At 45.1% G+C, this 72,089-nt stretch overlaps 3 protein-coding genes across 3 annotated transcripts in view; 2 read left to right on the top strand and 1 right to left on the bottom strand.

Annotated features, from left to right (window-relative positions):
- Positions 1-5,797: 5,797 nt before the first annotated feature.
- Positions 5,798-7,242, top strand: LOC144124869 (NPC intracellular cholesterol transporter 1-like). The gene has a single exon (XM_077657791.1). It carries the CDS (start codon positions 5,873-5,875, stop codon positions 6,647-6,649), a length of 777 nt encoding a protein of 258 aa, XP_077513917.1. The 5' UTR covers positions 5,798-5,872; the 3' UTR covers positions 6,650-7,242.
- A 16,997-nt stretch (positions 7,243-24,239) lies between these two features.
- LOC144123276 (uncharacterized) lies at positions 24,240-26,924 on the bottom strand. Its single transcript, XM_077656131.1, has one exon. The coding sequence runs from the start codon at positions 26,922-26,924 to the stop codon at positions 25,116-25,118; it is 1,809 nt and encodes a 602-aa protein (XP_077512257.1). The 3' UTR covers positions 24,240-25,115.
- A 37,446-nt stretch (positions 26,925-64,370) lies between these two features.
- The window catches only part of LOC144124868 (uncharacterized), a 40,461-nt gene continuing 32,742 nt past the window's right edge, over positions 64,371-72,089 (top strand). The window contains exons 1-2 of the mRNA XM_077657789.1: positions 64,371-64,963; positions 71,149-71,182. Of these exons, the coding sequence (XP_077513915.1) occupies positions 71,152-71,182 (31 nt within the window). The 5' untranslated portion in view covers positions 64,371-64,963; positions 71,149-71,151. The remainder of the gene's footprint in view (positions 64,964-71,148; positions 71,183-72,089) is intronic.

Raw genomic sequence — 72,089 nt, 5'->3', positions numbered from 1 at the left:
GTGCCTCGTGCGAACATCAAACGCGAACGTGTTCCAGATGTGTTGGCTGCTCAAGGACGATAACAAGCGGCCACAAATTAGCCCGTAAAATCACCACGCTAAGATTCTCTTCTGCGAAACGCGATACGTCATTTGCCAAATGCGAAGCTGTAGCTCGCTCCAGGCCAAATCAATGCATCTGTTCTGCCGTCGAAGGCGTTATTAATACCGGCGCCCAAACTCTTCGGGGCTTCTCACGCGTGCGAGGAAGCGCACTCGTCAGCAATGAGGAAAGTTTGCCCGTGCTTACAAAGCTTAGGCGAAAGCGGCTGGAGCGTTTATCAACGCGGTCTCGGGACGATTCCATTGAGTGTAAGGAGTAAATAAAGATCTTGAGCAGGCGTAAACAGAGACGTACGTTTTGAGACTAGCGACAGATGTGAAGAGCGCTTGAGCAGCCTGGCCTTGGTCACCGTTCACGCGGCATGCACTTTACCTCGATGCCTTGTATTTACGCACACGGACTTTGCTTTTGTGTTATTTATGATCATATACTCCTGGCTGCCGTCCTCGAAGATTTGGCTCAAAGAACCTCATGTGTACACAGCAATGAACACTTAATATCAGGCACGAAAACGTGCAGGCCGCATACTGCTGTCCTTCCTAGATAGCACAGTCGACTGCCTTGCTAAAACAGAAACAGAAAATGAACGGTCCGGAACGGAGGTAGCATCGAAATTCCAGCACTGTCTATTCTAAGGTTTGTGGTGAACGTACTGGTATGGCATACACTAACACCCGCTAGAGAGAAAGAGAAAAACTGTTCTTCTGAGTAAGAAAATGGTGACACTCTAGAACCGGGGAGTTTTCTCATGGCATCTTCATTTATATTCCAGCTGCTCTTCGGCTGATACAAGTGCTTTTGGAGCCTTTATATCCGGAGAGCACCGCATTACGGTCTTAGCAAAGTATGTACTTTCTGAAAATATTAATCCTACACGTTATCGTGTTCCCAGTGCCTATTCGTTAACAAAAGACTGTGGTTGAGTTTTTTGCTCGCTCCTGCACGGAATTATAATGAATCATCCAGCAGCTCTTTCGCCGCAGCGATGCTTTAGACAAATGCCAGGTAGACACCGTCTCTGTCCATGCCACAGTTTTGCGTCCGGGACGTTCTCTTGTACCACTCGCACCAGCAACTTAAAACGCTAATCAGCTCATTCGTGATGAAATGGAAACATTCAGTAGAAATCGTTGAGGTTTTGGCCGTGAAAGCAGTCAAAAAGCCCAAAGGCCCGTCTTTGTCAACACCGGTTCCCCGATGTCTTCCAGATAGCCGCGTGGTATCCCCTCCCACTTCAGCGATGGGAGTAAGGCCACTTCTCTGCTCCACCTTCTGGACAGCGCGGAATATATTAGCGTAAATAAGCACAAACACCGCAGGAACAATATAAAAGTGGCAATGCCAGAATCGTCTTGTGCATCCGCTGTGGAGTGCAAGCTGAGCACGTGAGAACGCAGTATATAAATTGGCGTCAGCTCTCTTTGGTTATTTTTTTTTTCACACGTTAAACTAACCTGATGGAGGCCACTGCAAGCTTAAGGGGTTGTTGACCTGTTTATTGAACTGCATATGTTGTTTTGCAATTCTTTACTGGTTGACACAACAGACGCCACTGAGCAAAGCTGCGGCTGACTTATTGGCTAGGAAGCCTATGTGTGAAGGCACTCACTTAAAGAGAACAGTAAATCCCCGGCTCCCTATTAGATGTACTTAGTACAGGGAACACTGGCGTCACTTTTCCGAGGAAAAACTGAGCTCAGATAGCTGGAGAGATATGGATTTGACTCCGTACGTGCGGCCACGGCTTGAACTGTAAAAGTCTATGATTTCATTAAACCACCTGAACGAAAACATTTTTGGCTGTCGTACTCAAACGAGCTAGGGTACTGCGGGCCGGCCCAGAAAGCATTCATAGACAGCCCTTGACATCTCACCGCACTCTTGTTACACGCTGCCCCCTAGCACATAGAACTGTGACTAAAAAAATGGAGTTTTTGTTAGAGATTACACGTCCAGGATCTCTGCACCGGATGTTATAATGTTGTTGCTGCTATATTACATGTGCGATGTATTTGAATAGCATTAACTGGTCTACTAAAGTTGGTGCTAGAGACAGCCAGTGATCGCCGCTACACTCGCTGAGGTTTTCTTTTAACCGGCATACGTATCGACCTGTAACTAGCGTACCCTATCCGTCTTGCAGCGGGATACATTGACATGTAGTATTGTATTCGGTCAACAGCATTGGCAGTGGTCAAACACTGCGACACGTCACGACGTAGGAACTCTCAGCCCCAGAAGCGGACAAAACACGTAGGCCCTCCTAAGTGTGTACGTCTGTACGCACTTAACACTCAGATAACTTCAGTGGAACGCTTCTTCTAAACAGGGTCCACGACAACTGCACTGCGCATTGTCCGCGAACCACCTCACGGCTGTCTACATTGTTGTCGGGTGAACGGACGCCGATATTTTCAGAAAGAAAAAGAAAGGGCTTTGTCTAAAAGAGGATGCGCAAATGGTACTGAGCGCTGTGAACACATTTCATCCAAGGAGAACAACAAAAAGAAAGATCTCCATCCTCACGTTACAGTGGTGTAAAAAATCACCCGAATAGTAAAAATACTGAGCAGTCCGTTCAACAGCAATACTAAGCTTTGTCTCCTTCACAGGAGGCTTTTTTTCTTTGCCTGACATTAGGAAAACAAACGGTAAAACACAGCCATCTAGCATCAGAATTAGTACACAAAGTATACGGTGAACACTTATATGTTACAAAATAATGCACTCTGACGATGCACTATCGCGATAGAAAGAAGCAAGAACAACGCTGCGCCTACACGCCCGGCTGTTGAAATTACTTTTCATCACGCTTTTACCCGGGTGCTACTGAAAAGACATTAGAGTCGTCCTGGAATGCATCATGGACGACTCTAGCGTATTTCTTCCGTCACCGAAGTAGAACCGCGATGAAAAGAAATTCCAACAGCCGGGCGTGTAGGCGCAGCGTTGTTCTTGCTTCTTTCTATCGCGATAGTGCACTATGTTGCACATCAAAATATGATGTGCAGGGTAGTGTAAAGCTGCCTTTTCGAAAACTGTTATTCGAAACGGTACATCTTAAACAAAAAAAAATGGGTGTATATTGGTAAGCATTTATTTGAACACAAAAATTTGCATGAAGACAACACGTAGCCCTGTTCTAGACTTTTGTACGCATTGTTTTAACGTGATGTTCTTCGTTCAAATGCCATGTACATCATAGTTTAAAAGGCTATCTGGGGGGCCCTCTAGAATGGGCCAACTTATTTATTGCATTGTTTTCATTCCTATTTTTAACCGCAGAGCCGTGTATGGGCCGTAAGGGACTAATTTTGTAATGAAACAGTTACTGCTCACATTAGCTTAGAACAAAGCGACGTAAAGAAAGAACAAAAAGAAAGCATCACAAGAAATACGAACAAAGAAATAGCGAATTGTACTCGTCCGGGCTTCTCCTGTCTCGTATGTGCAGCCACTCTGGATCAAAACGTGGAACGTAAATTAAAACAATTCAGACTTCATCGGGGTGCCCGGCGTTTCTCGAGGAAAGAGGCTAGCTTCTGCTCCGCATGCTGAAAGCGTTGACAACCGTGCGCAAGATGTTTTTTCTACGCGGCCGATCAGTACCGCGTCCTAGCGCAGGAATTCCAGGCTCATCTGGATTTTTAGCAGAAACCGGCCTCGCCTCGTGACGACTGTAGCTCGTCCTTGCCTTCAGTTGGTACCTTGACGAAGCGACCTGCCGCCACCGGCCATCTCCCTCCACACCAAACATCTCCTTTATGCTCGCAACAATCTTTGCCTTTCGCCATTAGCTTTTTATCTTTTCAAGTCACTGTTATAAATTTCCTGGCTTGCCTTACGACTCTTTGCGAATGGTTTTTCCTGGATACAATGGTCTTACTGTTGCACTGGCAGAGGTAGTGCACGCCATTTGAAACGCGGCTAACCGCATTGCATTGGCTGCTTCATTATCATTGCAGGCAGTGTGATACTTCGCGTTGATTTCCTTCATGCCCGGCATCGTAGTACAATACGCTGAGCTCGACTACACAGAGGATAGCCGGCTAACAAATAGAATGGAGGTATTTTCTCCAAAAAAATGCAAATTTATAAAATTCTGAGTGTCCATAAGCCAGTAAATGATTAAAAATATTGTAACCATTCTGATACTTAAGTGACGGGGGAAGTTTATTTAATGTCAGAAGGCATATTCCGTTCTCAAGTGTCCTATTTATTTAATGGTAATGAAGCGGTCAAATCAACTGACATACTGTGACGCTTCCTTTCGATGCTCCTTCAAGATATAGTTCGAATCCGCACTTGTACACTAGGTTGCAACTGCAAAGCCCTGGATACGCAGCCAAGAAAAATAACGGCATCGTTGTCATTCGCAATTCTTCTGAATCAAAATTATAAACAATCTGCAACACCTTCTCTCCTCTAAGAAAAAAAGAAAACATCTCCAACGTAAGTACACCTGCCCAGAAGCCAACTGCCCAAGCTCAGGTGCAAAAGTTTTTATTGTTGACGCATTTGTCGTTCCGTACATCGGGAAGCCCACGCAGGTGTCATCTCGGGCGTCGCTCAGTGCCACATTCTTCTTTCTCAGGGAGACATTCCTTACGTGGCTATGCTAACCGAAAACCTCGTCATTTAGCGAGCAACGATGTCTGTACGAGGGACAGGAAACCCTTAGATAGCACGTGTGACTGCCTATGAAATATTGTTTTCCATCGCATTACTATACATTCCTCGCGTTAATAGTAGTTCTTCTTGTAAACATGCAGCCTGAAATAAAGGCCACTGGAACACTACCTACAAAGAGTACTGCTTTTTTCTACATTTTTTTTAATTCTACAAACTTCAGTATGGTTGCCTTATATGCACAGAAATAAAAAAATCTCAATATCGCGCTCAGCAGTCGCGTTTGAAGTCACGTAAGCAGGAATCCTCAGAGAGGAAACGGATACGTTGTTCTCATTGCTGGCAAGAATCTTCGCTGGTATATTCAACGAGGCTTCTTCGGCAGCTTCCTGTTAAAACTAGCTTCCTCGCCGGTAAAACACGCGCTTTCTCTCAGGACTTTCCTCCGACGCGGCCTCCGTGGATGGCAGGAAGGCGGCGCAGAGTTCTCACGGCACGTGACTGACTTACTAAGCGCAGAGCAGGGTGACGGTGGTCGGGACAGTCGAAGAACAGCATGTGCACTCTAGGCGATCAGGTGTGCTTAGATACCCAACTCACGCCAGCGGAGAGCGATTCCAGACAAAAAGCAAGAATTCCGAGCCATGAAATGACAACGGCTGGTCCCTCCCTCGCACACAGAGGGGGGATTCATGCGAAACGGCACTTTTTCGCTCTCAGACGCGGCCGCGCAAGCAAGCCGTTGCGTATGTGGGGCGCGAGCCTGGCGCGGCTCCAGCAAGATCTGGTGGCCGCAGAACCAATCGGAGCCGGCCGAATTATGTCAATTACGCAAGGAGAGCGGTCTACGAGGCGACGGCAGAGGGAGAATCGAGATTCGTTCTCAACCTTGACTATAATCACTGTCTCCCTTGCCTTCTAGCCTCACTCTTTTTTGTTTTACTCCTCGCGAATACGTGGAAGCAGGAAACCAGAGAGGGAGTCCGCCCTCCTCGACCTTCGTCGATTGGGGCGGCGGGCGAGTGCGAAGGCAACGGCGCTCCGTGAACAAAATACGCCAGAACCACGCACTGAAGACACTCATATATCTGGTCGTGCCCCGTGCGAGTAGCAGCAGACCGCTACCGGCAGTGTCCCACCATGGAGGTTTCTAGGGCCATGCTCCTGTTCGCTGCTGCGCTGCTCAGCTACGTCGCCGCCAGCAGCGCGGCCAAGTGCTCGATGCACGGCTTCTGCGACAGCAAGAACAAGCTGCCCTGCATCTACAACGGCGTGCCAAAGCCGGTTACGGACGAGTCTGCGAGGACCATCATGAAGGAGGCGTGCGGCGACTACTTCGCCATTCACGGCGACTCGCTCTGCTGCGACGCCGCCCAGATTAAGGAGCTCGCGAAGCAAGTCAAGGCTCTGGAAGGCCTCGGGCTGCGCCGCTGCGAAGCTTGCTACGCCAACTTCCAGAAGCTCCTGTGCAACATGGCCTGCTCGCCGCACCAGGGAGACTGGCTACGAGTATTCCACTACGACGAAGAGCCGCACGAGGTGGCGGAACAAGCGGCCTTCTACGTAGACTACAAGACCCTCCGGAACCTCTACGGCTCATGCATCAACGCCAAGAAGTTCCTGCGGTTCGTGCCGCTTTCATTCGCCTACTGCGGCCAGGACTACCACAACTGCACCATGAACCTGTGGTATGGCGCCCTGGGCAAGAGGCGAGCAGGCCTGACGTCGCTGGACGTCACCTACGAGCCAGTCGACCAGGAGGCGATTTTCACCGGACTGCGGGAGTACAGGCCCTTCCAGGACTCTATGTACGGCTGCAACGAGACCGTATCTGGAAAGACGTGCTCGTGCGAGGACTGCGAGGCCGTCTGCGAGGACGCCGACGACGCTGTGAAACCAGTGCCGCTGAGTACGTGAGGACTCGATCGAGCCGAGGCACCCAAGCGCAAGATACTGCTCCTGTCTGTCGCATTCTTTGTCGTGTTGTTTCATGCCGAGGCTTATGTGGTGTTAAGTGAAGTCGTTTTTGTGTCCCGCAGGTCTGACTGACCGGACTCGCAGGTAGGGCTCTCGAATGGCCCCGCTGCTTGTCACCTGTACATGCGTTTCATTGTTTTTGTGTTTTATTATTTGTTACCACTTTCTTTCTTTAAGTTTCCTTGTCTACGAAGGATGAACTGTTCCTGCGAAATGCCCTCAAATATTTTGCACTACTCTGTTTACATAAAAAAAACAGCGAGGCGTCCAAACTTGGATTTCGGACACCGAGTGCCTTGGCGTTTTAATGGACAGGCACAAATTAAGCTACAGCATGCTAATCCAAGCACGCACTTTTAAACATTCGCCAGTTCGTAATTGACCGATGTTCTGTACATCTAAACATTCTTATGATGACACCTGAGTATTATAAAGTGACGAACTCCAAAAATAATTTTCGGCACCTACAATTGTGCTGGCTGTACATCCTGTATTATAATTTGTAAAAAGAAATAAAATAAATCGCTCTACAATTGCATTGTCCAATTTCGTTCCAATCGCTAGAGTCTGGGATCCTATACTTTCCTGCTCTAAAAAAATGGGAAGAAGCCGTCCTTGTGTCCCAGAAAAGCTTGGCAGCTCAAGCGCTGTGGTAAATGGCATACTGCTGAGCAAAACATGTAGTCTTTGTCAAAAGTATAGAGCCCAGAAAGATTTCCTTTTAAGCCATGTAGTGATATCTCGTAGCAACTCTGTATAGTTCTCACCCACAGATAGAGTAGGGCCATAGATTTGGAATTCTGGGATACACAACGAGTCAAAAGAACGTCCTCTTGGGCGAGTTGGTCACAATTCATATTTGGTACTAGGCGCGAACACACACAGAACACGAGGAAGGGAACGGGACAAAGCGCCACTTACAACTGCTTACAACAACGAGTCAAACAGCATGGCCCAGAATCGAGCACCACCTTTGAGCTCTAAGCTTTTGACAAAGGCTGTACCAGCTTCTCTGCGTATTATTTTATTCGTTTATCTGCCTAACGCGAAAACCACAATACTCTACAGCTCCCAGCATTAAAACGCCCCGCTAAAAAATGCTTGATTTTTTTGCCACAGTGCGAGCATGACGCACATCAGAATATTTATCTTTGTCACCGGTTTAATGTGCTTTTTTGCTTTGCGGAGAAACAAATCTATTTTCGTGGCTCGATCTCGTGAGTATTTATTCTGTCTAAAAAAAAAGAAGGAAAGACTCGACGTCAAGATTGAAAAAGAAAGCGAAACAGAAGAAAATTACATCACAAGAACCGGAAACAATTGTCTCTCATCCAGTGTCTTCATTCTTGTGTCCTCGTTTTGTGTTAGACTGTAATTTTGAAATCAATCCACACAAAGTCGTCCAAACAGCCATAACAGTAGGCGTCGGAGAGTCTTCTAAAGGCCCCATTTATCATCCGCCTATTCTCTCTTCTAATTTTTTTTCTAGATGCCAGTGCCGTCCTAAACATCTCACTCTACGAACGCAAACACGAGCTCAAACGCGGAAGGCCTTAGCCTTAAGCCACGCCGAGCCGAATTTCCACTTAACGGCAGCGCCGGTATTATTTATTGGTATTTTAATTATATTTTATTTACATATATTGCGGTCTACAAAACAAATTTTAGCAGGGTGAAAATATATCATAGAGTAAATGTCAGTAGGAAAACAAACCAAATACAAGGTATGCGGCTTAAAATCACAATGCAAACAACTTCGTTATTCAATAAAACGCGGTACGGAAGAAAAAAGATATTTCAGATTGTAACAATTAACCGATATTGGCGCAGCTAACAAAGACAAAGAAGGCTTAGTAACATCAATAATAGTAAAGTTATTCTATTCATTTATCCTCCTAGGAAAAACGAATGTTTTAAACGATTGTTTTTAATGCTAAGTCATTATTAGTTTTCTGTCTGGTGGCATATCCAGAAAAATAATGATATTATATCAGAGAGCTTAACCTTGTAGTGGCCATTTAAAAGCGGACACATTAATTTCAGTCAGGGAAGCCCGGTTACACTAAGTTAGAGCAGTCGATTTAGCTCGTTTTAAAGGTTCTGTTTGCTGAGGCAATGGAGATATTAATATATATGATAATCGAAGCACCGTTTTCTACACCCGTTCGAGATTTTGTAGCTAATGAGTGTTAAGGAACCCCAGATAGCTATTGCATAGCCGAGGGCTGGGGGTATAATTGTGTCATATGCGAGTAAGCGAAAGAGACATGGGGACAGTGTTCAAGGCTTTCCTGAGAAAAAAATAAAGCAATTTAGTACATACATTAGCGGTAAGCTTTAAAAATGGGCTGATTCTATTTCAGGTTGTTAGTTATCCACAGGCCAAGATATTTGTGTTATTTTACTTCCGATATAAAAATATCGTTGAAATTAAGCTCGTTCTTTCCGTCCATAATGCATATAAAAGCCATTTTCTCAAAGTAAACCGATTCATTCATTCATTCATTCGTTCATTCAAAATTCGTTCGGCAATGTTCGCAGCAGCTAACAATTTTCAGAAATGCGTCATTTAAAAATATTTGATCCGAGGGGATTTCTAAATCTAAGTATAGAACACAGTCGTGTGTATGCTATATGATCTTTCTGGGAATATATTTTACATCATTTATGTAGAATATAAAAGAAAAGACCCTAGAATATAGTCATGAGGAAAGCCAGGATCAACGGAAAGGTTCTCAGAGTCGTGATTTTTACACGTAACGAATTGTTTGCGTGTAGAAAGGTAATCTGAAATCCAAGTAGTTAGCTGATTATTTTTAAGAATTTTGTTGAATTAATGCAACAGCTTATATTGAGAAACATCGTCACACTTTTAGAAAAATTCATAAGTTTGGCGCGTGCCTGTTGACCGTTATTTACAGAATTCGCGAAGTCATGCACTGTTTGTACCAGCTGAAATACTATTGAGTAGCCTTTCGTGAATCCATGGTGGTGGACTGTTAGAAAGGTATTATCTCAAAGAATTTCAAAATGTGTTTGAGAATTATGTGCTCAAAGATTTCACCTGTAGTTGACGGTAATGAAATAGGGTAGTAGCTCACAATGAGCAGCTTATTCCCAGTTCAGGGGAGTGACTTGAGTCTGGCGGTCCTCCATCGCACGACACTTGACCAGGGTGCGAGGATGTCACAGACAAAAGACCTATTAATTTGGCACCCATTCCACATAGCGTTTAAAAAATTCATTCGGAATGCCATCTGGGCTTTAAGATTTTCAGATGTCTTAATTAAGGATCATATTAAAAATGCTCTGTCCAGTTATCTGAATGTTTGGCGCAGGGGGTTGGTCTGCGTTGTAACACGTTAAATGTCATTATCTTCAGTGAAAACAGGATGGAGTGCGCCTTAAATTCGTTTGCAATTTCTTTGCTGTCATGAGTCAGCGTACCATTGACGTCAAACACATCACACTTGTTTCTTCGAGTGAGACAAAAATAAATAAATTACTTATTCGGCTCACATCGACAAGATCGGCAAAGTTTTCCAGGAAACCAGTGCTGAATTCTTCAGGTGTAATAATATCACTTTTCCTGTCTACAGACGTCAAACCGTACGGAAATTCCAGCCAAAAAGTAAAACCGCTTTCTGCTTACTGCAACCGGCCGAAGCAAACGAGAGTCACCGCCACGCGCACGCTGTAACGCGGCTAAGCTGAAAAAAACAACCTGCTCCAAGACGCTTCACTGCACATTCCTAGGAGGACGAATTAACGCCACACGTGCAACGCACTTACTCCAGCACTTATATTTTACGGCACAAAAACAAGACTGGTATTTTGTTTTTGTCTTGGCTAGACAGGACCCGAGGCGAGACTTGAAACGGGCTATGGCTTTAAGTACCAGTTAGCACGGATCACATAAAAAACTTAAAGCCATCAGTGCACTTTATATCCTCAAAACATTTGCGTCGTACAAGTACCAAAGCTTAGCAGACAAGCGCAGGGTAATAAAGTACTGAAGCATAACTGCATATAAACGCATATTAACGCTTAATTCCTTCGTCTCAGTTCGTAAAAAGACATAACTGCATCGACTACATGGTATGATTGCCGCGAGAGTGGCTAAACAACACTGCTTTTTGAAATCCGTTTTTCATTGTGATAATGTCCCTTACAAATGTGCAAGTCCGCAGTGCAGTATCAAAGTGGCTAGACGTAACAATATTTATGCACTGAATGCAATTTGTCTGTTTATCGCACACATCTCGCGGTACCATAAATATTCTCAAACTCTAAACAAACTGAGGTTCGTATTCTTGTGCTGGAGGCACTTTAATAAGGAAAAACTGTGTGCTTGAGAGAAAAGGCAACTCGCGTCAAGACAGAAATTTATTCGTTTGACGAACACTGTAGTATATCAGGGTTGTTGGAGCCAAACATACTTTGAGCCGTGCAGGATGTAACTATGGTCGTAGAGATTCCTACTGCGCTGTTATATTTCTATGAAAGAGCGCCAAGAGAAGAAACACAGAGAAGGGTCACAAACCACATACGTGCAACCTTTCCTTACGGCGCGGTTCAGGTGTTCAACGATATATGAGACAGATACTGTGCCATTTCCTTACCCCAAAAAAACCAATTATTATTATTATTATTATTATTATTATTATTATTATTATTATTATTATTATTATTATTATTATTATTATTATTATTATTATTAATATTATTATTATTATTATTATTATGCCGACGCGTGTTTAGTTTGTCTCTTCACTGTGGGCAGTCATGTCCAACATTCTTGAACAAAAATTTTGAATATTAGAATATTGTAAGGCACTGTTGTGAAAATATTGAAGTTAATGGTCCATTCTTTCGATGCATAGCAAAGTTTTTCTTTTAAAGTTATTTTTTCTATAGCTCGCATCGAGTCTGATATAAAAAGCCAATGGGAAACGTTAATAGCAAAAAACATGCAAGTCTTCAGACGGGAGACATGCGGATATATTCATTGTTATAGTGAAATCTTACACATATAAAAAATTGGCGTTCATAAACTCTTTCCTGTTGAAAGATGCTTTTATCCCTTCCCTTACGGTGTGGTTCAGGTGTCCGCCGATATGTGAGACAGATACTGCGCCGCTTCCTTTTCCCCAAAACCAATTTTCAACTTTCAATTGCTAAGTATCTTTTCTTTTGGCGCCCTTTCGCAGAAAAATGTTTATCCAACTTACTCAACAGCACCTGTCGTCCGCAAAAGTTGCTGAGTGCCTCTGGGCAATTGCTTTGTGCTAGTTGCTCCCTGAACTCAAAAAAATATATATAGACAAAAACAATTACAGGACTTATAACACGCTAATAACACCCTACGACGTTAAATTCGTCGCAGTCCTTCCATTATTAACTTTGCGCTTTCCATGAAATAAATCTAGCTTTTGAGCGCTTTCTGTAAAGACCTTTTATTTTATTTAAATCATCTCAATGTATGTAATCGGCACCTCTTGATCATGTCTTTGCAGATTTCTTGCGATTTATTAAAGGTAAATAGCTAATTAGCCCCATTGTGGTCTGTCGGATAACGGGAATTGAGATTTTGAACTGCAGCTGCAGCAGTAAAACGAGCGTAGCGGGATTTAACAGACATTTCAGCTATTGCAATTCGGAATAATCCGCACTAAACGCCACCGCTTTACAATCTTCCGGCGTCAATAGCAGAGGTCAGCTTCCACTTACGACGTAGTAAGAGTTAAACCAAAAATGACCACCACTGACCACAGGCATGCACACTTTTCCTGCTGAAATATGTCTTCTACCTGGTAGCCCTCCCACACGGTAACCATCGCCGAAATCTGCAGTCTTGTTTTTCAGAGAAAATGTAGAGAAGACTCGCCTACGTGGCGTAACTATGGGGTAAAATATTGAGCGCGAAATAGAGAGAAGCAAGAAAGAGGTAGGTCGGTTAGACAAGGAAGCGAAAATTGATAACAGAAGTGACCAGAAAGATTTGTTCCTTGGCGACGTGACTACCTTAAAAGCAAGAACACATTGGCGTAGCTAAAACGTGCTTTGCAAGGTAGCACCAAACATTTTAAAAAATGCTACAAAATTGTGTGCAAATTCCATTCCATGTAACACCACATATTACATTGTAATGTTTTTTTAATGTTCAGAATTATTGGATGCCATGACACTGCGGTATCAAAGTAAACTATCGTGCGGAAGAGGCTGCCCGATCTTCCCACAACGACGGAAAGTAAGTATTCCTGTATAAAGAGTTGACGCAGCGTGTGGGCTTCGCAGGTTGGCAGCGGACCTAACACTTTCTGTGTGGAATACGGGCGAGTTTTGCAACCGTCGCCGAAGGGCATTGGAACCTGGACAGTGCCTTCGTCTTCCGCATAATACAACGCGTCGCGAAGCAACATTGCTCTGCCGTATATGGTACGGTGTTGCTTTTATAAAGCAATACACATTCCGGAATGGGATGACCAACAGCCCTGCTTGTGAAAGATGTGGCTGCGTTGAGACAATTGTGCATCTCCTGTGTGAGTGCTACGCTGCGTTCTGATTTTAGCTACCTCGATCCTCGCCCTTTAAAAGAGGATATGTCCTGGGACCGTGGCCACAACAATCGACTGTCCTCAAGCCTACAAAGCACTGTTTCGCTACCTGAGAGCGACTGGCTTCAATGACAAATTGTGACTGTGCTCCTCGCCCCTTATCCCTTTCCATTTTCAATCCCCTCATCACTTTCCCAGTGAAGGGTAGCCAACCTGAACACCGTTCTGGTTAACATCCCTGTCTTCCCTCCTCCTCTTTATCTCTCTCTTTCTCTAAGAATTACAAACCGCGTTATCTGTGTCATAAACATGAGTTTAACATCCAAAGTAAACATTGCGCTAATGCGGCGTACTAAATGCTGTTTAAGGTTAAAGATTAACAAAAAATGTTATATGCTCTACAGTAAACATTATCTTAATATTCAAACTGAGTATTGTGCTCTAGATGTTGTTATAATGTCTAAATGATAATTACCTGAAAAAATTACAGATATGTTTTAACCATTACGTCCCAAAAATTTTCCACTCTTCTTAAAGTATAGATATTATTCAGTTAGCAGTACTAGTAGTACTCTTAGATTCGGCCTGCCAAATATCGCATGCACGGCCCTATTATTTTCTTAGAAAATTTGGCTTATTTCCCATTCACCACTATCACTCATCGGACATCCTCCAATATGATTATATAAGCTTGCGTCCTAAGTATCCCTGAGGGGGTGAGTTCCATGTATGTTGGATATGTTGTATTGTAGAGCTCAAGGGTAGTTCTCGCTGTTGGGTCCTGCAAAGCTTCAAGTTGTGCAGCAAAACAATTGGTTTGCCTGCATGTTCTTGCAAGGTTAGTGCTGCACCATTTTTGAGAAACACTTAAGAGGATGTAGAGAAATTCACAATAAAGAGGACCTAAGGCACACATGCTGACCGACTACAATGTTCTTGGCGCTCTGTAACCATTACATCCCAAGCACTGTAGAAACACAACCTCACCACCAAAGTCATAAACTTGAGGTATTATCTACACTTTTTTTTCTTCGAGGATAACGGCTCAAGAGAGACTAGTATGCGTGACATAACTATGGTTAAAGTAATCGGCGTAGAACAGAACAAGAAGAAAGTGGATCGGTTAGACGCTGAACGGGATAGCGATAAGGAAAGTGGCAAGGCCAGTGCGATCCACGTCGAGGTCAAAGCCTCAAAGGACGACAATGACATGAAGAGAGCGTATCGGGGTGACAAACCACTTCAACGGAGGTCAACAAGATCCGAGGCAAGGGTGGGCTGCTTCAGGGACACACAATAACGAGAGTGAAAAAAGTTGCGAATGAGTGGTCGTTTTCCGAAAGACAGCCGTGCCCGTACAGAGTTGTGCCCACTTTGCGCATTTCAGACACGATAAAGGCAACCGATGAGAAGCGTAGGCGCCAGAACACAGCTCGGCATAGAAATAGAGCACCTGCTTCTTTTCATATTTTCCCGTTGTTTGTGGGAGTGCAAAAAAAAAACATTTTCCGCGTCACCGCCAAATCCTGCAAATAGCCCCATGGATATAACAAGTTGAAGAGACTAAAGCAGATGCAAAAGACAAGGTCGTGAAGCAACACTGTAGTCCTGCCACGTTCTTGTCTTTTACGCTCTTCCGCTCCCTGAAACTTGATGGCGCAACAAGCCTACATAATTTCCCTCTCGGAATATAACGAGTCTTTATCCACTTGACACACTGAACCTTACCACCAGTAAGTAGCGTACTTGTACATGTGAACAGAACTTTCCTCATTAGTTATCATACTTTGTTTTAGTGGCCTTAATTGTGCGTTACCTCTATATCTTGCTTCCGGTAAAATCAGAATTGGAGGATCCAGACCTTCCCCGCCGCGGTGGCTCAGTGGTTAGGGCGCTCGACTACTGATCCGGAGTTCCCGGGTTCGAACCCGACCGCGGCGGCTGCGTTTTTATGGAGGAAAAACGCTAAGGCGCCCGTGTGCTGTGCGATGTCAGTGCACGTTAAAGATCCCCAGGTGGTCGAAATTATTCCGGAGCCCTCCACTACGGCACCTATTCTTCCTTTCTTCTTTCATTCCTTCCTTTATCCCTTCCCTTACGGCGCGGTTCAGGTGTCCAAAGATATATGAGACAGATACTGCGCCATTTCCTTTCCCCCAAAACCAATTATTATTATTATTATTATTGATCCAGACCAAGCTACCCTTCATTATTTCAGCTCGGAAAAGTGTAACATCAAAAGGTAAATGTTTCCAATTGCTAGGATCCACATACTCAAACAAGTAAGTATGAAAATACTACACCCAACGAAGCGCAGTACAAATTTTAAGCGAATCACTTCGTGATCCTGTCAACGAAACTGCTCGCGAAATCAACCAACACTGCTCGCAGCTACTGCTCAGTTTGCAAAGAAAAAAATTTTTGACCAGTATTCAGTAATTGTATTTGCCTATCTTTTTCATGCTTTAAAAATCATGCGTTTATCTCCAAGAACACAAGAACGCTTGTTAAATTCTCTCTTAAGTGACTCGACCTGAGATAGCTTGAACGCCAAGAAAACTCTTACTGAAGAAGCACTACATCTGCAGTACTGGACGCTTTGTCACCTACAGCCACAGTACGCTCCAGATTAGCATGTCGGAAGGAAGACAAAGAGTGTTCCTGTTGACTGTATCGGCTGCTTCTGAAGAGACAAGCACGAGCATTGTGCCACGATACGAATCCCGCTTGCTTAATTCAACGGTCGCTTATGTATGCAGAAATAGAGCAACGCCCCTTCAACTCATCGATCTGAACCCCGTGGCTGGACACAATATGATGCATCTCATGTTGTTACAATGCAAATAGAAAGAAAAAGTGAATGGTTATTTACAAAAGTGCCCCAAAAAAGTAGCATGAATTACGCACAGTAACCGAAGCAAGGCATAAAATTACAATCATTGATTTCATGAAATCTGCTGAAAGTTCTGATAATACTCCAACCTCCGTGGTATTCTTTGTATTCTCAGTGACCTACTTGGGGCTGGCTTTAATGGCACGCTGTTTGGTACGCTAATGGCTGCCGTGGTGCTGGCGCTGCGACATTGCAAGTGTGAAGCTGACGCCAAGCACTCCGGCTCCTATAGTCGTCTATAGTCGGGCAGTCGGGCAGCGTTTTCCGTAGTATGTGGCTCCGAAAAACTGTGCTGGCGTGCGCCCGCACTCCGAACGATAATGTCCTGTGAGCCAAAGTGCGAGCCAGAAATCCTGCTTCGCTTCGGTAGTTTTCTTGAGCAGCCTCTTTACCGCCTGCGCACCCTTTCGGCTGATTCCTTCGAGAACGGGAATCATGTACTTGAGGTGACATGCTTGAACTCTTAAGCACGTGAAAATGCGGCGAATCGCCTGCTCTAAAACTGGGGCTGTCATAGGAAAGAACTTCCATTGGCATTCCGCAAAGGGCAAAAATGGCACTATATACACATCAATGACAGTCCTGGCTGAGGTTTCATGGAGACGTTCAACCTCTGCTAGTTTGACAAGCCGTCATATGGACATAGGTACGACTTTCCACTCTCGTGGAAGAGATCGATTCCGGCTCGGTACCAAGACTGGTCTGGAAAAAGACGCATCAAAAGGGGCTTCTTGGACTGACTGTACGCGTACTTTTTGCATGTAGCACAATTGTAAGCCAGCGCCTCAATTTCCGAGCTCATGCCAGCCCAGAAGACAACATTACGTGCCCTTGCTTTATTTACACTTGTTGATTCCCAAATGACTTTGGTGAATTTTCTGCTAAGTCGCTCACCTTATACGGACCAGAATGATGACCTTACATCCCTTGAGCCGGACAACTTTAGCATGAAAAAGCTGGATAGATAGGTTTAACGGACCTTCCATGAATGTACCCATTATCAGGCTCTGTAGCAAAGCGTTGAGGTGGCAATACTTTCTCGTTTCTGCAGCGAGATATTTCCATGTTTTCTTGTTGATAAGGGAAGATACCATACACACGGCGTACACTTCTACGTCATAGGTGCTGACAGCATCGCTTCTCCGACTGATGGTAGACCGTAACCACGTCTCCGCGAGCAGGACCTGCTTTCCTGAAACAGAGCGATGGTCAAAATATTACCCGAGCATGGCAGAAAGAATCAATGCAGCCTGGGTAGCATGCCGCAAATAGCTTTCATACAAACTACAATCAAAGGGCGATGGTCGGCTTCATTAAAGACTTTTCGGCCGTACAAAAAGTGGTAAAATTTTTCACACCCATATGTAACCGCTAGCGCTCTTCTTTATCTATTTTTGGAAAAGTGCTTTTCCGCTTCTGTTAGCTTCATGCCCCATACGCTACACGTTTCCATGCGCCGTTATGAATTTGCAAGAGCACGGCCCCTATTCTATTGCATGACGCTTCACATGAGACCTTTGTATCTCTTGCCGGATCGAGCATTTAGAGCAGCGGTTGTTCCCACAAGGTATGGCACAGCTGACGCCATTCGTCGCGTGGTTTGGTATCCAATCAAACACGGCGTCTTTCTTGAAAATCCTTCTCAAAAGCTTCGTTTTATGTGCTAGTGCTGAAATAAACTTCAAGAAAAATTGCAGCACCGACCATTATCTGCGCGGCAAGTTCGAAGCCTGGCTCTGGCATCTGCAACATGCATTGAACAATGGGAGGTCTCGGTCTCATACCTTCTGCTGTGAAAACGCCTCCTAAAAATACTGTCTGGGTGACACCTACAACACATCTGGCTGGGTTAAACGTTAGCTCCGCTTGTTCTCAGCTTTCAGCACAGACCTCAGTCGTTCTTCATGCTCTCTGCTTGATGTGCTCCAAACTAGTATGCCATTGACATACACTTTCGTTGCCTGCAGCGTCTCAGAAGTACTGTTTAGGGCCTTTAAAAACACTCGCATCTTGACAAGATGTCGAAAGGCAATCGCTGGAAATGGTAGCAGCCAAAGGGCGTCGCAAATCTGCAGATTCGCCACATTTCCTCCTGCAGCGAGATCTGGTACATTCCACAGTTGGGATCTAAGCGCATGAACACTTTAGCTCCAGCAAGTTCGGCTTGTTATATCGCCCTTGGGGATTTCGTATTGTTCGTGCTTAATGGACTCGTTTATTTTCCTGGGGTCCCTTATGCGCATTACCGTCATCATCATCATCATCATCATCATCATCATCGCCGCCGCAGTCGGCAGCATGACTGCAGGCTGCCCGCTGCAGGGCACAGGTCTCTCCCATAACCCGGTTCTGTACCAGCTGCGGCCAAGAGGGATTGCCCATGCACTCTGTGGGCTTTCGCGATTATGCCTCCCGCTCAATGCGCTACAGCTCCTCTCCAAGCTGCTCTTTCAAGGCTGATGGTATACACCGAGCCGGCTGGGTGACTAGGGAGTGCTTCATCCCGAAAGACCACCGGGTAGTGGCGCTGGACACAGCCCATTCAAAAATAAAAGGCGGTTAAATTAACGCACAACTTTCCTAACTGCTATGCAACACCCTGTGTAGCTGTAGACATAACAGCCTAAGGGTCTCATACACCTACAAACCAAGAATTTTTTGGCTTGCTTTGCGTTCTATGAAGAAGTCCTGTCTGGAAGGGCGGTCATGCAGCGGCAGTTCTTTCATTATGGTTCCCAATTTCTTGATTGCGCTTCCGCCGAGGGAACTCAACACCGCACTGCTAGGCTTGGTGGCTTGGGACGCATCCTAGCGCACAACGGAAACGGAAGCAGATTATCCTAAGATCCTGTATTAAATTTCATATGCACGAGCAGTTCCCCAGTCTTTACTTTAACCGTTCAGAACGGTTGGTTAGTCACGTCGTTAACCTAGACTATTCCAAAATCATGTTCTCTACCCTTAAACTCTTCAACGTGCATTTTCGCTATGTAAAAATCGCTAAATGGTTTCTTCCTTGAGTCACTCGACACATCCGTTCAAGCGCTGCGCATTTTCGTAGGACAAGTTTTCCTCCGCACTTACGGCATTTATAACGAGCTTGCTTGTTTGCATTTCACCAATCTCTTGTCTTGCGTACCAGATCAGTCTTATTTTGTTCTTGCATCTGCTTTCTCTGGCTTACAGCTGCTGCTTCGGCTGCCTTGCATAGTTCTTCTGTTTTCTGCGACGTTATCTGGTTGATGGCTGGAAGCTTCTCTAGAGTCTTCGCATCATGCAGGATAAAAACAATCCGGTCTCTGACCACTGACCCCGCTGGAGCACCGAAGTTGCACAATTGTGTCTTCACATTCGTTGCGTGTCCCCACTATTTTTCGCGTGTGAGCTGATCTCTGTGCTTGTAAATGACAGAGAATTACATTAGTGTGGCATCAACCTGCCTAATAAAAAGCAAATCAAGTTTCTTGGCAGTACGAGAGCACTATCGAGGAAGCAGACATAACTATGGCTGGTTTTTCCTTCTCGAGCCTGAGTCCGGGCTATCTTCGGCGCGATACTAATAGCTTTTTAGTTTTCCTTCTCTCTGTATTTTATTCTCTTTTTAAACCATTTCTCTAGCCAAGTTATTGTTGGCGTTTTAGACTTTATTTTTTATCTCTGTTGTGCTATTCGCTGGTTTTTTATAGCCATGTTCTGCTCGAGTTCTAAATTTTTATTTTTATTTTGCTCTGTTAGTGGTGTTAATTACTCTTTATGCACGGTTCTGTATGCTTTTTGAGGCACGGCTCCCCTCAAGCTTGGCTTCTATTAGGCGTTTTAAGTGTTCGTTTTTTTACTGGGAGAAAGCTCCTTACGGGTTTTAAAGTTTTATGGTTTATGGAGGTTTAACGTTCCAAGCGACTCAGGCTATGAGGGACGCCGTAGTGAAGGGCTCCGGAAATTTTGACCACCTGAGGTTCCTTAACATGCACTGACATCGCACAGTACACGGGCCTCTAGAATTTCGCCTTCATCAAAATTCGACCGCCGCTGCCGCGATCAAACCATTCAGCCACCACGGCGGCTAATTTTCTAATTGTTTTCCTAAGGCAACAAATCTGTTTTCATCTGTTTTTCTCAATAAAGGTTCAGTTTCGAGTGAGTGCTTGCTTCGTGTTGTCGTCTTCTTTGCGTCTTCTTTTTTTGCGCTCGTTAACCATGAATACGTACCAACCAGCTCACCTCTCACGTTAACAAAATCTGCTTTCGCCGGTACTATTTTAAACTCTAGAAGTGACATTTGTGATCTCTAGACGCGGTCCATCTAATTCTGTTGATCATTCACGCAGTAATTTCTACCCTCACTAAAACTTTCTATCGCAGGAAGCGTAATCCAGGCAGCGTCAGATGGCCATAATGCATCTCTTCTATGCCGCTGAGCCAGAATTAAGGCGTTACAGCCGCGTAATGCTCGCCTGAAGACACTTTACTGGAGTGTATTGAAGCCTAGAAAGAGCAGTGAACAATACCACTATGCACGTTTATCACGAAGATGCAGACCTAGCTAACTACGGCGGCGATATCGATAACGTCGTTATCGGAGGCTTGGGGCGCCGCTCAGAAACAAAAAATGAGATTTACTGTGTTATTCAAATACCTGTATGCCAGGTGTTAAAACAAGTCTTTAAAAAATGTGTGCTTTTGTGAGTTGTTTCATCATCAGCAGCAGCAGCAGGAGCATGACTGCACTCAGTACAGGAGAAAGGCATCTTCCATGTATTAACCCTGTCCGTCGCCAGCTATGGCCAACGTATCCCAGCAAACTTCTTAATCTCATCTGCCCACCTAACTTTCTGCCGCCCCCTGCTACTCTTGCCTTCTCTTGCAATCCGCTCCGTTACCCTTAAGGAGCATCGATTAATCTCCCTTCGATCCCGGCCGCGGCGGCTGAATTTCAATGGAGGCAAAATTCTAGAGGCCCGTATGCTGTGCAATGTCAGTGCAGGTTAAAGAACCCTATGTGGTCGAAATTTCCGTAGCCCTTCACTACGGCGTCCCTCATAGCCTAAGTCGCTTTCGGACGTCAAACCCCCCTAAACCAAACTAAATCATTTCCTTCGCATTGCATGACCTGCCCAAACCCATTTCTTCCTTTTGATTTCGACTGGGATGTCATTAACACACGTTTGTTACCTCACCCGCTCTGCACTCTTCCTGTCTCTTAACGTTTAACCTATCATTTTTCTTTCCATAGCTCCCTGCGCTGTCCTTAGCATAAGTTGAACCCTTTTCGTTAGCCTTAACTCTTCTGCCCCACAGGTGAGTTCCGGTAAAATGCAGTTGTTATGTACTTTTCTCTTGAGGGATATTGGTAAACTGTCATGCATGATCTGAGAGAGAGAGAGAAACAACTTTATTGTAACACCAGTCAATGAACGCCAGGAGAGAAGTCCATCTCCCCTGTCGGCCCTAGCCGTCGGCCGGGATCCCTTGGGATACAGCAGCAGCAAGGGCTTGACCGATGATGTCTTGCTGGACGTTGGGGTCTGGGCTGCGGAGCAAAGCCTCCCAGGATTCTATAGTGCGTGAGCTATCATATTTAGCCGGGCACGTCCACACCATGTGGACCAAATTTGCTGGCTGATCGCAAAATTTGCACTTTGACCTGAATACTGTAGGATGCCACTTGCTGCAGAGTACTGGGTTGGGAAAAACCCCTGTCTGTAATTTCCTCCAAAGAACCTCCTCTTTTTTATTGAGCGCTTTGTCCGCTCCCGGATAAATCTGACGATTTAGTCTGTAGTATTGTGTGATTTCCTGGTATGCGCGCATATCCTCTGTGCTGTTTGTACTTCCAGAGATTTGGGAGGTCCCAGGGGTCGACCGGTAAGTGAGACCTCGGGCGACCGAATGAGCCTCCTCGTTCCCTTTAAGTCCTTGGTGAGCTGGTGCCCAAACGAGCAGAACCAGTTCTCTGGGTCCTCCTTCCCTGCTTAATATACGGATGGCAGTCTCCGTCACCCTCCCCGATTCTTAATTTCTCACAGCGTTTTTTGAATCGCTAATGACCACCTTGACCCCTCCTTGGCTGGCGGCTAAGGCTATCGCCACTTCCTCAGCTTCTACTGTCTTGACACCACTGACTGTGCAGCACGCCACCGGGGTTCCGTCTGCCTTAACCGCCACAGCCGCGTGTGCGGCTTTGCTCTCATATATTGCAGCGTCCGTATACAGGACGTCCTGTCGACCTGTATACCTAGCATGTAATGCTTCTGACCTGTCTTTGCGCCTGCCTTCGTGAAAGGCGGGGTGCATGTTTCTGGGCAGCGGAGGGATTTTAATCTTGTCCCTGATTTGTCGTGGTATGTCTCGTGAGCGGGCATGTTCATGCTTGGGCTCGTAGCCCAATCTCTCTAAAATTTTCCTCCCCGTTTCAGAACCGAGTAGCCTTTGATGCTCAGCGGTAAGGGCAGCCTCAATGAGCTCCGCGAGAGTGTTGGAGACCCCTAGCTTCATAAGTCTCTCGGTGGATGTGTTCGGGGGTAGGCCGAGTGCGACCTTGACACTTTTCCTGATAATGATTTCGAGCTTGTTCCGTTCCGCTCCGTTGAGTTTCAGGTAGGGTGCCACGTACACTATCCTACTGATTACGAAGGCTTGCACGAGTCTCAAGAGATTCGCCTCCTTCATCCCAGCGTGCCTGTTCGCTATTCTTCTGATAAGACGACACGTCTGATTTGCACTAGCTTCTAACCTAGCAAGCGTTTCATGATTCTTCCGATTCGCCTGAATCCTTAGCCCGAGGACGCGGATACTGTCAACCGCGGGGATCTCTCCGCCATTGACATACAGGTGGATGTCTGCCTCGTGCTTTTGGTGACGCCGCCGTTTTCCAGGGGGCATCAGGAACAGTGCTTCCGACTTTTCGGCCGAGCATTTAAGTCCCTTGTGTTTCAGGTACTCTTCAATGATATCAATTGCTTTTTGCAGAGAGCTTTCAATTTGTCCGTCACTCCCCTTATTTATCCATAATGTTATGTTATCCGCGTATATTGAGTGGTTTAAATTCTCAATGTCCGCCAACAGTTCGGGGAGTCTCAACATCGCAATGTTGAAGAGGGTCGGTGATAACACCGAGCCTTGCGGCGTTCCTGTGTTACCAAGTATAATGTCCTCTATGGAGTCTTCCCCTATCTTGAGAGTGGCTTTCCTGTTCGTAAGAAAGTCCTTGATGTAACTATACACTCTCTTACCTACATTTAGCGAGTTCAGATTCTCTAAGATCGACACGTGCCTCACGTTGTCAAATGTCTTTGCCACATCCAACCCCACAATCACTTTCGTGTCTCGGGTTTGCTTGTCTATAATTTGGTCCTTGAGTTGCAGCATCACGTCGCATGCCGACAGCTTTGGTCGGAAGCCGATCATGGTGTCTGGGTATAGCCCATTGTCCTCTATGTACCTACTGAGCCGCGTCTGAACGACATGTTCCATAAGCTTACCCACGCAGGAGGTGAGCGATATCGGCCTGAGGTTCTCGAGGCCCAGTTTCTTCCCCGACTTGGGAATGAAAATGAGATTTGCGAGTTTCCACTCCTGTGGTATCGTCCCTTTCTCCCAGCACTCCTCCATGTACGTTGCGATGTTGGCGATGGACCTGTCGTCTAAATTACGAAGCATTCTGTTGCTCACTCTATCCGGCCCCGCTGCTGACTTAGTCCGCAGGTGATTAATCTCCGCTCTGACTTCTGCCAGGGAGATTGGGGCGTCTAATTCCGAATTCTCTCCCCCTTCATAGCCCGGGAGGGGTTCGGGTCCGGCGGGATTTATGTACCTGTTGCGAACTTCTTCTAATAGTTCCTTCTTAGTGCCTTCAAACTGATGCGCCAGTCTTTCCAGCTGTTGTTTGGACGCTGACTTTGTGCTATCCGGATCTAAGAGGTGGCGAAGAAGTCGCCACGTTCGTGCGGTACTCATATTCGTCTCCATCTGATCGCAGACGTTCCCCCAATTCTGCTTCGTGAGTGCGATTGCGTGCTCTTCAATTTCTCTGTTTAAAGCCGCTATCTGTTTCCTGATATTCCGATCCTATCTCCTTTGTCGAAGTCGATCCTCCAACCCTTTCTTTTTCCTCCAGAGATTTATTAATCTCCTGTCTACGGCTTCGTTGTCCCCCTCGATTTCCACCGCTTCGGTGGCCTCTTTAGCAGACCGTACCACCCCATCGCTCCATTCCGCAATGTCAGAGACGGGAGCCGGGTTGTCCCTGAGTGCCCTGAAAGCGTCCCAATTTACGGCCTCTACCTTCCGTTTCCCGGGAATTGTCGGGCCTCCTTCTACCACCACTTCTATGATCTTGTGATCGCTTCCCAGATCCTCGTTTGTATTGCACCACGTGGCTCTAGTGCCGCTCCCCGTCAAGGTGAGGTCAGGTGTTGTGTCACTCGCGACACTATTTCCCTTCCTTGTGGGTTGCAGCGGGTCGGTTATCAAATCCAGATTATGAGTCTGTATGTCGTCCCACAATTTCCTGCCCTTGATTGAAGCCTGTTTATATCCCCATGCCGAATGGTGAGCATTAAAGTCCCCCACGATCAACAGCGGGTTGTTCTTTATCTTACGTCGCGTCGTTGCGAAGAGATCCCCGAATTCACATTTCCTTTGTTTGGGAGAACTGTAGACATTTAATACGAACAAGCTACTTTCTCTCTTTCTTCGCGGTATCAGTTCTACGAGAGCATGGTCTATTTGTGTACTCCCGATGTTATGCTGCACCGCCGTGATGTTTCGTTTGACTAGGGTGGCCACCTGCGTGTTTTCACCCTCGCCTACGTATGATTTGTACCCCGACAATTTTGCTTTTCTGCCGCATTCTTGTAGTGCTATTAGCTCCGGTCGGTCCCCGTTCCTCAGGAATTCCTGCAAGACAGCACGCTTGCGCGTGAAACCTCTACAATTCCATTGCCAAACGGTGGTTTTACTGGATCTGTGAGCCATGATTGCCAATCAGATGATTCATCTGGTTTCCTAGTACTTGTTGGGTAAGGTGTTCGTACGCCCGGTCCCTTTTCGCAAATTCTTCCTTAAGTTGTTCAGTGAGGTTATTATCCCTCTGATGTATTTGCTCTGCGACACTGTTATCTCGTTGATGCAGCTGCTCTGAGAGGGTTTGGAACATCCCTAACATGCGTTCTTCAAAAGCCTTGCGCCATTCATTGTCCTGTCTAGATTTGGCCTCAAATTTTGCCTCCAATTGTTCTATTTTCATGTCTATCACTTTCTCTGTGTCCATATCTATTATGGGCTTCTCTACTTCCTTCGCCCTCTTCTTAGCCGGCGGCTGAGCCGCACCCTGCTCCTCTGATGCTCTTACAACTGGATTTTGTGGCATCTGCGATTGTTTCGCAGGTGCTGCATTAGGCTTAAGCGCTATTCTAAGCTCCTCAATTTGCTTGCTCATCGCTGCGAGCTGTGCCTTAAGCAATCGATTTTCTTCCTTAATCTGGAAGATTTCTTCATCGCGTTTATCCTGGGAGGCTTCGCTCACCCAACCCACCTTTCGGCTCGGAGACTTGGGCCTCGCTGGGTTGTTGACGACAGCGCCTCCGGAGGGGCCCGCAGTCCCGGGTTGGGCCTTCTTTTGCTTCTCCGCTTCCCGCAGATTCGGTAGACGCGGGAAGGACTCTGATCTCCCTCTCGACTCGCTCTGGTTTCCTGACTGACTCCTGGATCTCCCTTGATGCTTTTCGAACCGGCTCCTTCCTACTTCGGTCTCCTTCGCCTTCCGCGCTTCCTCTTCCATGACTTCCATAGCCAGCTTGGCCTCCCATTGCCTCTTCTTTATGGTATAAGGGGTCCTGAAAGCTTCCTTGCATTTCCGGTCTGCTGTCAAGTGACCTTTGCCGCACAATTTACACTTGGGCTCGCATACGTGATCCTCGGGTGGGGCTATGATTCCGCATCCCAGACACTTAACTTGGGCGCTGACACATACGTCCGATCTGTGTCCTAGCTCGCCACAGCGGTAGCACACCTCGTACCGCTTCTTGTAGAGCACGCACTTTAGGGGTACGTCGTAACAGTACACCCACCTCGGCACTGTCTCGTGTTTGAAGATGACGATCGCCGAACTGGATTTGCCCATCTTCCTAACGCCAAGTATCGGCGGGTTCCTCGGGTTGCCGAAGGCCTCTATCAGTTCCTCTATGGTCAGTTTCGGGTCGATGCCGTGCACCACACCCCGGCCGCAGTCCTCGTGCGGCGCCAGGTACGCTGTGACTTCGTACTCGTCGTCGATTATGGATAGACTTAATCTTGGCACCTTCCAGACAGTGTCCATGTCTGGGGTGCTGAAAATCAGGGTGCCTTGTTTGTCGTTATGAATCAGCACGTCCTTGTCCTGCCCTTTGACCCATGGAATTTGCGCTGCCATACGCACCTCCGCACTCAACCTCGTAGTCGGAACTTTCGCGAGCGCCAGCCCATTCTTCGGCCGAATAATTATCTTGTAGTCATTAGCTGGCAAACGCGGAAGGTACGACGCAATTGAGCGCTCCGCGTTCTTCTGCCCCAGCTTTTTATATGCGGCGTTCGCCTCCGCCGCTATCTTTTTGCCCTCTCCGGATTCGGCTCCGCGTTCCAATCTGGCGTCTCCATCTTTGCCTCCTCGCCGTTCGCCTCTCGTGAGGTCCTGCAGTTCTTTAACATGTTTTCTCACTTTAGTGATCCAACCCGAGGTTCTCAATTCTTCGGGTGTAATCTCTGTACCCTCTACGGTCACCTCCATGGTCATGCAACGGCGTTTCGAAGCGAGCGCCGGGGGCTTCGGCTGTCGCCGAGCCGCCGCGTTCGTTTACCGCTAGCGGTCGGCTTAGCTAGGCGGGAAACATGGTCGACACAAAAAGGCCATAAAATGTTCAAACGTCCACTCACGCTCATAAAAATGTCACCCAGATGACCCTTGTGACTTTCCACAGGTGATGGCAAACAATTATTCCATGAATCGGCACAATTTCCACCAGACAAACCAACTTTCCACGGAACCGACGTGAGTCACGTCCGCACTCCCTGGCCCCCTGGTGGCCTCTGAGAGAACCTGCCAAATGTGCTACACCCATTCTTATTCTTCTAGTGATCTCACCCTCGTGATCCGGATCTGCGATCACTACTGCCGCAAGCAGGCATGTTCCCTTACCACTTCCTGTATCTCTACACCAATTGTGAACTGCTGCTTCCTTGCGAAATTGTTAAACATTGGTTTGGTTTTCTGCAAGTTCATTGTAAGACCGGCCCTTAAGCTCTGCCTGCCTAATTCACTGATCATGTTTTGCAGCTCATCTCCTGAGTGACTTAGCAAGGCAATGTCATCAGCGAATCGCAGATTACTGAAGTATTCTCTATTTCACTCCTGTCCCCAACTGTTTCCTATCCAATGTGTTCCCAATCCAGGCCTCGAAACACCACCTGTAAGCAGGCGGTGAATAGCATTGGTGAGACCTTTCCGTATTGGAATTTTATTCCTGAGTTTATGGCGGACTACGGTAAACGGTAGATATATACCAGTATTTTCACATAAGGCTCTTCCACACCTTGAATCCGCAATGCCTGCATGACTGCTGACGTTTCCACTGAGTCGATTGCTTTCTCGTAATCAATGAAGGCTACATATAGGGGCTGGTTATCTTATGCGCATTTTTATATCACCTGATTGATAGTGTGAATATGGTCTATTGTTGAGTATCATTTACAAAAGCCTGCCTGATGATTTGGTTGATGGAAGTCCAAGGTTGTCCTGCTTCTATTTGCAATTACCTTAGTAAATATCTTGTAGGCAATGGACAATAAGCTGATGGGCCTGTAATACCGATCCGTAAGGAATGAGTTGTTTACCTCATCTTGCTACTTTTTTAGAATCCAATTGCTTTTTCAGTAATGCCCAACACGGCTTCCGTAAATAATTTTCATGCGAAACGCAACTCATATGCTTCACAAATGACTTGCATTGCATTCTAGATCGCGGATCCCGTGCTGATTCTATGTTTATGGATTTTTCTAAAGCATTTGACAAGGTTTCACATGAGCTTCTTTTTCTTAAACTAAACAGCCTTACCATCGATTCCATATTACTTGCATGGTTGTATTGTTTTCTTTCAAACCGAAGTCAGTTCGTAACAGCAAATAACGTCAATTCAGATTCCTCGCCTGTTGGATCTGGTGTGCCTCAGGGGTCCGTTCTTGGGCCCCTCCTCTTTCTCATTTATATAAACGACTTACCAACTAATATATCGTCTTCCGTTTGTCTTTTTGCCGATGGCTGTGTTATTTACCGCGAAATTAATGAAGATAATGATACATCTGTTCTTCAGTCAGATATTAACAAGGTACTAAATTGGCGTAACCTGTGGAATATGAAGCTAAACATTACTAAATGCAAGCATTTGCCCATTTCTCGTCTTTCTACTACACTCTCTACCTACTGCATTAATGACATCACTCTTGAAACTGTGTCGTCATATAAATATCTGGGTGCTCATGTCTCTTCTAACCTGTCTTGGAAACCTCATGTTGACTACATTATAAATAACGCTAACCGCATCCTTGGATACCTTCGCAGAAATTTTTCATGTGCACCAAGTTCATTAAAACTACTACTTTGCAAAACTTTGGTTCGTTCTAAATTGAAATATGCTTCATCGGTGTGGAATCTTATGGTCGAATCTCTCATTTCTGACTTAAAATCTGTTAAAAACCGGGGTTGTCGTTTCATACTTTCCAACTATCATCGTACTAGTAGTGTAACTGCCATGAAAGCTAACCTTTCCCTACCGCTTCTTTCCCATCGCAGGTCAATAGATCCATTATGTACTTTTCACAAAATTTATCATAATCCTTATCTTAAAGAGAGGTTGTTAAAAAGACCATCGTATATTTCAGCACGCATTGATCACCGCCCCAAAGTTTGGATCCTTCCTTGTCGCACGAGATGTTTTCACGATTCATTCATACCCAGAACTTGTGTCAGCTGGAATCACCTTCCCCACGATATTGCTGAAATTACTGATACTGTTGCCTTTCGTAACGCTGTTACTAATTTTATATAAGTTTCTGTCTATATCTATGTTTTATTTTATTAGCTGCTGTTTTCTTTTGTGGTTTGTTTTGTGTAATGCTGCCTTTTGCTAGTGCTGTTATTGATATTAAACCAGTGTGTGCTGTAACTATATTCAAGTTTCTAGCTGCTGTTTTTGTTTTTTGTACTTGTGTGTTATTCCCACTCCCCTCTGTAACGCCTAACGGCCCTGAGGGTAAATAAATGAAATGAAATGAAATGCGTTTAAAACGCCCTCCGCATGGTCAACGTAGGCAGTACATGTTCTTGTGCTTAAGTACGTATACTGTGCTGGTAACATCGTTTGTGGGATTCCGCTGTCTTATGAAATCCCGTTACTCAAAGGCACTGGTGTGCACTTTTGTTTTTATTTATTTTTAGCCCGTACCACGCCAGTCTGTCGTGTGTAAGAGTGGATGTGCGTGTTAGGGTTAAAGAAGAACGCTGCAAACGTCCCGTCCGCGTTCCCATGAAACTCCTGAAGGTGATGCGCGGCCTATGGGGCGCTGTTTTATACGTCTCGCACCAAAAGTAGGAAATTGCGGCCTTGACAAGCGGTACAAGTTTTAGACCTCGCATCTCGGCCTCACTGTATTAGTGCGAAAGCACTAATTTCGGTGGTTAAACCACGAACAAGATCTTGCGATGTTTGTGGGTTTGTGCCAAGAGCATAGCATGAATGAGTAAATAGTAGTTCCAGACGCGCGACAACTTTGTGGCAGAAACGCGGCTCTGGAGCAATAGGTCGCTGGTACAGTAGAGTGGTGAGCTGGGCGAGTCAGTACATTATTGCAGAAAGAAAACCAGCGCAAAAGACGGAGACAGAACAGCAACACTGGACGACGCTGGACTATCGACTGCATTTATTTCTGAAACGATCACATTTATGCCCTTCAGTATCAGACCACGCTTGCGCACACATGACAGATTTACAAGAAAAAGTAGATTACAGCATCAGTGACAAACACCAGGACCGCAATCATTGTGCGACACGTTACGTTAAGGAGTTCAAAAATGTTATTTCTTTATCTAATAGACTAACCGTCGTGTCACTTACACATCGGTCTGCATGTTTAACGATATGGTATGCCTCTAGAATTTCGCGTTGACTCTTAGCTTTACCGCGTACAAAAATTGAAGCCTTCTTGAAGAGCGGAGTGCATTTGTGCTTCCTGCAATGTTTAGGCACATTCGCCTCGTCATCTGTGGAAAGCGACTTTTCATGTTTTCTGAGCCGGGTATTAAGACAGCGGCCAGTCTGCCCAATATACATATTCCCGCAGGACAAAGGTATGCACTATCTGAGTGGCACAGCTGACGTATTTGAACTTATGATTGATTGTGCACAGTGAAATTTTCCTCTTCCTATCGTCAATTCTTCTGCACAAACTGGCCAGTTTTCGCGGGGCTGAGAAGACTACATCGACACCGTGCCTACTCGCGACCTTCTTTATGTTGTGTGAAAGTGCGCGCAATTGAAAGTGCGTGCGTGTTGATTGGGTTCATTGGCGCTGTTGTTGACAACGTTGTGGAAACCGTCGATTTTGAGAGGAAAAAAGGCACATAACGGCTCCCTGGGTCAGTGGACATCTCAATCGCGCTTTGAGGTATGGCAGTGGAGTGCACATGAAAAATTGAAATTGAAATTGGTTTTTTGGCGAAAGGAAATGACGTAGTATGTCTCACATGTCGGCGGACACCTCAACCGCGTCGTAAGGGAAGGGAAAAAGAATGGACTAAGAGAAGAAAGGAAGAAAGAGGTGCCGTAGTGGAGGGCTCCAGAATAATTTCGACCACCTGGGGATCTTTAACGCGCACTGACATCGTACAGCACACGGGCGCCTTTGCGTTTCGCTTCCATCGAAACGCTGCCGCCGCGGTCGGGTTCGATCCCGGGTTCGCCGGATCAGTAGCCGAGTGCCCTAACCACTGTAAGACCGTGGTGAGTGTGCACATGCCAAAAAAAACGTGCTTTCGCGCCTTATTTCGCGGTCAGCAGTGCTAAACCTCCAGCCATTTTTTTTTTCAGGGACGTTGTCGCATATTGAGGAAAATTGCAGTCAATTTTGCCAATATTTTTTTTTTGAGATAACACTGTTGCTTATCAAGGCAATTAGGTGCTAAGAAGTAACAGACACGTTAATACTGATCAAACCTCCCCGTTGCAACTTTGCTTTTTCTATTCGTTCTGCGCGCAATTTTCACAACTGTGACTAAAGGCGGAACGGTTCTCAGGCCGACACCATGTTCAACGCGTTTTCATTTTTCATGCATCAACTTTGACAGGGTAGCATACCTCTCCTAATGTTCTGCTTGCAACGCATCGCCCAAGCGTGCGATGCGTGGGTAGAACTGTCAAGAAGGTTGTTTCTAGCATGACTGGATAGGGTATCTTGCGTAGCAGCGAATGCCAGCACTTGACACTTTGTGAGAGAGATATTGGTTTTAAGATGGTGAACGTAAATCAAGGTACATGGGCAGCATCAAGATACATTAGCGGGAAAAAATAAATAAACGTAAAATTGCCCAACCCGCGTTATTCTGTACAGTGGAATTTCGCAATGGAATGATTTCAAGCAAAGACCGAAGGCCCTGAGATAGCCTGACTATACGACGGGCATCAAGCGATGTTCAGCTTCGCTCCAACTCGCCTAAAACTGACCGCTGTGTTTAAAAAAAGCACAGGTTATCATTGAGCCTTTGTGGCCCAGCCACTACAGTTTTGCAGCGCTTACGATCAACCAAGTTTGACATGTGAGCGGCGCTCAATCTGAAACACAATGCTGTCCAAGTGGCCGGCGCCATCCAGGAGAGGCAGCAGCCTTATCGGCACCAGCTTACACTTGGCGTGAAGAGGAAGTATACGCGTGTGCTGGGCGGCCCGCTCGGTGGAGCCACCTTATCTCACCTTGTCGGCGTCTGGTCTGAATGCCTCGCCATTTCCCTTATCGACGCAATCCCTGTGCAACGTTTTTGCGTGTGCCCTTCTTTCCTCGGGGGGAGACGAGTGACTCATAATGCAGAAAGAACGAAAAGAAAACAGTTACATCCACCGCGTGCTGCTGAGTCCGTTCCCTGGTGATTTATTGAAAGATGCTTTCCCAGTGCTCTGTGTTTAGAGCCAAGTTGATGAATGCTATCGCAACGAAGAGTTCAGTTTGATCATAATTTGAGCCTTCAACTCCATGCAAAGTTGTTCGCTGATACAACGCCTTCTCTTTTACTGTGTAGCCCAGAGGGTGAAAGAAATGACGGTTAAATAACAACTAACGGTAACTAATGATCAAAAGCAGGTGTCAATCCTGCACCTGGGCATGCTTGCATTCTGACTCTAAGAGTGAGTGGAAAAGGCGTTCACGATAAGGAGGCACAGTACTCCTTTACTGTACGTATGAAAAGCAATGCGTGGTGCCACTGCTGTCAGACACGATTCCATGAGCCCAACGAAAAAGAAGCACAAGCAGTTCAAATATATTTCCTTGTGCCGCGACAAACATAAGTTTCAGGTGCTGAAACGAGTTGCATTGATTTCTTATTCATTCCTTCTGATCTTATACTAGCGGACAGGGTTGTAGATTTTATACACACTTAGCGCCACGCGCTCATCCGCATTTTCAGGTTGCTTCTGTTCTTTCTTTGTTTGTCAGTGCATGTGCATCGTTATTTTTATCCTAATCGACCGAATCCCGCTGACAGCACGACGAAGGAATGTTTACTAATCATCGCCATACAACGCCTGTCTTACACCTAGCTATCACGCCTTTCTATTAACTTTCCCTTTTTCTAACCGCACCGCTAAGCCCCATTCCCCTCGTATCCAGCTACCTCGTTTCTCTTCGCTAGAAAGCAATTCCTTTTCTGTTGTAGGTTCTGTATGGGTCATATCTACTATAAAAGTACACTTCCCGCTCTTATTATCAGTATGTCGTCCACACAGTTATTTTCTCTATTCGATGAATTTCAATTTATGGCTTTCATTTATTTATTTATTCACTTATTCATTCATTCATTCATTCATTCATTCATTCATTCATTCATTCATTCATTCATTCATTCATTCATTCATTCATTCATATACAATACCCTCATGGTAAAGATGTACGTTACAGAGTGGAGGGGCGGATACAGGTTATACAATGCCAATACAGAAGGTTTGGATAATGATTATATGCAAAGTTCCAAAAAAGAAAAAACAAGGTATAAAATGTAATTTATAGAAGGCGGCATTGGTGTCAAAAAGCCATTGGTGTCGAAGATGGCTTTCTTCGAGTTCATAAAAGCAGGATATGCAAGTATGCTTTCATATTTGTAGCGCTGGCTGTCCTTTGATAGTTATTTAAGATGAACCGTACTGAGCGATTTTGCACTTCCTCAAGGAACTGCATGAGAGTTACTTTTGGCCGGGATTCCAAACAGATGATGCGTATTCGAGTTGTGGACGAATGTAGGTTGTGTGCATTATTAATTTTAATGATGGTGGTGCAAGAGAGAAATTAAGACGAATGTAATCAAGAGTACGACTGGCTTTAGCGACGATGGAACTGGCATGTGATTTCCAAGAGAGGTCATGGGTAACGATTACACCAAGGTAGCGGTATGATGTCACAGATTCTAATAAGGCGTTATTAAGCGTGTACGTGGGATTTGTTAAGTTAGTGCGAGATACCCTCATTGATTTGCATTTGTTAATACTTAATTGCATGCACCATTTACGGCACCATTCGGTAATATCATTAAGATCATTCTGAAATAATAGGACATCGGAATTATCAGTAAGTTTACGGTACAAAGCACAGTCATCAGCAAATAGGCAGATTTTGGAAGGAACGCAAGACAAGTCGTTTATGTAAATCAAGAATAAGAGAGGACCCAGAACCGACCCTTGCGGAACGCCGGAGTGTACTGGGTCCGAAGGTGAGTTAACTTACAAACTGAACGCGGGGCGTGAGGAAAGCGCGAATTAAATCAATTACTGCAGGGTCAATGTTTAGGACGCTTAGTTTATGAAGAAGTAGTGCATGATTTACCTTGTCATAAGCTTTAGAGAAATCAAGAAATATAAAGTCAATTGAAAAACTAGACTCTAGACAGGCATGCAAATCATTAGTGAAAGAGACAAGCTGAGTTTCCCAAGACAAATATTTACGGAATCCATGCTGGGCACTTGAGAAAACGTTGTTGTTTTCGAGAAAGTTAACAATATGTGTGTATATAATGTGCTCCATGATTTTACATGGTGCGGATGTAAGGGAAATGGGCCTGTAATTGAGGGGATCATGTGTTGGACCTGACTTGTGGATGGGGATTACATCTCTAGATTTCCAGTCATGAGGCATAGTACCACGCTTGCTACCACTTTCTCCTTCCGCTATCTCTCCCTCCGTAATTTTGCTCAGCTGTCTTAATAGACGCTACAACCTACGACTATTAGTATATATGTGCTTAATCAAACACACCATCGATGTTGCCAAAGCTTTGAAACTTTGGCATTGGTTACATCAACAGAGAGAATGACTGTTGCGACATACTGAGCAATCTAAAAGCCCTAGGAAGAAGTAGATACGATCGTAGTTTTCGGAGTCGAAAAAAAAATACTTCAGAATCAAACTACCACCGGTACAGGCGCTGAAAAATCAACTGTCCTCTTCTTAACTTCGCTTACTTTTAACTCTAAACCTCGCAAGCACAACGATTAAAAACGCCAAGCTCGTCGAGTTGACAGTGGATCATATACTCACAACTCTTGTCACTCTTGTGGTGTTCCTTTAAATCTATAGGCTGTTTTGTGTGCGTGGATGCCTGTGCGCTGAGTAACAATACCGCTGAATAACCTTTACCGGTAACAATTTGCTTGTGAATGCCCCACAAGCTTTCTAGTCTAGCTTGTCACAAACCATCCCATACGTGAGGCTCCCCAACGCCTGCATAGCATGCTTCTGAAACCTATATTTCCTGCCGACTAGCACACTCCTCCTACCAAGCCCTTCATTTTTTAGCGGGTCATAAGCAGTATTGATTAACTAGGATATCTACCTCCTTTCCTGCCACCTGACTGAATCATGGATGTCCACTGCAGCATCAGAGCCACTTTTCATACCACCATTCTCAAAGGATTCAGGTTTTTCACCAGGATAAACCGATCAGAGAGGCGGGTGCGTGCCGCATGTCTCTCTGAAATTCTTTGGATGGTAGAAAAAATGTAGAGGTCGGTATATACCCCCGTCATATCACATTTTGCTTGCTATAAGCAAAAGTATTATACTCTGTCTTCCTGACCTAACTCATTGGTGAGTTGTCTTCTCCAGTCACATTGATTTATCATATCACACAAAACACAGCACCCATTTTCTTTTTAAAAAATTGTAGTGGTCTTTATCATCGTTGCTATCCCTTCCCTCTTTCTCATACAGTAGGTGTCACACTGTCAACCCCATTTCCGATAGCATTAGCAATGATTACAATCGCTGCGGTATCGGCGACCTTGCTGACGAAGACGGCGAACAGTGTTTCGTTTCATCATCGCAGCCTGCCTTGGGTTTTTCCACCGCCTGGGGATCTTTAACGTCCTCTGATATCAGCGTCAGTGGTTAGGGCGCTCAGCTACTGATCCGGAGTTCCCGGGTTTGAACCCGACCGCGGCGGCTGCGTTTTTATGGGGGCGAAACCCTAAGACGCCCGTGTGCTGTGCGATGTCAGTGCACGTTAAAGATCCCCAGTTGGTCGAAATCATTCCGGAGACCTCCACTACGGCACCTCTTTCTTCCTTTCTTCTTTCGCTCCCTCCTTTATCCCTTCCCTTACGGTGCGGTTCAGGTGTCCAACGATATATTAGACAGATACTGAGCCAATTCCTTTCCCCAAAAATCAATTATTCCGAGTGACTTTCCGATGGCGCAGAGCATTAAAATACGCCCTGTAGCTCATTTTCTCAGGAAAGATGGGCACTTCTTCGTTTTCCCAGTTACTTTGTCGCATGGATGTCTCAGTTATCAGCTAGCCAACCGAGCATCTTCTTGTTACTAAAGCAAGGTTTCACATCGCAGATTTCGACAGACTAAAGGCATTCATCGAGAAGCTGCCCTCTCTTCGATGTTACTGAACACCTTTTTCAGCTCTATTTAGTACATATTTGCCATGAAAACTTGTGTGCATACTAACGATATAACATTCTTTTTTCTGCATTCGCGGATGTCACACACTTACTTATTGCTCTAAATAGTCATATTTGAATGCGCTTAAGCAATTGTTCGATATAATTTCTCCTTTTTGTCAAAAACATCGAATGCAGTCGGGTTTGATCCGGAGTTGCCGGGTTCGAACCCGACCTCGGCGGCTGCGTTTCGATGGAGGCCAAACGCTAAGGCGCCCGTGTGCTGTGCGATGTCAGTGCACGTTAAAGATCCGCAGGTGGTCGAAATTTTTCCGGAGCCCTCCACTACGGCACCTCTTTCTTCCTTTCCTCTTTCACTTCCTCCATTATTCCTTCCCTTACGGCGCGGTTCAGGTGTCCGCCGATATGCGAGACAGATACTGCGCCATTTCTTTTTTGCAAAAACCAATTTATATTTATTTATATTTATTATATAAGCCGTTGTCTCATCCGGTGAATAAATCTTAAGCTTCTTGTCACCCTGTTATTCCTGAACTTCTTGCCATCAAGTATATGGGGGAAAATATGACGACGCTGTACACTGGTGCACGCACATAAACAATGCTGAAGCGAAGGACGTTGTGGTGATCGGCATAACGCATAGGCTGACCAATGTCCGTTCCCTCATCAGAAGGGTCTCGTGTTATATGATCATTCGCATGCAAGTCCGCCTCACTTCAGATTTCTGTAGTGCGTTGTCTTGTGGAGCACCTGATTATAAACTCCCCTTGATTTAGAGCGCAGCTCTTAAGCGCCCTTTCGTGCGTTGAGCCACGTCGCTGCCATCGGTGTGGCAGAGCCAAACCATAAATGCATAAAAACAAACATTGCCGTGACAAGGATTCGAGCCCGCGGCGCAGCGAACAGATCAGCTTCGCTGGCCATTGTACACTCACAATCTCCCGCTGCGCCTCGCGTAGCTCCGCAAAGGCGTTGGTCAGCCAGAGATCGATGAGCCGTTGATTGGACGTCGTTATGGGGAGGTCGAGGGCGCGCTTATAGATTTTGCGAAGGATCGCCTCTAGGGCGTTCCCGTCCCATTTCCGCAAGTGGAGATAGGGTGCCGAATAGAGTATCCGGCTGGTTATTTACCAACACGGTACTGTGCCCAGCAGTGCCGCTATATTTTAATCCGGCTTTTAACGGGGAGTGCTGCATTGTGGATGCGCGTTCTCGGACGTGTACCACATGGTGTGGGCATGCCCCTCTAACCTTTCTTACCCCCTTTCCCCTGACCAACCTGAGAGAGCTGGGAGGCTGCCCTGGTCGGCTGCTCTACCTCAGAGAGCCAAAGAGGCCTCGTCACTATAGGCCGAGCAGCCGCGGAAGATACAGGAGTCCCGGACTACAAACCTCTCCTAGGATATGTAAGGGACTGGTCCTGAAGGCCTGTCGCCACTCTGTCTTGTATATAATGATAAATAAATGTTTTTCACCACCACGACCACCCGCTGCGCATTGCACATCATCGTGTTCTTCCAACTAATACTGCTATCGGACTACTTTACACAATCTCACGCGCTGTGTCTTGCACATCGTAGTCTTCATCAACTAATACTATTATCGAACTAATATCGCCGCCGGACGTTCCGACGACCCAGAAAAGCACAACAATGAGTCCACAAAGACCGAGAGCACAATAGGCTATCGCCGCAGCCGATCACGCCTCGTGTTAAATTGCAACACACTCTCGCGCTTTGCAATGCACATCATCATCTTCTTCAACTAATACTACTATCAAAATAATATCGTTACCAGATGTGCCGACGACCCAGCAAAGCAATACAATGAGCCTAAAGAGCCAGAGACACCGACAGAGCTGCGTTTAAATTTCGCACTAGGGATCCTTAGAATTTGTGCCTTGCAGCAAGAACCGCAAGTACCCCTGTATTCAATGTGCCTTCCAAATTTTGTTGCGAACGCTGTTTTGTAGCACAGGTTCAGTCCTTAATCTTTTACATTTCAAATGTCAAGACCTGAATCATTTTTTTAAGTTTACACGATCCACCCCTGCATACATTCCAGGCACTTTTTTCGCACCCTATGGCATTTCTTATTATTATTGACTGGTCACGTCTTCACGCGCAGCTGCTCCTTGACCTCGTAACTGCTCCAATTTCGAAGGTGCCCCCCCCCCCTCCCTCCGGGCTTCAATACCGCAGCTCTTCCAGTTGTCTTTGATGACATCTTTTCTAGCAATACACAAAAAAAATAATCATGCCCTCAATTTCTAAACAGCTTATTGCAATATCACGTGATCCCATTTCGCACTCATGCCGCTACTGCGACCAACGCTTCGCTCTGCCATGAAAAAGCAGTTGAGCGTGTTTCCTCTCTGTTCCTGTGGTCTTCCTCGCTCAGATTTTGTGGTCATATCCCCATCTGTCTTGAACAGTTTTCAGCAGTGGTCCCTGCCCTGCATAAATTGGACTCCTAGTTTTCTTCTGCAGTAAGTATATCAGATACTTATCCCTACGTTCTTCTCTATTGCATTACAGACATTTCACGTGTTCAAGTTTCTGGTATCGCCATACGTGAGCCCAGTTAGTTTTGTTGAGGTGCCTGGACAGGGAGGATTACATTTAAGTGAGCTCACAAACATCTTGGCGACGGCCGTAACGCTGTTCTCTCACCAGCATGCTCATATACCATCTGGGCTAGGCATCGGGTACGGATTCTTATGCAGGAATTTGCAGAACCCGCACTTATTTTCGTTCCTGATTAGCCGCGTTTTTTTTTCCTCCGGAACAGCAAACAGTGAAAATTTAGAAATCTTCTTGCTTTTGTTCTGCTTTTGTTCGCTTTCGCATCGCACTCCACTGTTGCATTTCAGAATTAATCTTCTGCATCCGAAAACCCGCTCTGACGGTTTCCCTTTTTGGACCATTCCATGCTGAACCAGAAATTATACATCAATATCTGCAGTTCTGTCGGGGCTTCGCCCCTCTGAGGACGCGGCTTCAAAAATTGCGCTTCAACAACTATGCATGACTTTGCCTGGCTGGGTTTGATCTTTCCCTTCGTGCTATTAATTCCGACTTGGCGATCGTAATGTGTGCTGTGTAATACAACTGTCTTTTAAAATCTAGACGGATTCCGCAGCTCCTGTTCATGATTCATTTCTTTCCGAAGCTTTTAGTTTTCTGCTTCTAAGGATGTTGTCTTTAGTACAATTACTCGTCTATCTCATAAAAATCATTCTATATTTCTATTACTAAGCCATCCCTCTGTTGACAGTTTTGTTATTAGAAGATAATTTTTTATCATTCGGATGTCGGCGTAGTAGTAATAAGTGGTTTTTTATTAAAATAAGAGTAAAAAGGAAGGAAAAGATTTTTGCTAGCCCCAGCATCTGGCATCGATACTGAAGCACCTGAGCTGGGGCAGCGGAAGCACCTCAGCTCGGGCAGCGCCCAAGACTTAGAAAATCAGCACCCATTGCATCTGTGCCGTTGCCCATTTATGAACCACGACCATAATTTCATCTTCACCGGACCGAGAGCAGTGAATTATAGAAAGACGCGGGACACCATCGACTGCGCATTATCTTTTTTTTTACAGCCTCGCGACCTCTAAGCTGTTGTGTGCAAAGACAAAACATTTGAGACACACGGCAGCCGTCACACGTTGTCTTTATGCTCCACTTCATGTCCGCGAAACTAAAAAAGCATCATGCCGTGAGGTCACACTCCTGCAAGTCTTGAAGAGCTTTGGAAGAAATACCTGAGGATTGGAAATCTGCTTATCCCCCACAAAACTAATGATGACAGTTCAAAGCTCACGTAACTGTAGTAACAACTGATCCAAAAGATGAGGCTTATAGCATATATAACACGTCCCATTGCACGAAGATACAAGAGCGAATGTCGACAGAAGTCCTAGGTAAATGGACACCAATAAAAATTTCTTGTAATTTTAGATCTCAATAAAATTCATTTCATAGCTCATTGTGGCTGCATTAATGTTTGTTCGGCAACAAAGGACCTATTGATACCTAGGAAGGAAGATTGGATGTCAAATGGTAAACTTTTTTTCGCGCTATTTGATTAGGACTCTTGACGTCAAGCTTAAAAAAGACACCGTGAACACTGTTTGGAAAGGAATGGCGGTTAACTATTTCAGCCTCAGGAACCTACGCCCAGAAAAATGCAGGGGACACTACCCGCTTAAGCTCCGCCTTAATGGTACAGCACGATAGTGTTAATGGGTTAAAGCTCACATATGTAGAATTGGTCATTCTCTACTAAACATTTATACATCCCTGGGAGTCCTCATAACCTTCCTGGCGCAGTGGTGCAGTGCTTAAGCGATGCGCCACTACACTGCGATGGCAGGTGCTGCCATTGGTTGGGCTTGTGTTATCTAGGTTGCTCTTTCCACAGCAACCTCTCGCGACCAATTATTAATTTAACTACCACCTGCCACGGTGTTGAGATTGCTCACAATCTGGTTGTGATAACGCCACAAGGTCGCGTCACCTAGTTGCCTCACCCAGGTTGCTTCTCCGGAGATTTTTCGCTCTTAACGCCGACAACACCGGATTTTGTGTAGAACGAAAGCCTTAACTCGATCGCGTTAAATGTTGTTTTGATGACACTGCAGTTTTCTTGCGAGAACTGCCGGTGTTGCCGACACCTGTTTTATTCTTTTTACCTTTTGTAGCTCATAAAAGCTTCATTTCCAAATAAAGCAGAATATTTGTAATTAACACGTGCTAATGTATTGTTACAGGCCAAAGTCAATTTCTCCTCAAAGCCCCTTTAACATCCTAAAAGGGCAATGTTCTGGACAAACACTGAGGGTCTCAAAGAGGCAAGAACGAAAAAACTGCTTACGTAATCGAGATAGGTTCAGCTTCTTTAGCCACTACAAGTGCGGTGGCAATTCGTGGCCGTCCAAGGAATCTGATCTTTTCTGATGTATATTCATACGTAGCTTTCCTTAGTGACGAATGCGTCATAAGTGATGCGTTTCAGGCTCCTCTGTTGTACGATAGAAACCTTTTTCTTGGCTCCCTCGTGCAGTAGGCCACTATAGAGTTGCCTAATTTTCATGCAGCCTTTTGAACGGGAGGACATTACAGACATCTATACTCTCTATATACGCACCCCGAGTTGTTTCCTTGCAAAATATTGCGCAAGGTTTCTTAATTCCATCACTTCCTCTACACGCTTTCTCTGAACGGGCTCGCAACTTCATAAAGACCGTCCATAGCCGCCCTGAGGTATGTTTCACTGGCGAAGCTCCATTTTAAGGTATTCCCACCTTGGTTTCTGCATTTCCACTGCAATTTACGTGTTTTTCCAAAGCTCTCTGGGAGGAAGCAAAGGAACAAACACGGTGTCCAAACCGCCCTTTAGCCTTTGAGGACATACGCTAACGCTGGCATTTTTATACGGTGAGCTCAAGCAAGTCAAACCTCCGTTGAGTCACACAAGACGCGGGTTCCGTGTTCGCGCTTATCTTCGCCGCTGACCTCAGCGCGGCTTCCTTGTATTCTCCTCGAAAGGCCGTCAGTGGTTGTGCTAATAGAGCAAGGAGTACAGCACACAGCAGCGAATAAAATCCCTTACACTAGAGTCACCATTTAGTATATTTTTGTCTAACGCAGTCTCATGCAAGCATGAGCCCAGGTTTAAAAATATAACCTTATGCTTCAGCAGTAACAATGACTTCGTGCCTAAACCACGAAGTCATTGTTATGTGATAATATAACTTATTGCCGAATATTAATTTTCTTTCCAATCCCTCAAGGCATTGAATCATACAGCAGTTTTCGAAACACTGAAGTACAAAAAAAGCTCAATTCTCTAGCTTTTCTGAGGTGTGACGTGACATTGAGAATAAAAGCTCTGCGGAGAACAGCATTAAGTTTAGAACGGTACGCTCAGAATGCAAAGAAATTGCAGCCGTACTCAGAATGCACCCATACTCGAAGACGTAAAGGAAGTGCGACATTGACGTACCTGCGGCGAGATTCGACAGTCAGGCCTGAGCATTAAGCTCGAATATATTTCACCTAAGCGGCATCTCTGTTCCGAAAACTCCGCTCTCCAGTTCTACGAGGAAACTGAGAAACGGGAAGTATTGAAGCGCCCAGAGAAGCTGTAAACAATACAATACTTGAAAGAGAGGTTTACTTTGCACCTGGCTCTCTATGCTCTGGATGCATTACGGTCAACGCCAGAGGCTCCCGAGATTTCCCTCACCAGGGCACGCTGCCAGCTACTGCCAGGAGGAAAGCAGGGATGCTTACGAAATCTGCACTGGGAACATACAGGATCTTTAAACAGGATATCGCCAAAGAAAATATCCATGATAATTGTAGGGGAAGCTGTTTGTTGTTCGAGGCCAGAACGAGATTTTTGCGGACTAAGTCAGGTACCACGAGATGGACACGTTGTGCGGTGCGTGTGAAGAGGAGGAGGAAAAGGCTTAACAACTGACACTTTTCTGTAAAGGGCTTCACCCTACAGTGGGAGGCAGCAGGGCTGAATTATCCAAGGCATTGGGGTTTAAGGAGAGTGAAGGGAAAGTAGATTTTAAGCGGGTAGAAGTAACCAAGCGAAGGTTATATGATTGGTGGCTAAAATCAAGACAAGAGTAAAATTTCATAAGTCATGGCTAGGTGGCTTGAACTACCGCCCGATTCAAAGGGTTCAGCCCAATCTATCCATCCATCCATCCATCCATCCATCCATCCATCCATCCATCCATCCTTCCTTCCTTCCATCCATCTCTCCACCCATCCATCCATCCATCTATCCGTCCGTCCGTCCGTCCGTCCGTCCGTCCGTCCGTCCGTCCGTCCGTCCGTCCGTCCGTCCGTCCATCCATCCATCCATCCATCCATCCATCCAGGAGTAGACAGGCCGAACGAAGAAGGAAAACGGACAAGGCGCTCGTCCGTGTTCGTTTGTCCTGTCTACTCCTGCGCCTTGTATCTTCGAGTCATGCACCAACTCGCCCAACAGTCGATTCTTCTCACTAAAGCTTACTAGTGGCGGCAATGCGAGAGTAACACGGCCTAAAGGTAACACACGTGCTCCATCTTTACCGAAAATTACTAACCATTCCGACTGGCATTAGCGTTTTGCGCCACTCCATGATAGAGCTGATATTTCCATTACCAGAAATATAAACGTCTGGCGATTTTTTTTATTTTTGTTCCAGCTGGCATTCGTCCTACTCCCTCCGAGGCATGGTTGGTACGACACACTCTTGGAACGGTTATTGAGTTTGAGACTCATTTGAAGGCGATGCCGATTTTGAGTGGAGGAAAGCGGCGTAGAGGAAGGCAGAGAGTCTAGTGTAGAGGTGGTATTAAAAAATTTTCAGGCGAGCTGATGTTATAGCGGAGGAACCAATGGGAGAGGTTTTTGTCCTCCTGGGAACAGTAATGTGGATGGAGAAAATGATGAAGATGCCCACAGCATATGCGGCAACTGCTCGTACTGGCTCGGGCTCCCACCCACGATATCTGGAACAGTGGCGACGCCTTGCATCGATGAACAGCTGCATGAAGTTCGAGTCGGGTAGCTTTGCCACACACGCGTCAACTGGCAGCCTTAAGAATGTCTCGGCCGCATCGAAGAGCTTGACGTTCGCTTTCTAACGATGTGACCGAGCGAAAAACTCTGACAAAGAGAGGGGGAACAACTAAACGTCCCAGGTAGGCCCGCACCGCTCCACTAAGCAGGCCGGTTGCCGCTGGAGACCGAAACGTATAAGTGTTGGAAGGCTGGCACCCTCAACTATCTTTCTCGGTCGCACATTGAAAGCTAGCCAACGGCCTAGTTTTCATTTGTTTTCCATGATAAAGGGGAAAAGGGATAAAGGGAGCTTTTGGTATGTCGCTGTGGCATTAGTACCAAAAAATAAAACGCCAACCAAAGGTTTGAGTTTAAAAAAAGCCGTTTCGACTTCCATACGGAAGCTTCGTATGAAAACTGATAACTTTGCTCGCAGAGCGCTGCTTAAGGCCGTTTCAATAATCATGCGAGGCATCTTGCATAATACGTAGGCGGCCGATTGCCATCGTTTCGATTAAGCGTCTTTTTTGTAGTCGGTATCAGCAGAGACTCAAGATTCTGGCGTGAAAGCCCGTTCCACTCCTTGGCGATGACGGAAGTCTCTCCCCAGCAGATATAATGCCCAGCTGATTCGGCGTGTTCTGCAAGTGCACAGGAACCGACTTTCTTTTTTTCGACATCCTGAATGTGTTCCTCCAAGCGCCTTTGAAAATTCTCGATCTCGCCTACGTAAACATGGTCTCATCCATCGCAGGAAATTTTGTACGTGACGCCGGGGAATTTTTGTTTTCTTATAGTTTGTCTTTCACGCTCACCAACGTCTATTTTTTGACCCAAACCTTTGGTCGGCATTTTCCTCTTTTGGTACTGATATGAACTTGCTACCCGACCAGACGAGATTTCGACAGACCTTAGATTTCATTTCTGTCGCTGTGATAGATTAAAAGTAAAGTGGAGGCATTTACGGTATCTCGTGATGCGCAAGACAGGGAGACCTGCGCGAGAGGTGAACGTTTGCCAGTCGTACTCATGTGTGTGTGTCTGTATGTCTGTGAGTATGCGTGTACATCTGTGTGTTTGCGTGTCCGCGTGTGTGTGTGTGTGTGTTTGTAGGTCTGTGTTTCGCATGCATAACTAAAAATATGGTGTGCTCTGTTGTACCAACATTTTTTCAACTTTGGACGAAAATCAGTGCCACTGAGATGTTTTTAAGCCATTATCCGGAGAATAACTTTATTTTCCAACCGCTTCCTATGGCTCTCAATGCTTTAGTAAACCGGCTTTTTCATTCTAACGAATGTCAGCTAAAATTTGAGCCGTCAGATTTCTTCAACCTCTAAATGAATATTGAAAAAGTAACATGCTCTTTTTCCTAAAATCAGCATAAAATTTCTGCTCATTACTTTGAATCAGCACATTCTATTCTCTCGCACCGCTCGTAGGAATTTTACAAGAAAGAAAGAGCCGTGGCACCACCTTGACCGTCCTTACCTGAACAGCTGAAGCGATTATTGTTATGCAACGGTCCACATCCTGGCCGAAAACATCGCGTCCCTCAGGCTGGTGCGAAACGCTTCGACGAAAAGTGGGCGCCGTAATTGCAGCTGGAAGCCCGCAGCAAGCACGACAGCGGGGTTCCTACTGAGAAGTGCGTGCCACAGCAAACACAAAGTATGTTTGTCCGCAAGTGCAGAGTCTCGCAATCCTGCGATTACAGGCGGTGCTTTCATGTGCTTCTAGCCGTCGACATCCATGACCGGTATTGCGCTTTTCCTTGATTATTTTTCCTTTCGTCCACGTAATAGAGCCCAGCGGCATACTAGAAACGGAGCCGAAAGCATTTGTCACTGGCTAGTGTCATACACCACACGCTGTATCCGCTATCCTTATCAGACCCTTCAGTCGACCGCGTACCCCGGTTTTCGTCAGCTTGCTATTATACATCCGTGAGCGCAGCCGTACTCGAAGACGTAAAGGAAGTGCGACATTGACGTAGCTGCGGCGAGATTCGAGAGTGAGGCTTGAGCATTAAGCTCGAATATATTTCACCTAAGCGGGAAAACTTTACGCAACCATAATTTCGTGCTTGCTGGTTGCATCAGGACATCCGCGAGACGATCTGTGCCAGCGATTCGCGCAATTCTTGTCGCCCCTGCCCATCCCCTATATCTTAATATCGCGATGCCCATCGTATCGCATACGATACAGACTGTGGAATTATGAGAAATTTTCACTAATGCGATTGGTTCTTTATCATTTGCTCAGCTTACTGCAGAAGCAGCCTTTACCAACATATCTATCAGAGCAAAGTGAAAGGGCTAGCCGGCAGAGATGCATGAGGCCTGCTGGAAGACTACTCACTGCAAAAGGTAATCCTCGCGGAAAAAAATTCACCGACGATTACAGTCCTCCCTAATGCAAAATTTGAGCGCTGCTCTTTCGGTGTTTTACTTTTAAGATATATTGAGGCTGACAATTTCCGGCGTCACAATTACGAAGTTTATGAGCCGCGTACAAATTATTATTTTCAAAACCACACCTCCCAGATGCGAATTTATGAGACACTTCCCGCGGAGTTATTAGTTTAGTGCCATAAAATAAAACACGAAATAAATTTAAAAATGAAGTTCACTCTATGCTGACTTTCCAGATGGACTTAACAGAGCACGCTGTTGTTGTTGTTGTTGTTGTTGTTGTTGTTGTTGTTGTTGTTGTTGTTGTTGTTGTTGTTGTTGTTGTTGTTGTTGTTGTTGTTGTTGTTGTTGTTGTTGTTGTTGTTGTTGTTGTTGTTGTTGTTGTTGTTGTTGTTGTTGTTGTTGTTGTTGTTGTTGTTGTTGTTGTTGTTGTTCTATCAAAAAATGGCACATACCCACACTAGGGGATCGGCCAAGAATCGGGTGACTATTCACCCGTACTCAGGTAATAAAAATGAAAAGCACGGGGGAAAGCAACACCGGAGGATTCTTCCTCATGAACAGAAAATGGATCAAAGTTTTGATTTCAAAATTAGTAATAATAATAGCAATAACGGGAGGAATTGAAACAGAATTATTAAGTCAAAATGTAATTATTGATAGAAAAGAAAATTTTGTAAGATTCTAGCAGGCAATTTAGAACAGCGGTACAAACAGATCTGTGGCTGAACCCAAACGTGGTGGCACCAAATGATAGCAAGAGCGGGCTGCTTAAACTAAGGCCAAGGGGCCGTAAGGTCTCCTCCAGGAACCTTCTTCTCAAAGAGGTGTATTGGCGACAATAGAACCAAAAATGCTCAATAGATTAAGGCTCACGGCAAAATGCACAAAGGGGAGAGAGCGCCAAACCCGACATGTGTAATTAGAAATTTAGGGGAGGGATACGGCAGCGCAGCCTCCTCAGAGATACTTCAAACTGACGAGATCGACAAACTTGCCTGTTCCAAGAGTATCTGAGCTGATGATAATCCCCCGATGTTAAAAGTGTTGTATCTTGTGTGCTTAAAAGCGCACGTCGCCGAAACCTAGATGGTGTAATATAGGCTGTAACCGGCATGATAGGCAACACGGGCCGATAAGGGAAGCCTTTGCGAGATTATCAGCAATCTCATTAACTGTCACACTGCTGTGACCGGGAACCCATACTAAATGAACAAGACTCAAGCGCGGAGGAAGCAGGGACAAGAATGTTTAAAATGGGACCGTCAACATGCGCGGCGAGGGACGAACACAGAGATAAATAATTGGTAATCACTGCCACTGCGGTAATAGAGGGGTCTAGCTTGCGTAGAACAAATATGCTGCCAGAAACTCTGCATGAAAAATAGGGGTGAAATCTGGAAGGCGTAGTGAAAAGGACCACTCTAAATGTGAACCGAATATTCCTACACCTGCCTTTTTATTGCATTGCGATGCGTCGGTTGCTATTGCTATATTTGTAGGTAGAGTCCTTAGATGACCTTCTAGTAGACCATTTAGAATACAGGGTGGCAATATCTTTTGCATTTTGGGGGAAAAAATCGTCGAAAACAATGTGGCCAGCGGGCCCACCGCATAGCGCAGGAAGGATGTCACAAATTTTCACATAGCACGCGTCTGTACTTTTTTGCATTCGTTGTCTTCTCTCTTGCTGTGTTACTTCCCTTTGTTTCATTCATTTGTGTGTCGTTTTGGAGCTGCCGTTTGTTTAATGTTTTTATTGACTGTAGAGGGTTTCTGTCTTCTCAAGGTAGTGTCAGAGACCTATTTCCCAAGTATTTCACCTTAAAGAAGCCGAGCACCAGGCTAGGCAAAAGCTTGTACCCATTGTATCACCGGTACCTTGTGCCATGTACCTTGTGCCATGGCGCTCTTTAGCCCTAGATGCCCTTGCGCAATAAAACATTCACTATCATCATCGTCATCATCATTAGAGGGCTTCTGTGCTGAGTTATGGAAATGCTTCTGCTTGCTTTTGAACGTCTTCGTCCAGGACGACAGGCCTTCGTCAGGTGTTTTTCTTTTTTAACACATTTAGCCTGTGCGTCCTCGGTTTTTGTTTTGTATAAAGCGAAATGAACAATTTTAATTATTATTATCGTTATTATTAAAACATTTGAGAGAGCCACGTGTGTATGTATAGTTACAGACCACTTTTTATTTTCCACGCGTACTGTTCCCGAAAAACTCCTCTCTCAGTACTTGACTGTCATGAAGGAAGCTCGTTTAGCAGCAGCGGCAGACGAAGTACTTCCACCAATAGCGTCGCTCACTGTTCAGGAATAACTTACTGCCACGGTTTACACATACAAGAGAAGCTTTACTCAGTTACCAAACCTGACACAGTAACATTCGAGCTCAACGCTTGGTATTCACATCTGGTCAAAAGCACTCTTTTGACGAAGTCCAACCAAGAACAGCTGAACCCCCGCCTTTACACCAGCCTCGATCATGTACGGCGGCCACTCGAAGAGAGATGTAGAGGTTGTTGTTGGCTACAGGAGGCGTTAACCTGTGTTAAATCGGCCGGAAATTGTTCCACCGTTGCGACACATAAGATACGAACTAAAGACAAGAGTTTGGGGCATAATTCTAAGAACTAGCCAGGCATACATTCCGAACACCCTTACACTCCCGCTTGGAACTGAGGTCACATTCGTGGAATTCGCTCGTTTTCAGGGAGTTCCGGTCTGAAACTGGGAGCAAATTGGGAAGGGAATCTTCATGATTTAACAGGGAGTCCTAAGAATTTGCTCGAAAATGCGGAATTTCTTTTCTTTTTTTCTTGCTTGAAAGTAATACGATCTGGCTGGACCAAGTCCAGCTGTCTTGTACATCACTTCTAGTTTTGAAGCAACTGTGAAATATTGTAAGATACTATTATGAGCATCTTGATGGGAACGGTTTAGTCTTCCGATGTGTAGAAAAAACTTTTGTCCTGCTCGCGCAGCAAGTAGTTAAAACTGCCGTTGAAAACTAATGGGGTGGGTTCTTACCAATAAATAGTAGAAACCTGCAAGCGTGATGAGGAGGAATCTTCAGATATTTCAATTGTTATGATGTTATGGCCGACGATGTGCGAAAAAAAAGTCGTTTACACACAACTTCCTTTTGAAAAATGCGCCTGACCTGGGTTTCTGAGAATGAATTGGCTGTCGCTAATGTGACGCTGCCGGCGTTGAACGTGGAGAAGGCTGTTTCGTCTCGCGTCTTCTCTGGCACTCACTTGTATATTGCCTTTTTGCTGTAGTCTTTTCCCTGGGAGCAATTGCAGTGCTCTTTTCGGTGAAACGTTTCTTAGGCGCCTCTGCTTCAATCGATATGTGAAACGTTGTGCCGGTCACCTTAACCACAAGTTGGCTGGTTGGAGCATTCGCTGGGTGGCATACATCACATTCCGACCTCAATACTATTTTCTTCCAGGTGCCGAAGTTGGGGCGTCGAATTAAACGACGATCTACCAACATGGAAGTAATTGTGATAGCTATGTTGAGCTCTCAGTAGCCTTTGTTGTAAAAGTCGAGAACAAGAACGAGTTCAGGCTAGCCATTTACGTGCCTGTTTGGTTCGCCTCCATTCAGTACTGCATTTTGATTTTAAAAAGTCATACTGAATTTCTTTATTTTTTCCTTTATCACTTAGCGTTAGGTGGCGATGACGGCCAACTTTCCTCATAGGTCACCTCTACTTTGAGTGCGTGGTGAGATTCGGAGAAGTAAACTCATACAAGCCCCATAAATTCCTCCACTTTGGCCTTCATTTGTCCCCACTAAAAGTGACAATTAACTTTAGAATGGTATAATATAACGTGACGGCAAATGCAGAGATTTTCCAAATAGCTTCAGGTAAAAAGTACCCGAAAAGGAAATTTTCTTGGTCTGCGCAAGGTAGTTTTCGTGTACAGCATGGAAAATGCCTGTGCTTTGGTGGCTTGGCTCGGATCGGACTACCTTGACAACCAGCAGGTCCTTGTCCGCCATGCTCTAAGTCGTCTAGATGACTAATCTGCTGCCAGAAACGAAGTCCGTTCTCTCTCTCTCTCCCTCTCCCTTCCTACTACATCACTGGCAGGTGACAAAATCGCTTTGAATTTTGGCATGGATGTACTGCGTGCGCCTGAATATTTGTGCGCAGTTTCATCGTTCTAATCGACACATATGTCGAGATACATTTTCCGGTTTTCAACATTTCTGCAATGTGCCGAAAATAAAAGACGAAATATTTTAATTTTTCACCCTTTCTGAGCCGTTTTCGTTGATTGGGCATTACAGGTTTAATGTCACAACATTGATTTCTACTGCCCCCACTGAGAGAGCAGCAGATCGTGTAGGAAAATATTGAGAGCGGACATGATTCCGGTTTGGCGTACCCAGAAATTCTGGACAAGAGCTGTTTTCAACAGGAAATAGTTTGTAAACGCTATTTTATCATATATAGTAAGATTTTACTAGCATCTTTCCTCAGACTTGTTTTTTTTTTGCTATTAACTATTCATCTATCGTCAAAAACGTTCCCCATTAATTTTCTATGGGGTCTTAACTGCTCGATTCGAGCGATGGGCAAACTTTAAACGATAGATTTTGCTACGTATCGGAAGAATTGGCAGTTACCTTCAATATTTTCATAACAGTAGCTTAGAATATTCCACATTTGGCTCACTGAAAATTTATGTCCAAGAATCCTGGACTTGAGCTTTGAGGAAACTTTGTCGCCTCCAGAATTCACCTGTAGCTTCCTGGTTTAGAAATATTACACGCAAATTGTATTTCTCCGGCCCGGTGTTTCTCGCCTGAGGGAGTAATCTTTAAGCCAACCGCAGCGCGTGACTCACAACGTGACATATCGCGCCTCGATTGCAAAAAACAACTTCAGTGGTGCGTATATGATACGGTTGATATCTGCCCGCGCTCACACGAGCCTATAAATCACGCGCGATTCAGGCTCTTTGAGGATTCATTGTGGGGAGAGCGACAGTTCTTGCAAGTGCCGGCCACTTCGCTATTCTTTCTTCCGATTTTCGACCGAATGTTCTTGTGCTGATATTTTCGCACTCTTGGAGGGAAACGCCACTCAGCAACAAGCCGTGCATCTAGCCGTGCTGTCACTTTCCCACCTACAGCTAAAAGGCTCTATAAATCGACGCCTTCTCTCTCACGCCAAGAGCTTCGCTGTGGTGCATTGTCATAGCGATAAAGGTAATCTACAGATCTTTCTTGTTTCGTATCACTGCGCTCATGGAGATGCTCGTTGTCTTAGTCTATTATTTATTTATTAATGATACTTCAAACCAGCATTCTGGCCAATGCAGGACAGATATTGCAATGCAATACAGACAGCAAAGTGAAAAAGCGAGTAACAGTCTGGATAAAACATTGAAAACAGACACCTGTTTCAGCCTACAAGTGGCTAAAATGACGTTCCAACATTTCCATGAAAGCGTTCGGCTCTAATACCTCAAAGAGAAGATCATTCCAGCCTGCAACTGTGCGCGGTTAGAAACTGTATTTATGAGAATTTGTTTTGGTAAAAATGGGGTCTAATTAATACTGATGAGTATGTCAAGTTCTGGTACTGATTGCCCTCACGTTACATGATAGCTGTATAATAATTTTGCCTGAAAGCGTATTGTGGAGAAATGCAAGACGGCTGATTTATTCTTACTTGCAATGGTTAGACACCATATTTTCGCATTAAATGAGTCCCCTTTACATTTCGCGATCACCTTAATCTGAAGTCACTCTACTTCACTGATATCTTTCTTAGTATAAAGGTAACATACTACTACTGCGTACTCCAGTTTGAATATTATGAGAGAATTATAGGCCATCATGTTAGTAATTATTGGAGCACCTCTAACTTTTCTTTTAAGGAACCACAGTTTTCGTATCGCCGTTGAACAAATATCGGACATGTGTACTGACCACGTTAGTCTGCTATAAATTGTCACTAATAAATACTTATACTTCTATATTTCTAAAGCAAATGTACCGCAAAACATGTAAGGAAATATACTGGGATGTTTTTTTTTTCTTGTAATTCAGAGAAGTACTGTTCTTTCCGTAATCAGCTCCATCAGCTCCATACGTAGTCATCCGCGAAAAGTTTGGTGGACACATCCTTGGGAATAACTTCGACCAAATCGATGATATAAAGAAAAAAAGGAGCGGTCTCAGCACACTATAATGTGGAACACCTGAAGTAACATGGCGAACATTGGAACTAAAATTTCTTACCACTACAATGTGTTCTTTATTTTTAAAGTAATCATGAATCCGTTGAACGATTCCAAAAGAAAGTAGGCAGGCCCGTGCACTTTCCTTGTCTTTCTTCGTATCATCATCATCGTCAGCAGCAGCAGCAGCCTTGCAATAATCTAAAAACATCTACTTGACCAGACAGATCCAGTTTTTGTGAAAATTCATGTATTCAAATGACGTGTTGTGTTACTGTAGGAACACCTTTTCTAAAATCATGCTGATGCTCAGATAAGACATTATGAACTCTGAAAAAGCCCCGTGAAGAAATCCTGCAACAACGTGTTCTAAAACTTTGCAAGAGAAACTCGTAATTGACACTGGACGGTAGTAGGATACTAGTAAACGGTCACCCTCTTGTGAATTGCCGCAGAGCATGCTTCTCTCCAGTCTGAGGGTATTGTACAGTTTAGAAACGGCAATGAAAAAAAAATCTGTAAGGAATTCACCCATATAATCGGCCATAACGCCTCAAAAATTCATTTAGAATATAATCTGGTCCGGCAGAGTTTTTTGTCTCAGCCTTTCAGAACTTAGCCGAAACTCATTTGCTGTTAACTACCAGATCGTCTATTGAGGCTGCGCTCCTGTCACTGGCTTCAATGTCTGTAAGTTGCGAGAAAAAAACTCTGAAAGTACAAAAATTGAATTGTTCCGCAGTGCTATGTATGTTTTATATAATTAAATCATTAAATTTTGTTTTGTCCATTTCTTGTTTAGTGTGAGCTAAAGGCAACCGAATTTTTTCTAATCGCTTGAGATAAAATCGGCAATTCTGTGGTTAAAGAATTTACCTCTAGCAAGTTTTATTTTAGATAGTAAATTATGTTTTAGTTCTGTGAACTGTGGTGTCCTTGTTTTGAGTTTTTTTAAGTACTGATTTTGCATTTAGTGTGAATGACGTCTCTGATAATTAATCCAAGGATTTAGTCTCCGCTTTCGGACTTGTCTTGATGGGGCAAAATTTTTCTATACAGACCTTAGCGCCATCCCGAAACTGCTGCCAAGAAGGGTCCACATCATCGCGGTTAATACAGAGGTGCGTATCGAAGTAATGAGCCACAGCAACGTTATCTGCCCTACCGAAGTCCCTAACTGCACTGTTAGCAGAAAATTTATCTGCCTTGTCACCAGATGCTTTCCATTAGACGGAAATCAGTTTGTGGCCGGAAATTCTTGGTTCAACATTTATCGTTCCTTCTGTAAAAATGTCACGGCCAAATAAGATGTCTAGTATATTATCTCCGCGGGTACTATCATTCACCGCTTGTTGGAGACTTAGAGTTAGCATTATCTTTGAACCCGTATTGCAAGAAACTAATTGCCCATAATTCACTTGGGTCCAATTGATAACAAGGAAATTGAAGTCGCCTGTAATGATTACATTCTTTTTATGCAGGTTCAAAATAAAATCATACAGCTTGTACATATACTAATAATCGGCATCCGGGGTTCGATAAATGGAGCGTAGAACAAATTAAGGTCCCCAGAGACACTTTCGGAAACAAACTCTCATGATCAGCGATTATTTGATTGGTGGCACCAACAACATCAACACCAGTTCTTACAACTACTGCAAGGCCACCATCGCAAGAGCATCTATCTCGTTTATACACACGATAACCGGCTGGCACTACTTCGTCGTCGCAATTTGCGTCATGTAACCAGGTTTCAGAAATCACACAGACGCGGGGGTCATGCAAGAGTAGAATATCTTCTAGTTCATCTGTTTTATTTACGATGCTTCAAGCATTCAAAGAGATCGAACGGAGTTCATGCGACTGTAGCTTTGGGGAGGTGAGCTGTTCATTTTCGCCATTGGTTTACGGGTATTCAACATATCATCCCACGTGTAAAACTGGCCTACAATGCGTACCTTATCTTTAACAAGCAGTGTCTTCATGACGCTGTCTTTATCTGTTCTTACACTTTACCAAAGCAGCCTGCGCTTGCACAGACTACCGGCGCAGTAGTCGTTCTGCAGACAAATGCCAGTTCCTTTCAACTTCCGAGCACAATGAAGGACTGCTTCTTTTTCCATATAATCCTGGAAATACAAGATAAATTACCTGTTCAGTAGAGTCTTTCGTAGGCGATGTATCCGAGTTACTGATCAACAGTTCACGTCCAATTTCTCTTCAAAAACTTCAGTAACTACTTTTGTACGTCGAAGAGATTCTGGTTCATTACGGATATCAAAAATTGCGATAACAACAAGTTTTGATCGCCTCCTACGACACTCGTAGTAAATTAGCCTTAGGAAAATTTGCACCTTGTGGAATTCCCTTAAATGCACTGGGATGTCAGAGGACATGCGCAAAAAGGAGTGAAACTCAAGCGAAATCTCCGAGCACACATCAGGATGTCTGATAATGTTATCGTTTAGAATTGTAAGAGGCGGCCCCACAAATGTGCCCCTATAGCGGATGCCCGCATTTAGCACCTTTTCTACTGTGGTCGTGCGCTCATTGGAGGACAGCGAACCGTTTATTACGTTCTTGAGATATAACTGCAGCGCGGGAATTACAAGCATATAAGGAACACCTGGAGACACGAACAATCGCTTCACTAGCAACTGATTCATTGTTCCAGGCAAGGTGAATATAAACGCTGAATCGCGCATGCGCGAAGAATACAGAAAGACACGTGCCAACGACACATCGAAAGGTACATCTTATCTTGCCGCAGAAAGAAGCTCGTACTCAGAGCTGTACAGCAATATCGAAGGAACGTTTACACAGTTCTCGCCCCTTTTCCTTATATGGCTGGCTTCTAGAAGTTCGCGTGCGGTCTGATCTTTGCTTTTGCCTTGTATCTTTGCACTGTCGAAATGCGGCTAGCATTGATTTCAGGTCCCGTAATTCTCAACCAAGCGCACGTCCTCACCGTTCTCTTAAGTTCATCCGTGCTCCCTTAACTGGTCGTTGAAGCATCTGCCAGTTTCGGCGACATACGCTTATCCGCACAACAAAGGTACCTCGTTATCTACTCCTGACTGGCACTGCACATAGGGCCTGGAATGCTTTTTCCACATCCAGTTTTCGCGGCTTTCTTGCCGTGGATACGAGGGCAATGTTTAGCGAGCTTTACCGGAGCAGTAAAAACGGGAGGCACCCCAAACATGTACGCAACGCTCTTCTTGTTATGCGATACCTTGTGCAGGTAGGGGGCACTGTATTCTGTTTCTGTATTCTGCAGGTGTGCACGATGCATCCTTGTTTTTATTCACCTTGTCTTCATACAATAAATTTAAAATGCAGCGATTGTCCGTGTCTGTATGCGTCCCTTCCTTATCTGATTTTCGCGCTGCAGTAATGTCTCAAGAAGGGCACCAGCTGTTCACAAGCTTGTTTTGCTGATGTTTATGCGGTGCAGATAGTGAGGAATGGAGTATTTTTATTGTATTTTCGGCCAAGTATAATTTATTCCGACGTGGCGTAGATGCTGCAAGTTTATATAAATTAATAGTGAACACAAAAGAGAACTAAAAAATAAAGAGCGAAACTTTTAGTAGGTTTGTATAAAATGAAAGAAAATAATTGAGACGGACGAAAGGTTACCGGAAGCAGGAAACTCGGAAAAAAGAGGAGAAAATTGGATCCACTAAACAAAATAAGCCGCATAGTATGCTCTTACAATAATGAATAAAAACTTATTGCCGATAAAATGAGAAAGTGGTAATTAAATGTCAGCTTATCGGCAGTTCACATCACAGAAAAGATTATAAAGCAGCAATTAATATCATCTCCACACCAGGATAAATCGGCACTCTGTGCGTCTGTACCACATCTTTTTTTTTTAGTTTTGGGGCTGCTTTTGTAAATATTGCGCAGTGAGCTTTCGTTCCTATTATTATTATTATTATTATTATTATTATTATTAAAAACGTGGTCATTGCTTAGTCATCTTTAAGGGAAGAGACAGCAGTGCACTTTTGGTTGGTAAGCTCTTTTCAGGGCGACCTTGAATGTCTTGGAAATGTTTTGGAAAGACTAACGTTTTGCTAGGGCGATGGATAAGTCGCGGCCAGGATTGCCTCAGTGTCGTGCTTTGAAAGAAGCGGTGCCAGCTTCCGCCTTCCTTTCAGGATTTTCAAGTAAGCTAGCCCATATCATTTTCAGCTTTCAGCGTAACAAAGTGACTGGCATAGACGGAATTTCTGCGCCTCCGCCTCAAGGCAATTTAGGTATCCCTGCAGATAAGGTACTCTTTAACCTCAGCGGAATTTAGGCAAGGCGTCAATACCAAATGTCTACAAAATGCCTACGTTGAGAACTGTAGGCTGTGTTGCCTATTTTGGCACAGATATTAGCATAGTTACTTTTTAGATTAATGACATCATTTTAGATAAACTTTTTTTCTTTCACGGCGTCAGTCCGGGTTCATTGCATTAAGACACATCATAGCTCTTTTGGAAGATCTCGCGACTTTCATTAGAAGCTTGCAATTTCACTTCCAAATAAGGGCCAGCCTGCAGAAATTGTTCCTAGTTGTTTGTAAATAAGCGTTATTGATTTTTTTCTGTTGTCAGTATTATGCGACCAGGGTCATCAGCATTAACTCAGCAGTTGCCTATTTCACTTACAAAATGTTCTTACTTTGCTTGTCTCCCCTTATACGAGCGTCCAGATAAAAATACCACCTGAGCTCAGGCTGTATAAATGCAATATGCACTCAAGCCTAAGTGCAGGGGGTGTGCGAAGCTAGATTAAAATTAGATAAGATTAAAATGCGCCGGGGCATGATGAATTCGCAGTGCGTTCCAGGGAAAGCACATGGAGTATTCTGGGGCCACTCTTGCTCAAAAAAATAAAAATTAAACAACGAGAAGCCTGCTGCCCAGCGCGCGTTTACTGCATATAGGTTTACTAATAGTGCAAGAGTGTGTCGGGTCTTTGCACGTAGCTGCATAAAATAGGCCGGCGGAAAATGTGAAGTAAGAGTATAGGTGATAGTCCTTCAGCTACTTCAGCTAAAAGAAGACTAACCTAAGTCTTTACTACGAAAATAAGTGAGACATTGCAAAACAAATTAAAGAAAAAAAACAAGGATAAAAGAAACGAAATGACTACCACATTAGTGTAGCAACAAAGGCGAATCGGCAAGAGACAATTCGCAGGAACCGATAGGCAAGGCCTGCTGGCTGTTTCCAAAGCTCCTGATGTGGCCTATCGGTGTTCGCAGTGGCGGGGCGACGGCAGTATACCTTTAGTATCGGTGCGCCGGAGTCATGCTCCATGGTTTCTGTTTTACGAATGCTATTTCCCTCATACAAAATTGTTAGAGCTAATAACATATATGATTTCCGTATTTTGCGTTTTTTCTTCTTCTCAACTACTGAGAAGAAGAATTTTTTTATACAAACTGCAAGTCTTACACCCAAGAAAACAGTTATACCTGCTAGTAATGCTGAATTATGGCATACTCCGCATTTCCGCACAACCTACAAATTTCAGTCATTGCAGCACAACCTCCCACAAATACTCAACATCAATATGCCAAGATAGCTTCATTTAAACAGCTTCAAGAATCCTTTTCCAAACTATAAGTAGTCGCGTTCCTGATATATGTTTGCTTCACTGACCTATTATTTCTCGTACCTCTATGCTATCTTGATTTCTGTTATGATTGTACAAATCTAGTTTTATTCAAATATGTATGTATGATGTATTTTGGGGTTATCTCTGATAAATTTTGGAAATTAAGCTTGTTTGTGTTTTCAATACTACTAAAAGTTATTATTGTATAGTATCTGCTACTCTAGATCTATCCATTGTTTCTCGTAACTATTGTTAATAACTATGTCGGCACTGTCTTGCAGAGGTTCTCTGGGCCATGTCAAGCTGTGATTCACAGCTTTTAGCCCAGATATCCTTCCAAACTTCTTGTAAAATGAAATGAATTGAATTGAATTATACTGTCCGTAAAAATCTGGAACTATGCCTCCACTGCATGTCTGAACATTGCTTTACCTGCATATACTATTGCCAAAAAAATACGAAGTTTACGGAAAGACAGTGTGTGCAAAAAAAATGTATTGGCGCAAATGCGCCAAGATATGACGCATTTCGCATTTTGGCCGTGGCTCCATCGCACAGGACAGGGATAACTGGAGATATATGGGATAAGCCTTAGCCTTAAAATGGACGTAGTCATGCTGATGATGACGACGATGATGATGGTGAGGGGACATGCATGTTCTATACGCTGCTAACAATAACACACTGCAGGGTCAAAATGTAGACCTATAATAAACTTTTTTTTTCCAGAACACGCGTCCTTTAAAAATTTGCTGCCGACAGTACTCTTGTTTTGCCATTTCCACGCCGCCAAAAGCGACAATCACGTTTGAATTCTGTTCTCACCGCATTCGGATAAACCCCGCGCTGCTTCAGTTTTCTGAATCCTGTTTTTAGGCCTACTACTGTACTTTAATTGCTCAGGTATCCAATCATGCATAGTAGTTCGTCCCCTAAGCTACTTTCCACGGCATTGTCATCAACATTGTCATCTCTTACACCTATCTCTTCTCAATTCAACTCCCTGAATACGTCCTGTAAACACGCAGTGAAAAACTGAGTACAATGCAACTCTGCCTGCCACACTTCCTAACTAGCATTCTACAACTTCTTGTGCAGGCGAATAAGGACACTGTGCAGCCTATGAAGATTTTTTGCTAGCATATTCACTCATGCTTCTGCGAAAAGCGGGTTAGTCGTAGCCTTATAATTGAAGTCATGAAACATTGCCTGTTCTGGTGGCAAGTTTTCTGGCCCTATATCTCCACCATCTTGCAACAAACTTGTAGTTACTGTAGCAGTGTGCACCGTCAGTAACACGCGCGCACAAGACGGTCACTGCGCATGCCTCAGCTCAAGAGCTGGTGGTATAAATACTGGCGCACTTCGTAATAAAATGCATTCCTCGTTCCTACATGCTTGCGTGCTACATGGTGTCAGAAGTGGGGTGCGGTTTCGTACCGTAGCTTGTATGGCAAACGTAGCCTCGCAGTATGAAACTGTCCCAGCAGGAACGACCGCAACAGTCGGAAAAGAAATGGCGTCATCGATGCTTCCCCCACCGAAACCGCTGGACACAACGGGAGACGTTTTTTTACAGCTGGACCGTCTGGAAGAAAGAGTTCGACCTATATGCAACGGCCACGAAGCTGAGAGAGCAAGCAAAGGAGGTTCAAGCTGCGACGCTCCTTATGGCAATCGGTGAAGAGGCCAGGCGATTGTTCTACACTTTCACGTTTGGGAATGACGCCGACAAGCACGACATCAAGATTGTCACGCAGAAGTTTGAGGACCACTTCAAGCCAACAACAAACCTGACATTCAACGAATTTAGCTTCGGCTCCAGGAACCAGCAAGAGGGCGAGTCGTTCAACGATTGGCTCACAGAACTTCGGACCCTTGCACAGCAGTGCCAGTTTGGCGCACTAGAAGACAGAATGTTGCGCAGCAGAATTATTCTTGGAATCAGGGACAAAATTTTGCAGCAGAGACTCGTGTTGGAAAATCCGTCTTACAGCAAAGCTGTCGAAATCTGCCGTGCTAGCGAACAGGGCAAAGAACGTTTCAATGAAATACAGGACGCATATCCTGCCAGAATAGATGCAGTGAAATCTAAACCGAACGCTTGCTTTAGATGTGGTTTTGATGAACATAAAAGTGAAAACTGTCCCGCTCTGGGTAAACAATGCAACAAATGCGGAGGCCGCAACCATTTCGCGCGTGCATGTCAAAAGCCATTGTCACGACCACGCAACAAAGGACGAAGCGCACAAGAAGTTCACCTAACACAGGACGAAAAACTTTTTCAAACGCTTGAAGTCCGTGTCGTAGATCGGGATGATCGCTGGTCTTCAGGAGTCGTTATTGCAAGCATGTATGTAAGGTGCTAGATTGACGCCGGTGCAAACTGCTGTGTAATGTCCGAGGCGAAGCTAAGGCGTATAACATCCCAGCCTGCGCAGCTATGCTCCGCTACACTGCGCACGTTTTTCTTTTCGGCCACAAAGGAATTGCATTAAAAAAGATTAAGCTGCCCTTTAGCCACAAAGCACAGAGCACTGCAGCACTCACCAGCCGCTTTTTTTCCTTGCATTGCTCGTAAACCTTTCGCTCATTTCTATTCTTTTTCAGCACCGCCGCTTCTGCTATCGTTGTGCTGATTGTCTCGCCTACTGAATAAATCATTAACAATTAATTTTCTAATTTAACCATCCAATTAAAATCTATAATGAGATAATGAGGTTGACGTTTACCAATCTTGCACCGCTTCAGTTTCCTGTGGCGTGCTTTCCTGAACCAAGGACTTAGCACACCATCCTCTGCGTGTGATCACCAAGTTAGCCAGTTGCTCCGCAGCCGCTGGGGACTGGGGGTCTGGAGTTAATTGGTCGATTCCTATCGAAGGAGGTGGCCATGTACAAGACCCGGCTGACCAACTTCTGTTCTGGTAACGAAGATCGTTTTTTATGGTGACACCCTTGCTAGCAAAGCATCAATGATCATCGGAGTTGTTTTGCAGGAATCAGCCAGCGCAAGAGGCCCCAGTCCTCCCTATTCCAACGACACTTTTCATTTTGTTTCGGCTGCGGCGGCATCGGGATACCATCCAGATATCTCCTGCACACGAGGCGGGTGCTACAACTCTAGGCATCGAATACAAACCAAAACCTTCAAAACCAGCGCTATTCGTCAATAGAGCACAAATAATGCACTCGCTATATCTTGAGCATACCGCTGTGTTAGGGAACTTAAGAGACTCGGCCACCAGTCACGTCTCACATCTTTTGCATATATTTGCGCTACCATTGTTCGTGATTCTAAGCGGTAACATTTCCAGAGAGAAAAAAATAAACCGGTAGTTGGCCACTGTGGTAGCGAGAATGTCAGCGAGAGCTAGGCTCTTGCGCGATGCTGGTGCCAGTGGGGATGTTTAGTTATTCTGACTTCGTGTGTACAGTAGGAATGTGTGTATGCATGTGTGTGTGTATGGGGTAGGAGGGGGGAATCCATATCAGGCGTGCGTCCGACATGACTAGCGCAGTGATGAAAACAGGCGAGGGGAGAACCAATCAGTGTGCTGCGCTCGACCTACTGTCTCTTCCTATGACGTCAAAAGTGACGAGAGCGTTCCTACCACTCAGAGCGGCGCACCTCGCCTGTTGTCTCTCTTTTCCCGTTTCCTCCTTGCATTCCTTCCTGTTCCGGCACCAACAATGACAATGTGCAACCGGAAGACATGGCTCTAACAGCTGTCGCTGTAAAACAAAAACAGAGGCGGTCATGCCGCAGAACTAATTTTCGCATCAGTGCAACTCGCTTGAACCAGGCGAGTATATGGACGCGATCTCCATAATTTGTGTTTTCGACTACTACGGCATCTCTTTCTTCCTTTCTTCTTTTGTTCCCTCCTTTATCCCTTCCCGTACGGTGCGGTTCAGGCGTCCGCCGAGATGAGAGACAGATACTGCGCCATTTCCTTTCCCCAAAAACCAATTATTATTATTATTATTATTATTATTATTATTATTATTATTATTATTATTATTATTATTATTATTATTATTATTATTATTATTATTATTATTATTATTATTATTATATTATTATTATTATTATTATTATTATTATTATTATTATTATTATTATTATTATTATTATTATTATTATTATTATTATTATTATTATTATTATTGCACGAAATATGCGAAGTCAAGAAATTGACCGTAAGAACGACGAATGTTCGAGATTTACACAAAAATATATTCAGAAAGAAGAGTTTTTGTCGTTAAACGGCAGCAATAAAATGCAAGCACATAAAAAAATATTGGGTAAAAGCGATAAACCAGACCCAAAACAAGTTACAAGGCTGGTGTCTAATCCAATGAGGAAATGATTACTTAAGTTTGCGTCCTGAATTTCTTGAAAACAAACTGAGTCAGTACGCACTACAAGGGCTATCAGGAAAGTACCTGACCTAACTTGAAGCCTGTGCGTTGGCTCACACGCCATTAGGCCTCGTGCGGGACCTCGTGCGGGACATTGCTCACTCTTTCCTTTGCCTGATTTACCTCATAATGAGGTGATGCACGGTGATGGCGGCGAAATAAGAACGGTCGAGGGGCTCCAACAGAGCGCTTGCATCAAGTGCAGCATCCAGCTTAGACCACAACCCCTGGACTTGCTGTAAAATCATTCTAGAGCTCTCAAATACAAATGCCGCGAATAAAACATGATATACATTCAAAAATATCTCACTGTCAACTCAATAAAGCGCTCAGTGAATTTGCAGGAATGTGGCGCGGTGAGAGGCCTTGCACTCCTGGGACTACCAAAAATGTGGAGCGGGAAAATGACGCGATCAGCAAAAACGACTTCAGTCTTCCACGAGCTATTTCCTTCCCCGCCTCAAAGATGCCCTTTAAGGATAACTATACGAGTTAAGGATACTCGCTGAGAGAGAGAGCTACGGCGACAATACGGGTCAATGTGTTGGACACGTCACGAGCCAGACTTTTGCCGATAAATGACGTCACCTCCTCTCAGTTTAATATCCATTGGCATCCCCACAATACGGCAGTTGAGTTGCTCCTTGGATTCATCTCCGTGCGACTTTGAAAGGACAAATCTTTATTTCAAAGGAGATTTGGAATCAACTGCGAGATAAGGCACAACACGACATGGCAGCTGATAGGCTTCCCAAGAGTCTTAGACTAGCGCGCTCTGTGATATAATATAAGAAGTGCGGGCAACGCCGCTTAAGTGTACGAGCTCCAGAGCTCTAGTACTCCCTTAATGACCTGAGGTAATAAATAACGTTATAAAAAAGTGGATTTTGAAGAGGAGTGAGGTGCCAGTGCCTTACGCTGCCGACGCGTTATGAATTAAAGGGGGAAGGGGGGGGGGGGGGATTGAGAGGCGATAAACTGGGTTAATGCGGAAGAAATCGGACAGCATTTTTCTCTGCCATTAGCCAATATATTCCAATTCCAATTATATTTCATTTAAGATCATATTCCAATTATTATTCTGGTTCAATTCTGTTTTATTCCAATTCTGATTGTATTCTTATTCTGTTGGTATTCACAGTCACTTCGTTTATTCATTTTTGCTTAGTCATTCTCAGTTTTCATTTTTCTGAGTCATTCTTCTTCCGTCCCCTCCCACTTCGTCTCTACAAGCGGAGAGTGGGATTTCCATCTCTCCGCCTACCAACTGTGGCAGGTGGAGAGAAGGGACACTCCCTATACACCATCTGCCCCCAAGCACGGATGGCAGGTGGAGGCTTCACACGGACACCGACGCCAAACAGTTTTCGCCTTCCTGACCCGCTTAATTCCATCGCATTAAAAACCCGGGTTCTTTGTGGACATACCTAGTACTGGCTGTACATTGCGCAGGACATCTAGCGCTATGTGCTGCGCTGTCAAGTGCTATGGTGCTCTTGTACGCGCCTGGCAATATATCATGGCGAAGTGTCGTTATCAGACCGTTGTTGCGCCTTTCATTGCTTTTTTTTTTACGTCAGTCCTTTCGCCGAAAAGGAATGCTAGGGCGTGCACTATAGACTGCGGATCTCGGACTTATGGAAACAAACAACGCGTACCGCACGCGCTTGTGATCGCACCTCCACCGTCTCGCCCCTTACGACTTGTAAATATCCGAGTCAGCAACGGGCGGAACAGTCACGCGCAACTCTTTCTTTTTTTTTACCGCCCAGTCGTACATCACCCTCCGTCTAGTGTTGCCTTCACCGGTGTCTCACTGTCGTGTGATCGGCTCCGTACGTACAGACCCGGATACCGTACCCCCTCTTCACTGTAACCCCGCTCGCGGCTAACCAATAATCCGCACTCCGCGAGTCATCGAGGCGTGGGCTGGGTAGTTCCTTCGCATCGCCTTATAAAGAAGCGGGCACCGAGGCGTTGCCTCAGCCGAAGTACGTACGCGACTCCAGGGGAACACACAAAAAAAGAAAGGCGGTGAGTCTTATCGCAGCTGTTCACAGCAGATAACGTCGACGGGGCAACGGCGAGCGCGAGCCGAACGGCACCGACTAAAGTTCGAGGACTCCGCCCGCCGCCATTGAAGCCCGAGGAGCTAGACGGAGTGAACGTGCTCGTCGCCGGTGCCGCATTTGCCGCGCATTTTTCTTTTTCTGCCTCCACGCCAAGACGCCGCGCTGTGTGCGGCGAACAACGCGGTGGAAGAACGCGCTGACGTGAGGGATCGTGTGGTTGACGCACGCCGAACCTGCTGGGAACTCTTCAAGACCGACTCCTCAAGTCTGAAGGCGCCGCACTAGCAGCCAGGTAAGAAAAACGGCGTTGGGCGCCGCCGGTGATATCGTTGTGACCGGCAGCGCCATTGGAGGCGCCGTTGTCTTCTCAGCTTCAAATGGGCGGGGGCTTCTCCGGCACAGACTAACGGTCATCCGCTAACGGTCCGCACTGATTCCTCTGCTTCAAGTAAACTTTCTTTCGGCGCAGTTTGAGTTGTTCGTAGATGCTGCATGCTTCTGTCGGACTAATAGTTGTAACGTATTTTTCTCCATTAAGAGTAAGCCAGCGTGCCAGCTATTTTCAAATGGGGTGTTGGCTTCCCGCGATAAGTGCCGACGGCTCGCTAACACTCGTCTCTTGCCACCAGCCAGTTAAGCATGTCTTAAACGGACAATGCACTCCTCGTGGCAAAACGCTCCTATAAGCTTGAATTCTGATAGGAAATGTTTGTGACTTCAAGTATTCGACTTAAATTTAAAGGTTTTACTTCGAAGACGACGCATTGACTGATGGGAGCCCCTGTTCAGCATTAACTCAACTGAACTGCACCTGCTACTCTACGAACAGTCGCGGTACTCAACTCTGAATAAGGGTGTTCAAAATTCTCGAGTGTTAATAATAAAACTGACAATGCTTCCCACAACCGAAGGCCGCGTACAGACCACACGGCACCGACCTTGGTAGCATCACAGGTAGCCTTCGATGAGGCACTGAAGGCAGTAATATCTATGCAGTGTTACAAACTATGGCTTTCCTTCAGTAACTTGGGAATAATGTTGTTTCTGCGACCTATTTTCGAGTTTCCAGATGACAGTGCCCCGCCACTAACCGAAGGATGCCAAAATGGAGCGTAATAATTTGGTGATAAGCGCACCTGTTCACTTAAACTGTTTATTTGATCAACCCTTTCACGACGAAAGGACGTGAAAACTATCTTTTGTGAGGGAGATCGCTATTTTTAACCGCTGAAACAAACGATATCCTTGTAGCTATTTAGTAACTTCTATGGATTCTGTTCTTTCAGGCATCCGTGTAGTTATCGGCTGAAAAACGCCCATTGTTTGCTGTCCTAACTGAAAGCATTTTTATCGCGTGCAGCAAAGCTAAACAAAGGCGAACTTATCGCTCTTATTTTTGAACTTACTGCGGTTGCATTGAGCTCTTCAAGCGCAAGTGACAGTCGCTTGCTGAATATCATGCTAAAGCTCATTAATTGCAAAAAGACAATGTCTTGGAAAGGATAGGGCTTAACGCTTGCGGCACAACGGAAAGATTACTCCTCCCCTTCTAGGCAGCTCTGCACACTGATTCAATACCTTTCACTGCCGTACATAGGCATTGCAGCTGTGGCGGATATAATTATTAAGTCAGGCAAAGAACCAGTGTCCATCGCCCGCGCCACTCCGATGCTCTACACATGGCCCATCTTTCATTCCTTCTCATCGCCTCGAAGCAAGCAAAGAAGAAAAAAGAGCAAAAAGAAATGAAACATAATAATGTCTTCCTTCTCAATCGGAAGATTTCGATGGCATGCGGCTCGCTCAGTTCACATTTGCATATACGTTTAATAAAATAATTTCCTGGACCAATTGAATATTAGTGATCGGTCACTACAGTGCATACAGATACAGCCACGAAAAAAAAAACGGGAACCACAAGCGCTGACGTATTTTTCAATGAAGTCGTGCTACTCAAAACCTTTATTTCTCTGTTCGTATGTCTCTGCATTGCGGTAGTTCATCGAAGGAGGAGTAGGACGGCTAAGTATTACTATTTTGAAACGTGTGTTATATGCCTGAGAACAGTTGTCAGCCTTGTATAGACGCGGTTGTGTTTCTTCAAAGGATTCGGTTATATACTAAGCGTTCATCGATCAATGAAGAGTGCCAAAGAAGAAAATGACATTCTCAACTTGAAATATGAGGAAGAATTCACCGGTGTTGCGCTCCCACTTGCTTGTCCTTTTTATTAACTGCGTTCAGGTGAATAGCCACCCGATTCTTGGCCGATCCCCCCGTGTGGGTATGTGCCATCTTTTGATAGGCAAACAACAACATAAAAGTTGCAGACACTTTTGGAGGCGTGATTTTTGTATCAACCGAAATGGATTGCTGCAAAAGGGGAGAATAGCTGCAGTATCACTGAGGAAGTTGATTATTGTATTTTTTGGCTCCTAACACGAAGGATAGACGAACAATAACCGTTGCGCAAGCCTCTTACATGAGCAGAGGCCAGTTACAGACGTTTCGTCTCAAAGGTGACCGATATCGTCACATTGTAGTCGACATTGTCAGTGGTTTTCTTTTTCGCGTCATTTAAAATCTACCGCGCCGCCCACCTCTTCAGATGACTACGGTCCCAAAAGATAAATCTGAAAACAACAGGATGTGACCGCAGCCGCGCGCAAACTCTATACTGTGTGAAAGTTCCTACATGGGAATCATTTTTAAGGTAATCTAAATGACCGAGATGTTGGCTCGCGCCAAGCTGTGCTCTTTCGTAGTGCCATTTACGACCTGAAATTAGAAATTTTCTAAGGCTAACACTCTTTCTGGTAACCGCGAGTGCTGCTTAAAACCAGAATGTTTAAGGGAAGGGACTGGTAATCATTCACGTAAGACTGCACACGTCATCAGTGCCTGAAAAAAAATATTTTGTTTTTGAAAACGTGGTATGCTGCTTAATATATCAAGTTCAAGAAATCCTAGAAATAACGAAAGTCCGGAAAAATCAGACACTTCGGCACTCCACCTCATTTTCTTAATTTCACTCAGTCAGACCCCCTCACGCTTACAATTTTCTCTCATAAGTGGCAGCTATATAAAAGACGAACCACTGAGTGGTTTGTGATGACACGTGTACAAAAAGAACGCGAGGAAGAAAGAACGGTGAACATGACGTGCCGCTACGAAGAATTCGTCGCGCCAAACAGGACGGCTCATAAGACATACATCTAGATAAGACAGTTTGCTCTGCTGCTCAGCGCGCAGGCCCACCGATAGCAGACGCTTGTGGGCCCGAGCCAACTCGTAGAGTGCCGCATAGTATCGGACTTACCCACACGGACGTTTCATGAGACAAGGCAGTTGTTGCAGCGGACGTTTTCCTCAAAACGACGGCAGAGCAACATACGTCTCACGGATACCAGGAGCTGCCGTCAGTCTACAATATTTCGGTGCACAGTGGGTCTGCTTAGGTCTAAAATTCCTGGATGTACTCGACACGTGCGATAGCTTGTCAGTAGGTGATAGCCTGTCGCATTGTCACGGGTCTAGAGAAGCACACACCACTGAAAGAGCTTTGCGTGCACGGAGGTATGAACCTAACTTCCGCGATTTCTGAACAGGTGGACTTTCCGCAGAGGGGCCTGCTGAGCTGTACGCCATCTAAACATTATATCGTGTAGGAGCTTGAGATTGCATTTAACCGTGCATGTCAACCGACAAATGATGACTTCCCACCTTCTTTGCCGCCGTATATTTGTACGCGCAGATGGGAGACCATTACAACGAAATATGGATCCATTGTGTGGAGACTCGGAGTGACCAAAGCGCTTCACTAAGGAGCCCAGTAGCATAGCTCACAAACCACCGGCTACCACCAATATCATATACACCGATATGGCAGAGACTGTGCTCCCCACAGCTGGTGGTAATAGTATGCCAACGTGTAAGGAGTCCCCAAGCAGGTCCGGACAATGGCGTGTGTCAACGTCACCGACTGCATCGTGAATACGGCTGCACTCCCCACTGTCGACGATCTCGACACTGAGAGGCAAAAGCTTACAGTGCTCTCAGACAAGTGCCGCGGCCCCTGCAAGAATTTCCTCGTCCGGACTCGAGGCACAGAATCTACTTCTTCACGGACTCGTCTACATTAAACCCGCAGATGAGTGAGAGTGACCCTTTCAGAATACCCTAGCAGCGTCGGTGATTTTAGGAACTGCGCCTCAAACTCAACATTACTGCGACGATTCCCAGGATGCCTGCGCACGCAAGCATCGAAGACAATGAGCGCTCGAACAGCGAGGCGCAAGCCTCGGAAGACGAGAACCACCGCACCGAACGCACATACCACCTTAGCGGGTACACACGCCTGTCCGCCGGATCCCTCAACCTTCAAAGAAGTCACGAATAAGCGACGCTGCAAGGCCCTGCAGGACCTCCGCGGTGAACGAGAGGAACGCGGCGAGGAGCAGGCGCGCCCTATTCCTCCTATGGCCGAGGAGCTACCGAGGGGCACGCAGACTCACAACCGATATTGCGCTAACCCTGGCCTTACGGCCCACTATACATGTGAATGGAGAAATGGTTTTGGTTGTCATACAATGAATCGATCGAGGCAAAGTTCGTTCCACTCGAAACAGCACTATAATGTAGATTGACTGTCTATATAGATCATAGAAGCCATAAATTTTGCGTTCAAAAAGATCCTCCAAAACGCAATATTTCAGATCATGTATTGCGTTTTTACAAACAACAGTATCCCCGCAATTTATCGCCAACTTCCGCCCTTCCTTCATTGCAATTAACTACGTTATCAAGTCGCCGCCATTTAGAATCATTAAAATTTCTGTATTGCGTTACACATGCTCATTATCGACTTTCATGCCCCAGTTATATTATTCCAGCTCAACCCACCACCACGAGACATTTCCATGAACTTAGCCTCGTCCCTTGTTATGCTCGTACCAATGCATTTAAATACATATTTTTCCCTCGTACCATCGAGGCTTGGAATATGCTCCCTGGCTCAATCTGCACCATTCCTTTGCATGAATTTATTGAAGCAATTGCCACTTATATTAAGCCATTTGATTAACTTCACTAAATTGTACTTAAATTTCTGCTTTGTTGAATTCTTGCGTTTTCTTGTTTGTTTCATAGCACTGTATAACTTATCTTGCATTTTCAATGTACAACTCCCACTCCTGCTATAGCTCCGAATGGAGCTGCAGTATTTGAAAATAAATGAATAAATAAAAACACCTTGGATCTGATACTCTCCATTCTCTTGAAATAACCACATTAAACTCGCGGGTTAATTACAATGCTCTTTTTTCCAAGGACAATCACTGACTGAAACACTTTCGCTGATAATGCTGTGATGCAGAAGTCATTGTATTAATACGAAGAGCACTTAAACTAATTGTTGTTAACTAGTTTGCCGCGGCATTTTTTTTTTTTTGCTTGGCATGTGTGTATGCATTTGCTTTGTTTCGTGCGTGCCTGTATTTCTGTATTTTCGCAGAGTCAAACCTGCTATGACCTTCTATCAAGATATCAGTATCTATAAATAAACTAAAATAAATAACTAAAAAGATGGGGCTTGCTTCTAGTTCTTTCTTAAGCAGCCGTGAGATTAGGGACAAGGGAGAGTGTATAGATGCGAATAAAATGTGCAAGGCGGGGGCGGGGGGTGTTAGCCCAAAATACGGACGCTAGCCCGAAGCTTATGGTTTTGCAAGGTCCGCCCCGATAGAGAATGATGCACACTACGGCCCTAGTCCGGACGGGGTCTGACCCGTTGGTCAAGAGTCCATGAGACAAGGCGCCATAAATACCGGCAACCATGTCGAACATCGTCGAAATGCGGGCACGTGACCCGGGCTAATCCAAAGCGGTCTCGTCGCGTCTCGTGCAAACAACACAAAGTGACAAGACCACCTGCCAATGGCGAAAGCAAAGAACGTGGAAGAGCATACAAAACACTTCGCTACAATGAATAAACAACAAGAACTGCATCCACATCAAGACTAAACCACGAACGTACCGAATGCGCCGTGTTTTGGTGCCGTCGGGGTATAAAAGAAAAAAAATAATAAAAGTTGACGGAACCCGCACCTACAGAAGTTATCCTGGACTAAAGAGTGACGAAAGCCCTGTTGGCAGTTGTCTTTAAAAGGCAGCCTGTTAACAACCTGCAAATGCTTTGATATCCTTGCACGCACAGACGGCCTGTGGATAATCTGTCAAACCAGTGAAAAATAACAAAAAAGCAACATTACTAGAACGTTGTAGCAAGTTGGCCTATTCGTTTCCTTAGGATAACGGGCACAATGTATACTATCGGGGGCCAAAGTTTGCGGTACGCGAGTACAACTCTATCGTTAACATTCGACTTGTCATAGTTGCTTTTGTCTTAACGAGTGAAAAATGCCGGTCAAGTTTTCTTCGCAGTGCCAATAACGGTGACATTTTGCTCTTTTGTTCCAGAAAATGAGACTGCTTTCCTTCTTACTCGTAACAGGTAAGCGCGCCATCTGTACTTCCAAACACAATCGAGAGAACGTAAAGTGATAGACCACAACGTAGCCACGAATTTTTCTTAACGTGAATATGGGGGTGTGGATAAGTTTTGAGCACCTCAAGATAGAGGCTTGAATGAGAAAACGATCGTGTCACATATGCAGGGCTCTTTATTCGGTCAGGAAGAGGTAGGCACTCGAAAATATTCCCTTCATGTGCCCCTTATGCTAGGGCCTCGCATATATATGTATATATGTGAACAGTTTTTCTTCTACTTTTTACCAATTTCGAGTATTAAGAGGATAATTCTACCAATTCCCTATTAATAAACACCAGAAATTAAAAACAAATGAAAATAAAAACGTTCCTTTAGGGTTTTCTTGGTTCCGACTACTCTTGGTTTCCTTAGTATATATCCGGCGCCGGCATTGTGGGGGAAAAACCACGAGCATGACTGCGGCAGGTGGCGCCCAGAGAGCAATCTAGGAGGCGGGTGGGCCACCTTGGTCACGTGACCTTGAGGCGTCGTCACAACCTGCCCGCCGGATAGTGAGCAAACTGCCCACCGTGGCAGGTGGCAGTTAAATTTTTTCTCGTTCGGAAATAGCATCCTGGGTCGCACAAGGCCCACCGCTGGGAGCACCTGCCATCGCAGGGGAGGTGCGCACCGCTTAACCGCTGCACCACTGCGCCAGGAGGGGTATGAGGACTCCCAGGGGATTTGAGAATGTGAAGTAGGTGATGATGATGAAAACGTTTATCTAAAGCCACAGTGACTTAGATTAAGGGAAGGCTGACCGGGTCCATAGTCCGGGACACCTTTGGTGCTCTGGCGACGAGGCTCGTTGTTCCTCGAGGTCTTAGCTGGACAGGGCCGCCTCCCAGCTCTCTCACGTTGGCTGATTTAT

This window comes from Amblyomma americanum, chromosome 3 (genome assembly GCF_052857255.1).
Source record: "Amblyomma americanum isolate KBUSLIRL-KWMA chromosome 3, ASM5285725v1, whole genome shotgun sequence".
Taxonomy (NCBI): Eukaryota; Metazoa; Arthropoda; class Arachnida; order Ixodida; family Ixodidae; genus Amblyomma; species Amblyomma americanum.
The sequence above is the reverse complement of the archived record's forward strand: the minus strand, read 5'-3'. Positions and strand labels throughout refer to the sequence as shown.

What these genes read in the sequence shown, in the direction of transcription:
- LOC144124869 (XM_077657791.1), top strand. Translation starts at nt 5,873, where the DNA reads ATGGAGGTTTCTAGGGCCATGCTCCTGTTCGCTGCTGCGCTGCTCAGC.
- LOC144123276 (XM_077656131.1), bottom strand. Translation starts at nt 26,924, where the DNA reads ATGGAGGTGACCGTAGAGGGTACAGAGATTACACCCGAAGAATTGAGA.